Consider the following 60,948-nt stretch of genomic DNA (forward strand, 5'->3'; position numbering starts at 1 on the left):
GGTAGTGTCAAGCCATAAGTAAGATCGGTCATCTGAATGTGAAAACTTTGAGTACAGTAGAATTTGGGATTGTATACGATAGATACATCGAGTTCCTTTGCAATAACTAGTTTATGTTATGTTTTCAATTACTCTTTAATTTTGATAGAATTTTTAAAGCATTTGCAGATGTGCGTCAGACGTGCTTTGACAGTTGTAACAAATTTGGTTCCAACTGTCATCATCATGGTTCACTCCTGAATTACAGAACTCATCACACAGTAATCATAAAGCCGCGATGTGATGAATATCATGACGGCGAGCAACACGATGATGAACTCCGAGAAGGTGATGAGGGAGGCGCCCGTGAACAAGCCTATTTGTCCACCTAGGGAACCTGTTCACAATAACATTCACTGTGAATTCAATTGATAATAATACAACTAATCAATGCTAATTAAAAGAAGACATATGTTAACATCATTTCAAAGTTAAATTAAATCCAATTATTCCGTAATTTGGTGTTCATAAAACAGTAATTTGAGAACTTCAGAAACATTCCATCTATTATCAAACGCACGGAAATAACAAATTTTCTACTTCATACAAAAGTATGGTAGATCAATATAAGGAGTGCCCGTTATCCCTGCGATTTTGAAAAAAATAACTAATGACAGTCTTTTACCAAAACGAGTAACGGCCAACCTTCTTTTCTGTCGTCCCTTTTTGGATCAAATATTTTAATCCCGCTATCCCGAATCCCGTTAATGACTATATAGCTAATCTATGCTAACTTAGTGAAGTCGCATCAAACATGTATAACATAGAATATAAAACTTGTATTCTACTATATTGTCAATATGTGCAGCTTTGTTATAATTTACTATTCTCCCGCAAGGAATAAATTTAAAGCTAGTTAATATTCGATACGAATAATATTGTGGATGCGCACTCGAATGGCCCCTATATATTTGTAGTGCAGATAAAGACTAATTTGACATAAATATATTCATAAGATTTTTGACGCGTTTAGTGCTTGTTTATTTGTACTCTGTTGGTGGAGTTACACAGAGGGCTGCACGGGCGTGCATCAACGTTACTCATTTTAAATCTCACCTCTATAGAAAGCGGAGTGAGATTGTTAAAAAATGTGACTGCTGGGTCAGTTAAATAAAAATTTAGTTAATAAATTATAAATTCATTCTTCCGAAAAGAAATTTCGGTACAAAACTTTTAATATGAGTTTTGCACTAAATACGGGCTTGAGTGAGTCTCTCCAATTTACGTATTTTTTATTTGAAACTATTTACTATACTCGGGATGACTGGGTTTGGATGATCTGATTCTTAAATTGTAAAGATAATTATAATCTATACCCAGCAACACCAGGTTAACCAGCTATACCCAGCAGCACCAGGCTAACCAGATAACTTTATATAAAACTTCTATGCAATTAGCGCATTAGCAAGTACGTAATTCCTAGTAGCACAGAATACTAAACTGTTGTTTCATAACCGCTGGCCTAGTTTGAAGGTCCTCGTAAGCCTATTTCATAAGCCTGAACAGCTGAGAGGTGAAAAACAGTAACTCTTTAATTTCCCATTCAATATTATCATAGTACAATATGAAATATCTTCAAAAGCCAGTAGCGTTCCCTGTGTGAGTTTTTAAGTAAAATATTTCTGGATAATTGTATTGAAAATAATCACACAAAAAATGAATAACTTACTAAGCAAGATCATGAGGTCTGGCCGCGACTGAGAGAAGAGCGTGTAGCTGAGCTTCGTGTAGAACATCGTGAACGCGCCCTGCACGTACCAGCTGAAACCAGAAAAAAATTATATAAGGTTAAGGAGCTTTTGTTAGTCGTTTTAAGCCACTGAGTTGCCATTACTTTATTAATTGATCTATGGAAGATAACAAAGCAAAGTCACCTACTTCTCTTCATGGAGAACCATTATGCAACATTTATTTTTGACCAAATGTTTTTTGACGAAAAAGAATTAAATATTGCAAAATTTCAACTCCTGATAGCATCTAAAATAAATTGATGAATTAGAAAAGAAAATGCAAATCTTGGCAGTGAGACTCGCCTGTCGTTTCGCGGTTTCTCGAGTTGGTACGTCAGGACTGTGTTCTGTGTGGAGTATGTGTAGACTGTCTCTTCGCATGCGGCCCCGCATTCGTTGAAAACTGAAATTTACGCGTAAGAGGCAAGAAAAAACAGGAAAAAAGTTTATGTTTGCTCACCTACGCCTTTTTTTAATTTTTGTAACATTTCTTGAGCGGATCAGAAAAATGTTTGCCCGGTGATTTCTGTAATTCACGCAAAATAATATAAACAAAATTTTATAGATCGATTCTGTTTCTGCATTTATGTTCCATGATGAATACACCCAAATGTACTTTATTGTGATTATCCTGCCCCTTTGTACGTTTCATAAATGTTGTGGCGAAAATTTTACATCAGCAAAATTTTATCTTTTTTATTCTAAAATCCATTCGAATTTTCTAATCAAAACTATAACGTATTGGCATATTCCATGCGACCATAGAGCTGTATGTTCTCTTGAAATTTGTTCAGTTACTATAAACAAAAAAATTGGATATCAATAATAATGGATTATTATTACCTTGAATTAATTATTGATAAGAAAACTTGTCAATGACATAGACATCTATTCGTAACAGCGCGAACAAGCATCTGTAAAAAAAATCAAAATAATGGATTCGTTGGAGGTGTAGATATAAATCTTCACAATTTTTTCCGGAAATCTGATAATTTTTTCATCATTTGACTTCATTAGCATTTTTACGACGCCTGGCATAGGCTAAATAAGATGTAGAGAATTATTGGACTAAATTTATCCCTGTATAGTTTGAAATATATTCACTATGAAAACAATCATGCTCGCAATCAACGTAACATATTGCATGGTATTTTGTAATTCCTCCTTGTGTATTCAGTTTTTCTCTTCTGCAGTCTGAAAATTGAAGGAAAAGTTGCAATTATAGGTATATACTATGATTAAAATATTTTCGTATCTAAAGTCGCACCATTATTGTAATTTTAATTTTCTTAATATGATTATCATAAGAATGAGCAAAGTGACAATCATGTTATAGTTCAGAAAACTTTTTATTTGAAATTGTACGTTGCTACAGCAAACATTCGTAACTCCGCTCACAGTTCTGTTGGCACTCCTGCGAAGCGTTGACGCCAGTCTCCATCAAGTAGACGTGATCATCGATATCACAAAATCGATCTTTTCCTGCAACGAACAATTTTTTGTGCACTGTTTAATTCCAAGATCAAATGAAATTACTTGAAAAAAATGTATTTTTCGTAGTGCTTTTGCAGTGCAGATATAATCAGAATTTTTCAATTATTATATATCAATTATTACTTACTTATTATTTCTCAATAATTGCTGTTGTTCAATTATTTTACTCTGTTTATAATCAGACAGGAACTTATTTTCTATTATTCGCTTCTGCTTGGTAGTAGGTCTTGAACCATATACCAATGACCGAGCACAAATATATTTTACGTATGAAATTACCAGTCTCTCGCAGTTTCTGAATAGGTAAATGAACAGCACACAGTTCCTGAGCTTCTTGTGGTATTTTTAACTATCCATAGATAATTTCCATGTACCTTGTCTATATAGTCTCTCACCGTTCTAGAAGGGGTAGGTGACCAGCACGCAGTTCCTGAGCTTCTTGTGGTACTTTCTACTATCCATAGATAATTTCCAAGTAACTTGTCTAGTCTCTCACCGTTCCAGAAGGGGTAGGTGACCAGCACGCAGTTCCTGAGCTTCTTGTGGAAATTTTAACTATCCATAGATAATTTCCAAGTACCTTGTCTGGTCTCTCACCGTTCCAAAAGGGGTAGGTGACCAGCACGCAGTTCCTGAGCTTCTTGTGGTATTTTTAACTATCCATAGATAATTTCCAAGTACCTCTTCTAGTCTCTCACCGTTCCAGAAGGGGTAGGTGACCAGCACGCAGTTCCTGAGCTTCTTGTGGTATTTTTAACTATCCATAGATAATTTCCAAGTACCTTGTCTGGTCTCTCACCGTTCCAGAAGGGGTAGGTGACCAGCACGCATCTTGGTGCACTTGTGGACGCTGGCGGCGTGGCAGTTCTGACCAACGACGGCGCGCTCTTCGTACGGCGCGTGGCTGGGGGTGCACGACAGCGAGCTGTCCCACCACGGCACGATGCTCTGATGCAGGCCTGTGTTGTCGATCTGATAGGATTAGATTTCAACAACATTTCATATTACTCTGATGAGCTATTTTCTCATGAAACAAATCGAATTGTGAGACATTGGCCTGTATGCTAAATAGGGCACTAGCACTACGAAGTAGCACTATGCACTACGAAGTGTCCTGTTGGCATGCTAAATACGTCACAGATACTAAGCACTTCGAAGTAGCTCTACAATGTTTAGTGTCGCTTAGTGTCGCACTACTGATTCGTGTGCAGAAAGACTTTGAAGTGCTACTTCGCTGTTAGAGTACTTTATAGTGCCGCACTACGCTATGAGTCTATTGAAGAATAGTAGTTAAGTGCTCAAATAATTAATCATTCCCTAAGTAATTCTTATTCTTTGCAGAAGATTGATGTAAAATGTTTAATTGTGATGGTAATGGTACTAATGAAAATTGTGATGGTGAGCTGAAATTCGCAATGCGTCTGCGCACCTTTCCCATCACATATTCAAAGTCCACGCTTACCAAAGACATAGAACAAAAGAGAGAAGCATGGAAAGTTCTTGCAGAAGAATTCAAAATGACTCCAGAAAAAATAATAAAAATAAAATTCAAAACATGGTCTCAAAAACAAGAAAAGTATTTTTTACTTCTACGCTGTTCATCTATTTCGCCAAGGAAAATGTCAGCCATAAGAATAACATGTTGTTCACTGAAGCGGTACACTTTTTTATATTCATGGCATGCTGTTCCTGAGGTTTTTACGCGATGATGCCTTTGCTGTAAGCCAAACAGATCCATAGCTGACGAAGTAAACAAGGTTAAATACACCGTAGTGTCGTCGTGAAGTGCGGTGGGTAGGACACTTTAAATTTTTGTAGTGCGCGTTATGCTTTTGGCCCTATTTAGCATACCAACCGTAGTGTTCCATGCCGCACTATGGCTTGTAGTGCGTAGTGCTACTTCAAAGTGCTAGTGCCCTATTTAGCATGCCAACCGTAGTGTTCCATGTCGCACTACTACCGCACTACGGCTTGTAGTGCGTAGTGCTACTTCGTAGTGCTAGTGCCCCATTTAGCATGCGGGCCAATCTCATCATGCAGGAAGAAGGCAAGTCTGCACTCAGCACAACAGTTAGGGAGTGATTCATTTACTGACCAGGTGCCATATTCTCATCAGTTCCGAAATTTGTAGCAGGAGTTACGTTATTCAATTTCACTTTCCCATCGTTGATTGGCACTTGGCAGGCTCAGCTTGAATAATTGTCAGTTATATACTAACTTGATTTAGGCTTTTATTCATTTATGATAACCCGCCTCTTCATTTATTTCTTTGCATTGTTCAACGATTCGGTGCGTTAGAATTTAATCATATTTCAGCATTCGGCATGATTTATTTTCGATGCAAGTAACTTCAAAGTTTATCCAAACAATTATTCAATAAATTTTTATCTATTCTATTCTAATTTTTTACTAGTAACCGTGATGGATCCATCGAATACTTTAAAACCCAAAATGTACAATCTTCGTACAAGTAACGTCTTCTATGAAAATGTACAAATATTGATATTATTTTTGATTAAGGCATATATTTTCTCAGAAATTTATTCTTATTCAAGCTATCCTAAGTTTAAAAATAAGGATAAAATAATATGAGATAAAAAATAAAGATACATTTTATTTCTGACTCAATTTGATACAACTTACTTTGGTGTAGGAAACAGCCACCATGGCGCGTTCACCTGTCGTTACAGACACCAGCGAGGACACTTCAGAGTCATAGCCTTTGTCGTCAGATAAAATGTTGATCCGCAGTCCACTCTGTAGCACTGTTGCTCGGTAGTTCATGTTATCCCAGTCTAGAGCTGGAAACCGAGAAAATTTCATCGTCTGTATCATGTATAACTTTCAATAATGGCGTCAACGATGAGTACATTCATTATAAATAACTGAACAAAAAATAAATAACATTCATAGAACCCCGGCATCATGAAGAAATTTCTTTCTTCGGCATATAAATGATTATACTCTCCCCATACCATCGCTTATTTAGTCTCTAAAAGAGTCTTAAATCTTATGATTTTATGATGCTGATTTTTGTTGAGAACTTTAGATAATATTGCGGCCACATTAATTCAAGTTTTTTAGGTCCAAAAATGTTTTGTGCTAGATAGAAAATATTATTTACTGGTCGTAGGGAACTATTATTCTTAAAATCGAATTCTGTGAAAGCATAATTTGTCTCTAAAAATATATTATGTAAGATGAAAATTTTTTAAACGGACAGAGACAAACAAAATTATCTCGGGAACTTAATTCGGATTTTGATCAACAGGAACCCGGACTTAATAAATACAAGCAAATTATTGTGTATACCTTCGTTGTAATTTACTAATATATATTGCGACGTCTTGAACCACAATATAATTACGTAGAATAAGCTTATTTAGAATGCAGAGGAATATGCTTATTTAGAATACAATTTAATTTTGAAAAATATGCTTATTTAGATTGCAGAATGCTTGAACCACAGTTTAATTATGTAGAATATGCCTTTTTAGAATGCAGACGGCCGCATCTTGATACATAATAAAAAATTTCATGACAAGTACCCTTCGTTAGCCCGTTTCTCGGAGAACAAAGAAAAGTGCAAATTTACTCTGACACAATAGCAAGGCCATCACCTAAATTGCATCTTGTTCCATAAAGAACGGATCCACTTATATCTGGTTTTGTGCGCTCTGATGACGCAAATCTCTTCAAAGAAAGGAATTATCATTGAGGATTTAAAAGCAAAGCGGACGACGGCACTGGATTTCAATAGCATAATTGGATAATTCCAACGGTCCAGTATTCTTTGTCTTTTGGTACTCTATGAGAAACCAAACAATAAAATGTTATAACTTATTATTTTCACTTTTTTTTCTTTTTCAATGACCTACAGAGCACTTGAATATGGTTTTGCATTTGAAAATTTATATTTTATTTAAATTCTGTAGTAAGCAGTTTTAAAAGACATAATAAAAATGTTGCGGACTATTCGAGGTCCGCAAAGGCGCAATTATCAACTTTCATGATAAATTGAATAAGTGTGTCATACAGGGTTTTTTACTTTCGGTATCCCACAGACAATACGGTTTCTGAAAGGAAATCGGTAAATATACAGTATCTATTTACACAATGCAAATATTAAATTGCTCAGTAATAATCATATTTATGAAGGTCACAAATACTTACTTACAAAAGACACAGTCGCATCTTCGAACACGAAAGTTGAGTTTACTATGATTTGTTCCTGATCGTATAGGTTGGTTGTCGACTCTATGGCTGACTCGTACGAATGAAACAAAGATTTGGCAAAACCTCGCCAAACTAAGCTTCGAAAGTAAAGCAAATATTGCGTTCAAAATAACCAATAACATACGTTTGGCGACGCGGATTTTTATAGCGTATGGTACCTGTAGTGAATTAAATGCGTATACATAATTTCAACTCACATAATGGTTTCACAGGTACGCGAAGGTCCAGGCTGAGTCCAGCAGCTACGGCCTCCCTGTCCTGCAGAATTTTGTTCTTCGTCACAAACGTTAGCCTGCGAGTAAAAAGAGGAGAGCTTTGAAATGAGGAACAGCAATCCATTACCAATTTACAAATTTACATCAATCTACAAATTTACATCATTAATTTTAGAAAATTCCTCAAAAGTACAGTACAATCAATGAAGACCGAATTCCAGCTTCTAGTATTGCAAACTGACATTTTTAGAAGCATTGAACGTGCCAAACCTCAATAATACAACAAATATAACTCAGTACTCACTGCAGTGAGTGACAGAGAGCGCATTTTCTCGTCGACAAAAACATGAAGTCACGGACGAACAGACAGACAGACGGACGGACAGACGGACCGACAGTTGGATATGGCGAGCACAATAGCGCATTTTTTCATAAATGAAAAAATGCTCTAAAAAGGCATGCGAGTGAACTCAACCCCAGGCTGCTGAGCTCATGCAATTAAACTCACCCCAGGTAGCCGATCACATTTAGGTTTACTCACTCCAAGTTGTCGAGCACATGTGAGTAAACCGACCCTAAGTTTCCGAGTACATGTAAGTTTGCTCTCCCCAGGTTGCCGAACACATGTGAGTAAACTGACCCTAAGTTTCCGAGTACATGTAAGTTTGCTCACCCCAGGTTGCCGAACACATGTGAGTAAACTGACCCCAGGTTGCCGAGCACAGTGATGAAGTGTTTCTCGCAACACTCTTGGCCCGAGAATGACACGCGTTGGAACACGCAGGCGAGTATTAGGTCCTCACACCTGTTAGACGTATGAATGAAAAAGATCCATTTATTATCAGAATGAACAACCAAACCCAATGAATTTCAATAGGAAAGTTGGTAATACGCTAAATCTTTTTTTTTAATAAAAAAATTAAGTAACGACAGATGTTTGGTCGTAATTTTTAAAATCTAAAGTTAATTCAGAAGAAGTAACTTGGAACATGACCGGTAATTCACATTCCATTGAAATTCAAAATTGACCAATTTATTTAATGGGCCAACATTTTACCCTTATTTATTTTCATTTTAAAGTAAACACTTTACCTGTATGCGAGTTTCCGCCAGATGTCCCTCTCCGTAGTGTTAAGGCGCTTGAGGAGTTCGTGGTAGTCACGGTTGGCTGTGTTAGCGTTGTTGATGAGGTGTTCTGTGAAGGCAACCTTGCCAACCATGACTGAAGACAACAGCGAGGCTTCGTACGAGGAGACGTTGAACTCTACGGGAAGAGCATGACACTTTACGCACATTTCAATAAGTAATTTTAAACTCGTGACGAAATCTATCTATCTAAAAATAATCGTGATGAAATCTATCATTTATCTAATACTCATTGTTAGTGACGCTCAAGCTTTAATTATAAGATAAATGTACATGCATATGTCATTGGAATTTCGTCTCTTTAGGACATTTACTAAATGTTTCATATGAAGTTCACAGAATAATGTAGAAATAAAAGTGTTATGTTCAAAAAATTCATATGTGGTGTTAACATTTAAAAAATCCAATCTTCAACTTCGAATGATACAGTATTCTTCAAGGTTCTGCAGAAAAAATCTATTATATGAACATATAATTTTAAGTTTGGTAAATTGAGATAACTTGATGTCTCCCTTCTCCAACCATTGAATGTTGAAGATGAATTTTGGGGGTTAGGCTGACCACTTAGTTTGAATATCCATAGTGTAATACAATGGATGATAGTGATCATCAATCAATAGATTATGGTATCCAAAAAAATACTACGCTCAACAACTAACTGCAATTGAAACTATAACTTAATATGAATAAATTTTCATGATATTTATGTAACTTGATAATAGTCCAATATTTCAAATGTACTTTATCAAGAATATGTCAAAAATGTCACAAAAAGTATAAAAATGCTCAATTAACAACAAATAAATAAAAATGTTTAGTTTGACATTTGAATATCGAATATGAAAATTTTAAAATATTACCGTACGATATAAATCCTATGCTTATGTTTATTGACAAAAAAATGTCGCTGTATAAAGAAAATAAAATACGTTGAAACACTCAACGGGCATGAGCATCAATAATGCGTCCACTGTCCGGGTAAATAACGCATTCAATCAACGTGTAAATAACGCGTTCACTCACCGTGTAAATAACGCGGTCACTCGCCGTGTAAATAACGCGTTCATCACCGTGCAAATAACACATTCACTCACGGTGTAAATAATGCGTTCGCCCACCGTGTTATTAACGCATTTACTCAACGTGTAAATAACGCGTTCACTCACCGTGTAAATAACGCGTTCACTCAACGTGTAAATAACGGGTTCACTCAACATGGAAATAACTGGTTCTCGCAACGTGTAGATAACGCGTTCACTCAATGTGAAAATAACAGGTTTACTCGCCTTTCAAATGACGCGTTCCTTCACCGTGTATAACATAACATAACATGGTGGTGTCGGCGCTTAAGAGTTGGCCTGATGTGGCCTGTCGCCGATTCTTGTACTTTTCGTGACTTGTCCACAGGAGATCTAAAGTATGTCTTTTGACCGGATCTTTTCACGACTGACGATAGTTTGAAATAGCTATATAGGCTTCGATAGGCTGCAAGGCATTTCAAGTCTGAACATATATTTTTCCATAGCTTTATATAGCGATTCTAGTCTGTTCTTGAACGCGTTCATACTCGGAGCGCCAACGAAATAATCAGGGAGGCTGCTCCACATGTCGGTGACTCGAAGCGAGAAGAAATGTCACGTGGAGAAGTTGCAACGCAGTTTTTTAGTTTATAGCTGTGGCCCTTGGTGTTGGTTCTTGTTTCCAATTCCAGTAATCCTTCTGGGACCTTGTATAAACCATGAGTATACTTGGATACTTCAATGAGGATACTTCAACTTATACTTTCGCGTTCACTCACCTTGCAAATAACGCGTTCACTCAACGTGTAAAAAATACGTTCACTCACTTTGCAAATAACGCGTTCGCTCATCGTATAAAAAATGCATTCACTCACCTTGTAAATAACGCGTTCACTCGCCGTGTAAATAACGCGTTCACTCACCTTGCAAATACCGTGTTCACTCACCGTGTAAATAACGCGTTCTCTCACCGTGTAAATATGCGTTCAATCACCTTGTAAATAACGCGTTCACTCACCGTGTAAATAACGCGTTCACTCACCTTTCAAATACCGTGTTCACTCATCGTGTAAATAACGCGTTCTCTCACCGTGTAAATATGCGTTCACTCACCGTGTAAATAACACGTTTACTCACCATGTAAATAACGCGTTCACTCACCATGTAAATAACGCGTTCACTCACCATGTAAATAACGCGTTCACTCACCATGCAAAGCGCTGTAGTTGAAGAAGCCCGCGTTGCTCATCATGAAGCGTGGTAAGTAGAGACCGTTCCTTGAGTCCCGAATTACCTTCACCTGCGCACCAACTGGCTATGATGCCGGCATTTATAATGTTCCTATTACATAAAATATATTTGTTAACTTTTTTTTTGTGGAACACAATATTTTTTGCGGTGGACCCACAATACTTTCCGGTAGTTTACCTGGACCTGAAATTTTTAATCAATTAGCTAATAGAAGGACATTGCAAAACTGGGCGAAACATGTGGATGAAAATTTTAAATTTTATTTTTAAATTGGTGTGCATAAATGTAATTTGACAAATGAAAAATTCTTTTTTCTGAAATTTAAGACAAGAGTCAACTACAAGCTCTACGATTTCTGTAAAATCAAGGCTTGAAAAGACTTTAATACATTGGTTTAATTACAATTAACAGGATTCAAGATTATGAAAAATTATGATATTGGTATAATAGGATTCTAGAATTGAAGAGATTACCCAGCCCGAGTGATGCTGGGCTAATACCTGGCAGTATTTTATATATATATATTATTCATAATATATTATTTATGTAATGCATCTTCCTCCAGCTATAATTCACAGAAAAACACTTGTTTAATTTTTTAAGGTTCTTCCATATAAAAGTTATAAAGGCCCTCAATCTTACTTATTGAGCATATCAGAATACATACTTGCATGCACATTGCCACGTAAGATAAACGTCATTTCTCATTAAATAATATACGTTTAAAAATCACTTTTTAAAGACAACACTTCCAAAGAATCCAGTGTCTCCAATCTTAAAGATGTACCATGAATTTCTCATTCAATTTTCGAATATTAAAAAAATTAATTTTTCAATTTATTTAATATATAAATTTTTAATATATCATTTTTTTCAAAATTATTTATTCTATTATTTGATTCCTGCATTGCCTCTGACTCCACACAAGTGTGTAAAATTTCAGATCAATCAGACGGATAAAAATCTGCGTCAATATTGCCGTATATAGATGGCAGTAGTATCGTTGGAAAGCTCAGAATGTCAGCTTTAAGATGAGACTAAGCATGTAACTGCAGCACAACTCAAGTAGAAACTATATTCAAAGATTTCAGCAGCTAATTAATTTATATCTAATTTCTTAAAGAACTCTCCCACCCACTTCCCTTTAAAGAGACGTCATTAACGTAAATATTGGCGTACAGCGATGGCAGTGGTACCATTGGAAAGAGCAGAATTGCAGCTTTCAGATGAGCACAAAAACCGAAAAACGCCAAAATTGAAAATTTTAGCCCGGTCGGTCCCCTTAAATTTAGATTACAAGATTTGTAGCAGACAGACAGACAAACAAGAAGTGAAGTTAAAGAGAAGTGTTGTAAAAAATATTTAAAAGCTACCCCAAATTATAAATATTCCCATCACAATGAATATCCAGCAAATTTCTAATCGGGCAGTATCAAGGATACTTATTGCACTGTAACTTCCTTAGCAACTTCCTTTTCCCCGCTGCTTCATGTCTACCATCTACTCTTCTCGTATAGCATATCGGATGTATCAGTATTATTGTATATCAGTATATAATAATTGTATGTCAATATAATTGTATCACAAACACTCACTTCATCTACGTAGTATCCCGGATAAATAACGTTTATTTCTTCTACTTCCGTAAAATATATGATTAATAATTGTATGTATACTCACTTTACTATCGTAGTACCCAGGATGCATCATGTCCCGGATCATGACGAAGCTGACTATGACACCGATGACCGAAAATATCGTCACCATCACGACCAGAGCACCCGTCATCACACGATTCCATTGCCAGAGTTTGTCAGAGTTTCCGTATTCAGACACCGACGTGCGTTTTGTGAACTTAGTCATCAGACTCAATAAAAAAGCGAGCACAGGCTTTCTGATTGGCTGTTGAGTTTCTTGCTGCATCTGAAACAATTTTGATTAAGAATTTATGAACTTTTCTTGTTTATTTTACACGTAAAACTGACATATATTTTAATAAAAAAATTTAAACCGTGTTAAATTGAGCTTATAGTAAGAAAAAAGTAAAAAAAAATTCAAATAAATCACACCGATTATTCATTTGAAATCATTAATACGAACTTAACCGTTTCACTGGAATGAGATGCTGAACGATTTTTAATTTTAAACATAAATGTTGTAAATACGGTCGAGCAAAATTAAAGTATGTCGAGATTTCTTTGGTTAATTTTCAATTCGTTATCATTCCAAATCTATGGATAATGCCTGTTAAAATTAGTTATTAAAGCAATTAATTAATTGACATAATTATTTAGATTATTAATTATTAATAACCAATTACTATTAATTAATCATTTCATAATGCAAATAATTATTTCAATTCTACAAAAATCACGTTCACTTACCGAAAATTTGGAGCCACATTTCCCCGATTTGTCTTGGACTGAGTTCATTTTTGCAGGAAATTCTGGTAGCCACGGGCTAATTTTTATGATATTATTTTTGTTAGCCATTGCATCTTACAATAATTTTGGTAAATCTGTTGAGAATCCAGTAACAAGTAACTGATCAGGACGTAAATAAAAAAATTCACATCTATACTGAAAAAAAAATTCAATTCATCGTGAATGTGAGCTGAGACTGCATTACGGTGCTTCCACTCCTTGCGATAACGAAAACACAAACTCCAGTGACTCCTTCGAACGAAACGAACGGTAGTGTGATTATTGAAATTAAATATCAACTAATAAGCTCACCAATGCTAGTGCAATAACGAGTGTTAATTGTTAGTTGATTTTTTTAGTTATTTAACGAAATTAATGAACGATTTTATTTCTCCCCAGACAAGAATAACATCAATTCTTGTTCCATCAATATCGAATTTCCTACATAGAATCCAAGTCTTGTCAAATGTAGTCCATAAAATTTCAGTTCAACGTCTGGCTTTGCTCCATTGGTCGAGAAAAATTCTTCATGCTTCTCTTAAGACTTCAGTCATCCGAATGGCACCAAGAGCAACGCGTAGTCTTTGTGACTCCGTGTCTTTTAAATCATAATCAGGTTCTTTGTAAGAGTGATCCGCTTAAAACTAAGTATTGATCGCTATCACAAAGGAGAAAATAGCCATTAAAATGGTTCAAAGACAACAGTATTACCCAATGAGACTTCACAACCTCGATATATTTCGCACGTGTTAAACTAAAATCTTCATTGTCATCTACCGAGAACTCACTTCCGTGTTTTTTACTCGTTTTACACATTAACCGTACAACCGCTTGGCAAAAGGCGCAATATGCTTAGAGATCTTGTGTTCTCCGCTGTATAACTTGATGTTATACAACGTCCACTCGCTATTGTTCATTTCTGCACATGTCAATGGGGCTTGTCTATTGGAATATTGTATTGTGGAATATTTTACTTTAGGTTATTGCCTTGAGAAATATTGTTTTTGGAATACTGCATTGTGGTTTAGCATGTCTAATGTTATTCGACAACGAATCATCGGACTTTGTGGTTAATTCGACAGGTTGGCAACTTCAATGAGCCCTAATTTTTATTCTATCTTATCCAAACGATATTCTCATTTTGTTAACGTTATCTTAATAGTAGTTATAAAAATCTCATTTCCAGGTCGTAAACATAAATGAATCTAACGTGCAACCTCAAACTTCGATACGTGTTCAAAATTTGCCGTGGATATTCAATGGTCCCAAGCATTTATGCTGAACGTTAAAGTATTCAGTAAGACATTCGACAAAATTTTTTTTAGCTATTTAGCACAGCCACAATCAACATTTTATTTTCCATTAGTGCCACAATTTCCATTCCATTCATGTCATAATCCTTGTTATTTACGTTCTTCAGTAAAAAACGAGATGAGAATCCTCGGAGCCAACAATTGAGATATACGTACGTCCCCGGTCGCCATTTCCATTATCCTCGTATTGATCTTCGTCGATATTTCTCTTTATAGTTCCATGAATATGATAATTAATTTTATTGGGAATGTGATAATTAATGTGAATAATGTGAATATGAATTTCCGTCATATTTCATTCCACAAAATATGACGGAAAGAATTTTGAACTACATTTCTTCATTGACTTTTTAATAACACTAGTTCTTTACGGATATTGTTCATTTAACATCATCTGATGTTCAATGTTACATATAATCAATCATCCTCAAATAATGTTGTGGCTTCACGGTGACATCATTACTAATAAATAACATATAAAATAGTCCCATTACAATAAGGGAACCATTTTTAAAATATGAAAATCTAATGATCTTCATTACAAATAAGCAGATCTTGTATATTATTCAATAAAATATTTTCCTGAAAGTAACCATTGGATTAGGACCAAAATATGACACAATGAAAACAGAAAATAAACATGGAATTGATATGAGAAAATATTTTTATTTATCAATAAAAGATTGAGTTTCTGTTATAACTAGCAGGAAACAATAAAAATCAATTTTACGTGAACATTTTTATTACAATAATTTCATCAAATTGGCTCATTAAACAAATTTTATTGCCTGAGAAAGTAAATGCACCTTTTCACAAGAATTTTATCAGATACACACCAAACGACAAACACCAATAATTACGCCAGATATTAGTACCCTAATATAACTTTCTTGCCCTGTAAGACGATCTTAAAGCAACCATGAAAGGGATAGAGATAAATACAATTGCTTGAGACTCTAGAGACCTAAGATTAAGAGTGCAAGAAAATTTTGTTCTAAAAAGGAGGAATGAGCATTTCTTGTAATATCTATTAACATCGTGTTACAATAGGGAATATGAGTGAATCTCGTAAGATTAATTAATATTATCTTACCAAGGAGAAGGTGAGTACATCTTTGAATATCAATTAATATTTTGTTACAATAAAAAAAGAATAGTACTTTTGTAATGTCAATTAATGTTTTGTTACAATAAGATAAGATGAGTAGCTCGAGCAAGTTATTGCGACAATTAAAGGTTGAACAATAAATCCAGAACAAAAGCCATTAAAGTGTAGGAAGCTTTATGGCTAACTTGGACTTGTCCAGAAGGCGATCTTAATTAATTATAGAATGCACGAGCTAGAGTAGAGAATGAAATTTTGTCTAATTAGCGAAACATGTTAACACTTTTGGTCAAAATTTTTTTAACCAAGCGCCTCCTATGATTCGAAAAAATTTTTCTATAAAGGCAGTAATATAGGATGAACTACCGTGATGACATGAATGATATGTGAGTCTTTTGAAACCTTTCCTATGAACACTCTTTAAGAGAGTGTTCATAGAAAAGAGTGTCTTTTGACACTCTTTAAGAGAGTGGATTAAAAATTCTTCGATGCCTACATATTCACCAGGTTTCAATATCATTGAGCCGCTTTGGATTATTTTTTCGAAATATAAGTCATCAAAATTTCTATTACACCGGAATCGCACTATCCTCTAGGCCGTACTTATAAAGAACAAAAGTCCAAGAAAAGGTGATGTAGAATATTCTACGAAAAAAAAATTCATTCTATAACTATATATAATTGGTGAAGTTTCATTTTCCAGCATCCGTGTATCTGTATTATTTTCTAAAGGAATTTTCTCATGGTTAATTCTAAACCTAGCTCAAGTTTTCCCTCGTTTTTACTGCAATATCCCTAGAACCCTTATTTTAGCTGCAATGACACCGTTATCCTCGTTTTTGCTGCAATGTCACCATTACCCATGTTTTAGCTGCAATGTCACCGTAACCCACGTTTTAGCTGCAATGTTACCGTTACCTCGTTTTATCTGTAATGTCACCGTTACCCTCGTTTTAGCTGCAATGTCACCTTTATCCTCGTTTTAGCTGCAATATCACTATTACCTTCATTTAGGAGGAGTATTCGAGCGCTGTTCATTTTTTAGGTATTAGAAGAATCAATAGCCTATGTTTGAGAAAACTGTTTGCGCTGTGATTTACGAGTTACAAGATTTAAAAATTTTAAATTGGATTATGACTTGAGGGAGCAACAGTTCAAGTAGTGAAACTTCTGAGGCTCACAACACGAATCACTTCTGAACCGTCACACAGTAATCATAAAGCCGCGATGTGGTGAATATGACGACGGCAAGCATCACGATGATGAACTCGGAGAAGGTGATGAGGGAGGCGCCCGTGAACAAGCCTATTTGTCCTCCTAGGGAACCTGTTCACAATAAAATTTACATTCAAAATAACATTATATTCATTGGATTGTCGATTATTCCTTTGCTACTAATAATTACCAATTATAAACGTGCAAGAAACCATATCATGAGTTCGTCATCATTAAGTTATAAGAAAATTGGAGCATAATATATCTTCACTAAGGTCTATTATTTCCGGCTAGATGTAATATGTACCGTGTATCGAATATATGTTATTCACAGCAAGCAGATCAACGTCAACATTAAGCATTCGAAGCTCGAGTAACAGAAGGGCATATTAAACATGATTCAGAACAATAAAATTTATAAAGTAAAGACTTACTAAGCAAGATCATGAAGTCTGGCCGTGACTGAGAGAAGAGAGTGTAGCTCAATTTCGTGTAGAACATCGTGAATGCGCCTTCTACGTAATAGCTAAAACAAGAATTTATTAATAGAATTAATTGAAAACTCGCAATTAGTTTTATAATTTTTTTTAATGCTCAAAAATTTTTCTATTAGCAAAATATGACAGATGTTAACCGTTCCAGGATCTAATAATCTCCTAACAACGATAGGCATCAGACTTCTCAATTTGTTACCAAAAGTTTAAACATATTTAAATTAAATCTGGCAAGTTATTTAATTTTATTAATTAGACAAAAACTCCAATTATTGTTCAGTTCACCTATCATTGCGCACATCCTCCAGATGATGGATCAACGGCGTCTTCAGCGTGGCATACGTGTAGACAGTTTCCTCGCAAGCGGCGCCGCAGTCTTTGAAGGCTGTAATTTATGTCTTGTTAGTTCATGCGGGCAAACTGGACGTATTTCGGGATGGCTGATATACGCTTGTAAGATTACGCACCATCAGAAAGAATGTTCAAAAAATAATGAATTTGTTCTGTCATTCTCAGAATTCGGATGAGCAAATAGAAAATAGAAATAACAAATTAAAGAATTTGAATCTATTCAAGTTTTTGTATTAATTGCTTAAAACTATAACGTATTTCATAGAGCCAATGAATCTAATGCTCAGTCATTTTATCTGTTCCCATCCTTTCTTGTGTCTATTTATTTTTTGATTGCTATTAATCTTACGTGTGACGTGCCCTCGAAGTTAGTTTGAACCATACACCACGATAAATGCTTCGTAGAATAATAAAATAATAATAATAACAATAACAACGTATTATGAACAATTCAAGAAATTTCGGTACCAAGTTTCGACAAACACTCGCATACTTTGGACCAATCGCTATGAACCTCTTTGATAATGACTTTACCAAATGTTCTGTCAAAAAAAGTTAAGAACTTGTGTCGGGAAGACATACTCAGCTCAACAGATATTTTGGAATTTTTTCATGTTTTATCGACTGAATTTTACTCCTTTAAATTTTTACTTCATAATATTTATTATTTCATTAAAATAATTATGTTCATTTCACTCTTCACAATCGTCATTTTTATTATAGTCCCGGATTTAAATTTTTGTAAAATGATTAACAATATAACGTCATAAACTTCATATTCCTATTCTCACCATTATGAAAAATTCAATAGAATTTTATAACTGTTGTTTGTTTATATTATTTGTTTCAACCAGAAATCTTCTTACTACTAAACTCACAGTTTTGCTGGCACTCCTGCGACTCGTTGACGCCAGTCTCCATCAAGTAGACAAGATCTTCGATGTCACAAGTTCGATCTTTCCCTGTAACAAGAAATTTACATACTTTTTAACGTCGAAAAAGGCCTAGCTGCCAAATTGGCCTTGTCTAGCATAGAAAGATTTATCACCGTTAAAGAGAGGTGTAGGTAAAGAGCATATACCCTTATCAACTTTTTATGCATAGATATCAATGATGTCAACTTGGCTAGTCCCAGTTTTCTTGTATAGGTTTCCACCGTTCCTCAAGGCGTAGGTGACAAGCACGCAGTTCCTGAGCTTCTTGTGGTATTTTTAACTACCCATAGACAATTTCCAAGTGCCTTGTCTAGTCTCTCACCGTTCCAGAAGGGGTATATGACCAGCACGCAGTTCCTGAGCTTCTTGTGGTACTTTTAACTATCCATAGATAATTTCCAAGTGCCTTGTCTAGTCTTTCACCGTTCCAGAAAGAGTAGGCGACCAGCACGCAGTTCCAGAGATTCTTGTGGTATTTTTAACTATCCATAGATAATTTCCAAGTACCTTGTCTAGTCTCTCACCGTTCCAGAAGGGGTAGGTGACCAGCACGCAGTTCCTGAGCTTCTTGGTGCACTTGTGGACGCTGGCGGCGTGGCAGTTCTGACCAACGACGGCGCGCTCTTCGTACGGCGCGTGGCTGGGGGTGCACGACAGCGAGCTGTCCCACCACGGCACGATGCTCTGATACAGGCCCGTGTTGTCATGCTGCCAGGAATAAATTTAGACTAAATATGTATTTCTTCTTATTATATATTGTATATATTTCCCCATATATGCATTAGTATGATCCGCTGTCGGGGTCGTCTCATTGTGAACGCCGCGAAAAACGTCCGACTCGTAGTGATTGTCCATGTTCTACCAAGTTACATTCGTAATACATTTAGTGATACGAAGGTGTGCTCGAAAAGCAATCGATGGATTTTACTAGTGAAATTCCTTCGTAGGCAGAGAAGAGTATTTATTATTGAATAAAGGAATATTTCCAACAGGAAGCTTTTTATTCAATTGAATATTGAACTGCTTCCCTGACTTACGAGGACTCACTGTTGGCTTGTATTCAGTACGACATTGATGTTCTGAGTTAGATATATGCATTAAGTTCAAGCTAAAATGAATTTAATATCAAATAATTTTTATATCATCAACATATAATTAATATATTTAAAATAATCAAATGTTTTCGATAATTACGGCTTACTTTGGAGTAGGAAACTGCCACCATAGTGCGTTCGCCTGTCGTTACAGGCACCAGCGAGGACACTTCAGAGTCATAGCCTTTGTCGTCAGATAAAATGTTGATCCGCAGTCCACTCTGTAGGATCGTCGCTCGATAATTCATGTAATTCCAGTCAAGAGCTGAAAAATTACATAATATTAAATTATTCGTTAGTAGAGATGTCGAATACACATAGAATAGAATAGTGACACCTTCTTGGAATACCATTATAGAATACTATGGAACACTATTATAGAAGAACACCATTCACACGTTGAAGAACTCCATTCTTCAACGATGTCATCTTTGAAAAATAAGTCATCAGGCCTGTCGCCGATTCAAAACATCGTTGAATTTACACAGCTTGCTGCTGGTCTCGAACAGGCAACTCACTGCTCCAATCCTGCTTTGCATTACCGCGTGATAACGTGATTACCTCGTCGACTTTGGCCTGAACTGTGACAGGATGCTGGAATCGAACACGCAACTCCATGCTCCAATAACAGTATACCTTGAACTGTAACCACTGGGCCACCCTTTGAATGAGGTTTCCTTCGACGTTACACGTACTCTATCTCGGATCTTGTTCTAGTTCTTTCGTGTCTCACTTACTAGATTTTTTGAACTCGGTATTCGTGTAGTTGTATCATTGCCAATAGTTAAAGTAAAGCAACACTTGCTTATTGAATTCTGAATTGGTTCTCGTCAATAGAACCAATATGGAATAATAGTTAAACAATTCACTCTGTTGTCTCATACAGTGATCTCGCTTAGACGAAGCAACAAAAGAGTAATGCATAAATTACACAGAAATAAGCCCCTCAGAACTGAAAGATAAACAGAAACGCGAGAAAAAAGACAGAAGTAGTAAAGAAAAATTACGCAACTGAAGGAACACTTTTCACAAGTCAAATTTTGTCCCTCATTCGTGTTATGGTCGTCTCCTATTACCAGGTGATCTGTTTTTCAGTGGCGTTAATGCCGATAATCACTGGAGATTCATTACTTCAAAATATCGCTGAAAGATAATTCAGTCCAACAAACAATCAGAGCTTATTGAGCTTGCATATACCCTTATTTACTTGCCTCTATCATATATTATTTTAGATGATAAATAATTGTTGCCTAAGGATGTGATCAGCATCAGTAATCGACATTGCGACCGGAAATGAAATGATCAACCTTCCTTGAATAAATTTCCATGTCGCCAAATGTAATCTTCGTTCTTCAACATCCCAGATTTTTTAAGGCTATTCATTTAAAATTTTTTAATAAATCGGTTCTTAATAAGCTGCAAGTTTTCGTGAACATAATATTTTTAGTGTTGAATATGACTGATAACTCTATCGTAAATTCAATTGTAATTTTTATGGACGAGAATCAACAAAATTTGAACGAGATTATTATTGTTGTCTTCATTGAAATAATCTCATAAGGTCGACATCCACTGTAAAAAAAAAATACAGAAAGAATAGCCTATTCTCACAGATGAGTTCGTATAACTTAGAGTAATTAAAATAAACTCGTCCTCTATTTAGACCAGGTCCACTTCTTTCCGGTTGCATGTGCCTGTTTACACTCCCTTATCGACCGAAGTTAATCATACCAAAGAGAGGTCTTACAATCGCGGCTTGAACAACACTACCGTGAACTGTCCTGTAAAGCAACTTTTCTCCGGTTTGAGTCGGTTCGAGTTGACACTCTGATGCTTCTTATGAGCTTCTATGTCTAGTAAAATGACACAGGACATATACAGTATATGAAACATTGCACTTCAAAGTTTCGATAATATCTCAAAGTATATCGTTGGGATTTGTCTTCAAAGTATAGTTCTATAGTCTAAATGTCAAATTTTAAATCAATACTAAATAAACTACAAGAATACTCAACTTGACATTAGCATATTCAACGTTGAGCCTTTTCAATAAACTAAAATAATGGCTGATTACAAGCCGCCTAGGAACATAAATTATAAACATTAACCCTTCCTAAATAAACCGTACTTTGAATTGACACTAAAAATAAATAACACTTCAATTAACCCTCTTATTGTGCCTACGAGTATAATTATTTCGAGTAGACAGTGGCGGTGTAAAATAAGAGAAGATAATAAACGGTGGTCAATACAAAGAGACAGGGGAGAGACCGTTGGCCGCATCCAGCCACCGTCGTCGGCTGATCCCTAACAAAATTCGGGGTATGCTTCATCTTCCGCCCCAGAGTTGCTATGTTCGCGTTAGAGTTATTCTGGGGTTGGTTGGCCACCTGATCGCAATCAGCGACTAGTCAGAACTTCCTTGCCGACTTTATAGTCTCCTGAGAGTAGGGCAAGAGTTGGCAGCAAAAGGGCCAGGCGCTTGTAGCTCTATGATTCGGGGACCGGAGTGTAGACCAAAAAGCGGGCATAGAGAAGCTGATTTATACGTTCGATCAGTCCGAGTCCTAGGCGGTTCCTAATTCAGGGTCACCACCAACTCAAAATTTTAATAGGGATGCTGCCTAAACGATGGCTGTGTACAAATGTTTTTATAACAGATTTGGGATTAATGGTATGAGGAAAGAGCATAATAAAACACGGCCAAATATTCTCCACATTTTGAGCTATTGCTTAGCAAATCATAGGATTAATAGGTAATTTTATCGAAGAAATAAATAACTGAATCTACAGTTTCCCAATTCTTGAGCCTTCCTTAAAAATTAAATTCAATTCTTGCTATATAGACTTTAGCGTAGATATCGTTGTATCAAATCTCCACACCCAACATTTTTTTATACTGAACTATTTGATATGCAAATAGGTCAGCAGGCTATGAACGGACTCACACGTGCACATACAGAAACTATCACAACTCTGGTAAAATTATACGCGACGACAAAAATGCTGACCATATTTTTCCCTTCTCTTTTCCTTCATAGAAATAGTAAAGTCAACTGAACAACAAAAAAGGAGTCCATCATAGGCAACAGTCTTAAGTCCATTAATTTATTTTAATCTCAGTCGATTCTAACTATTGTGTATATATAGAAGAATATACAATCAGATAGTCAAAGCGAAGATAATGTGATAATGCAATAAATATTCATTTTCATAGTGAATATACATAGCAGCGATTGTCGTTATCGATCGATAGCGAATTTACAACATAAACAGTGAATGTAAGTGGCAGTCATCACTGATTATTTAGTAAACCGCTATAGGTGACTTATTCCAATAATTTTAAATTATTCGTCAATAAAGACGATGAATGCTCAGTTCAGATAATTTTTCTCCTAGTGGAATATCTATTATGATGCAACTGAAATTTTGTAGCGGTAAACTGCAACAAATCTTTACAATATGGTGTGGGTCGAGGATTAATTGAATATTAGCGCAAAATAATTTCATTCTTAGCTGGTAAAATGCCAACTACACTAAATTCAGTTTAAACTTACCAAGCTGTTGCACAGGCACGCGGAGATGCATGCTGAGTCCAGCAGCTACCGCTTCTCTCTCCTGAAGAACCTTGCGCGATGTCACGAACGTTAGCCTGGAATTAATAACCAACAAAAGCGTTCAAAAGACTCAACTGCTATTGTGAACAATATCCAAATTGCTCACCTCAAATGTCAAAATTACTAATAGAAACCTCAAATGAAATTCAATTAAAACGATCATCCATGTTTTTCTCAATTATTTCTCAACCGTATGTTCTATAATATGTAAAAAGTACGGCATTTGATATGAATGGAAATATCTAACGTTTTTCTTCAAAGTACCCAACCTAACCTCAGCAAAGTAGAAATAGTGAATGTACTGTGCCGACTTCACAGGGTGAACTTTTTTCCTAGCATAACATTACATAACATAACTTAAATTAGTGATGTCGGCGCTGAAGTGTAGGCCTGAAGTGGCCTCTCGCCGATTCTTCTACTTTTCGTGCCTTGTACACAAAAGGTCTAAAATCGTGTCATTTGACCCAATCTTTCCAGGACTGACGATAGTTTGAAACAGCTACTAGACTTCCACCGGGTTCGATATGGTGCTATTTCAAGTCTGAACATATATTTTTCTATAGCTTTATCTAGTCTGTTCTTGAACGCGTTCCTACTTGGCGCGCCAACGAGGCTGTTGGCGCTCCATCAGGGAGGCTGTTCCACGTGTCGGATATTCAAAGCGAGAAGAAATATTGTCGCGTGGATAAGTTGAACCGCAGTTTTTTTAGTTTATAGTTGTGGCCCCTGGTGTTGGTTCTTGTTTCAAATTCTAGAAATCTTTCGGGACCTTGTATAAACCATGAATATACTTGTATACTTCAATGAGGTCCCCACGCAGACGTCGATAACTGAGGCTTGGAAGCTTCATAATCTTTAATCTTTCTTCATAGGACTTGCCCTTCAAGCCTGGGATTATTCTTGTTGCACGTCTTTGAATATTCTCTATTAAATTTTTGTCCTTTTCAAATCTCGGTGACCACACAACGTTCCCAAACTCTACATTCGGGCGCACGACAGTAACACACAACTGCTTCATCGCTTTTGCATCTAGGAACTCGTATGAGCGTCTGATTAGTCCAAGAAGTTTGTTGGATATGTTAGCTTGCGTTTCAACATGCTTAGAAAATTTCAGCTCCTTGTCGACATAAACTCCGAGATCTTTTTCCACACTAGACTTCTCAATCCTTACTCTCTGATTGCAACCATGTCTTTTCATACTGTAAACTTGCTGTTCATTGTTCTTCCCGAGGTGAAGTACTTTTCACTTGTATGCATTAAATCGCAGCTGCCACGCGTATCAGCCCAGTAAACTAAACTGTCAAAATCATCTTGTAATTGCGCTTTATTTGACGCATCCTTCACTGTATTATAAACTTTTGTGTCGTCGGCATACATGGAGCGCACGCTGGACACTGCGTCTGGAATAACGATCTTCCAGTAGGTACACGAATCACAAACGCACATGAATATTCTTCAATTGGATTAGATTCTTGTAATCACTCGTTGACAACTGACAGTTCTAAAAGGCGTAATTATAACCTCGGGGTATGAGTCTCAACAAGACGCAAAGCAGTGAGTAACGTGGGTATGAGCCACGCCGAACTCGCATGCGTAAACTCACCCCAGGTTGCCGAGCACAGTGATGAAGTGTTTCTCGCAGCACTCTTGGCCCGAGAGGAATTCGTGCTTAAAAACACAGTCGATGATGAGGTCCTCACACCTGCATGAAAGGAAAACAAAGTTCAGTTGCAAACTATCCAAATATCTTCTGCAAAGAATCTTTATCGGAGAATAAATAACCAGCTTTTTGTTTGATAATAGACAATCAAAATTTAAATGCAATGAAATGCAGTTTGAATTGAGAACTAAGCATGTGAAATTGGAGATTGAGGTCAACATATATGGCAAAATTTTGGCGCCAACTTGTCGTTCCCTGTTCCAGAACTTGTAATTTCTCATTTGGATGCGGCGTAATTGTGAGTCAAACAATTTACTTGTATGCCAGTATCCGCCAGATGTCCCTCTCCGTAGTGTTAAGGCGCTTGAGGAGTTCGTGGTAGTCACGGTTGGCTGTGTTAGCGTTGTTGATGAGGTGTTCTGTGAAGGCGACCTTGCCAACCATGACTGAAGACAACAGTGAAGCTTCGTACAATGAGACGTTGAACTCTACGGGAAGAGCATGACACTTTACGCTCGCCAGCATTAGTAACTTGAGCCTGTTGAAAACCTTTAATTCCCCTAGGGGAACCATATTTTATTGAGAATTACTTGCTAGAAAAAAGGCTCCCAGTAGAAATACGTGCAATAAAATATGGTTCCTCTGGGAATAACTGTCAGAAATAAGGTTCCCAGTGAAAATATTCTAAGGTTTAAAGAAACCTACCTATCATTTGTAATATTGAAATTTTGGATTTAACGATTTGGAAGATGCTCTGGATTACAGTAGGCCACATGGCATATACGAGGTCATTCACTCTGATGTATACCAAATAATGAGAACAAAAATAAATTCGCTGTATAATACGATGGTATCCAAGATGCATATCATCAAATTTTTTCACAGTGCACTGAAATTTGAATTATCTGTATTTATTTGAAAAAATATTTATCTTGAAATTTTCATACCCAACTCTTATGCTGAAATTGTAATTTTTTGTCTCAAATTAGATTGCAAATGTTATCAACGGCATCATATATAACTCTTCTTATTATGAAAGTAAACTGTCTCATGCCATCCGCTTTACAGTTATAGCATCATAACTATATTTATTCTCAAATTGGCAAATGACATCCACAATTATTTATGCTAATAAGTATAAACTAATTAATGAAATTAATTTATGTTACTTAAAATTGATGATTGGGATGATGAAATTGCAACTTCACCGTGAATTGAAAATCAATGAAAACGGGAAGTCAATTTACAAAATCTTAATTGAAAACGTTTCGGGTACTAACATGTAAACTTGCATGTTTCATACATGAATAATTAGATCATGAATCATGTTTTATAGATTCAGGTATTAGGTTGTTATTCCTGCCCGAATAAAATCTACCCTGTTTTGTGAATGTAGTTGTGCCCGGCGCGCATCAGCTCCATCGGAATGATGTCGCGTAATTACTAATTCCGGTTCCTCGAACGCAGCGACAAAAGTTATCGCTCTAATATGTCACATGCCAAACCGTTACAGTCTACTGTGCGCCTTCACGCTCATAGTGATTCGAATGTGAGAATTTTGAAATCGCTGCTAACTTTTAGACGAAAACCTTTTCAATGACAACGATTACAGTTCTTGTCCACTTAATTAATTAAGTGGATAACAAGTTCGTAATTAATCGTTGGCTATTTTTGATCCGTTTTTGGCCTTTCATTACTGAAATTTTTATCTTTCTCGTGTAAATTTGTTTTTCTCTTATGATTGTGCTCGTATTCTCTAAATTTCAATTGATTTTGAAGCTGGTCTCCAAATCGTCTTCAATGATGATATGGTGAATTTCTTCTTCTTTTGATCTTTCTTGGAGTTTTAATTGCTTTTAAATACTTGCTTGGTTTTTAATGTTTTTATCATTTGAACGGTACATCATCGCCTTTAACCAAAGGACGTGAAGCAAAATAAATCATTCTGTAACAGTTAAATATATATATGAAAAAATGAGTTCACAGACCGTGTAAATAATATGTTCACTGACCGTGAAAATCACACTTTCACTAACCGTAAATGAAGCGTTGACTTACCGCGCAAATAACGCATTCACTGAACATAAACATAACGTGTTCGCTGACCGTGTGAATAAGTCGGGCGTTTACTGATCGTGCAAATAGTGCATTCACACGGTGCAAAAAATGCGTTTACTCACCGTGTAAATAAGTGGTTCACTCATTATACAAATAAAGCGGTCATTCAGCGTGTAAAAAATGCGTTCACTCACTTTGTGAACAACACGTTTACTCACCATGTAAATAACGCTTTCACTCACCATGTAAAGCGCTGTAGTTGAAGAAGCCCGCGTTGCTCATCATGAAGCGTGGCAAGTAGAGACCGTTCCTTGACATCTGGATTGTCCTCACCTGTATAGGTCAACTTAGAATGTATGTCATTTCCAATCAGCATTCTCTCTCAGAATTAATTATTTTAAATTTATCAGGTACAAATAAGGCACAATCTTTCAACGCGCTTACGTCAAGTCTTAAACCCATCTCCTAGAGCACATTAAAGTTTAGTCATCCAATTTGATAGTACATCACATGATTTCAAACCCCCCTAACCCTATGGTGTTTCAGTGTAGTAAACAGCTTCTTGCTTTGAGTATTTCATAATGAGGTTGTGTGTTGGTTCAAGAATTTACTTAAGAGTTAAATTTGTGGCCCACGACTGGACTTTTCTTACAATACGTGAAATCCATTGTCATATCTCACTATACTCTCATAGTATTTCGTATGCATCACGACTACTAAGTACTCACCTTAGTCTCGTAGTAGCCCGGATGAAACATCTCTCGCATCATGGCGAAGCTGATGCTTATGCCAATGACTGACCAAATTACCGCCATGACGACCTGGGCACACGTCATGTTTCCGTTGTACTTTCGCATTCTACTCGAGTGTTCGCGCCTCGACGTGTGCCTCGTAAATAACGTCATCAGAGTCCATAAGAAATTCAACGTCGACTTTTCCATTGGCTCTTGATCATCTTGCTGCATTTAAGACAATTTATGTGATTGTATTAATTTACGTAACTACGCAACTAAATACTTATTATGTATTAATATATTATGATCTTAATTAACCCTCTACCGCCGTATGTCACTCTATGGGAAAATAACTTCAAACTTAAATTATACGTAAACCATTGCGTGTAACAACCTGAGGACGTTCGTACGCAACAATTTAAAGTTGTCGTACGTGGCGGCAACCATCAGTGCAAGTCATTTTGCGCTCACCAGAACGTATCCTTTTTGGGAAGTAGGCTTGTGGCAATATTGCTCCGGTTACTCAGGTCAGGCGGTAGAGGGTTAACAGTCTTATTTCGGGTCAAACTAAGCGCGGAATCAAGTTAAGATATCAGCAGTCGATACGTCATAAATTAAATACACACAGCTAAAAATTGTTCATATGCACTCCTATCTTACACCGACATGTGGCTTATGTTTCCTCTGCAGTTTTTCAAATAATGTCATGCCAAATGATATAACGGAGTCTGAATAATTTAGTAAACGAACAGGTTAGCTTGGCGTTGCCCTCAATCGATAGTCCCAGCTACCCCATAATTTTAAGGATATGCAATGATTTCTTTATTCCACTTCTTACATGGAACATAGAACTTTCATTTGGTTGAAAGTTGTTAAATGCAAAAAATGTATATATGTTTGGGATTAAATTTATATTAACAATTTTTAAAAATCGTGGTTTCATTTCTTGACCCAGCTTTTTCCCGCTCAGTTTTAAGATGTCTTACTATTTTCACACTAGGCGTCCAATTTCATGTCCAAGAAATATTCCAACCAGATGAATATGGTGCATACGCACCCGAAAAAACCCTTCATATTTGCGGCCCAGGCAAATATGAAGGTGCTTGAATATATAATAATATGCGTTTAAAATTTAATTTTTAAAGACCACACCTCTAAAGAAGCCGGTGTCTCCAATGTTGCACATGTACAATGGATTTCTCATTTTATTTCTAAAAATTTAATTTTTTTACTTGCCTAAATTATTTCTTATTCTGTAATTGCTTCATGCATTGTCTCCGACTTTACGCAAGTGTGCAAAATTTCATTTCGATTGGACAGGTAATAATGTGTTAAATATCGATTATAAGATTTGTAGCAGACAGACAAACAACAAGAAGTGAAGTTGAATAGAAGTGTGGTAAAAACAGAAATAAACCTGTAAACCTGCACTCACCGCCTGTCCTGAGTCACTTGTTAAAAATATTTCCTGGCTGGAGTTGAGTTCTTTCGTAGATGTGGGCAGCCATGGGATAGATGTTACTGAATTATCTTCATCAAACATTGTTATTTCAATGAATTTTTGTAATTAGCCGTGCATTAGATAAATCTGAAGTTTCAAATACGTTAAAAAATAAATTGCTTCAAAATTTGGGACTGCAAGCATGTTTACTTTGTGATTATTCGTTAACCTTCAAATCAAATTTATTGAGGCTAAAGAATCCTTAAACTAAATCATTCTTCTTATATTCATAATAATTCTATTCATTCTATTTATATATTCTTATCTACAGTAGCTCTTTTTCAACCCTGCAATTCGAAGACTCATAAAAAGTCAACAATGCATTAAGAAACTCAAGGCAACCGACTTTTTAGAACTTAAATAGAATTTGTATTTATGTCTTAAATTCCATCTAGTAAAAAGAACAATTTACATTCAATATTTACAATTCAGAATTGATATAATTCAAAATTGATTTATTGATATTTTTTGCTTTCGAGCATATGCTTCTTTACAGGCTTCCTATGATGACTGCAATCGTCAATTATTATTCCGTATAAATTCTTATATGATTGTATCCTGAAGGTATGTAAAATATTCTTCGTTCTGTAACCAGATAACCTAGTTCATCTCTAAAATATTGAGCACAATCGCAAGCAGATCTTCCAATCTCAGCCCTATCCTATTTACAACATGAAATTTAGAGACCAATCGAAACATTTTCACCTTGCCTACAAGAGTTTGATGTGTTTTCTACAAGAAGGAATCTGCTCTAATGACGCGGTAAGCAACGGACTGGCTTTATGAATCTCTTCTCCCATAAATCCCTATTACAGTTCTTTGTACGAGCGTTCCACAATGAACTGGGCATTGATCGTTAGTACAAAGAAATTTGCTTTTTATGTCAAGTTGAAGAAACAGTGATGCGTAATATTGAGGTTATCTACATCGCCGTACGTCAGAGTTGAGTGAACCACACATTTGGGATCAACGTTAAATTCTTAAGCTCGCTTTTCTAGGTACTTGCCGTTTTCTTCATTCATAATGAAATAGCTTGGCGGTTAGGCAAACGACACTAAAAATCTTACGATTATTTGATTTGAGCAAAAATAATATAGTTTAGCCTATAACACAAATATGAACTGTTATTATCATTCGAAAAAATGCCCTACTAATCTAGGAATCGATTTTATTTCTTTTAGCGTTTTTCTTCGCTGGGCTACAGTAGGATAACTGAAGAAAATATCAAGCTTTCTTCATTAACGATTTAGTTTAAAAATTAGATCAGTTTCACTTAAAGAAAATACAAAAATATCATAGCCTGTGCTCCCTAAAGTCGAGAAGACAGAAAGTTGAAAAATTAATCACGCTATTTATCTTTTACTCTGTAGAGGATGAACAGCGTGAATTCCTTTACTAAAAGCAAGGAATATCTTCTTATTCAGATTTTCAGACTGTCCATGCTCTACGTCGGCGATAGAGAATATGCTTGGTTGTTCACATTGCTTGAGGTATCTGTGAAGTATATACACATCTGACAATTATTTGAGCATCTTATTGTGAATTTGGTATGTAATTTAAAATCTATATTAACGCAGGTAACAATTCTTGTGTCTCAATTACAGCTGTAGAGAGTCGTCGTTATTTATTCCAATAGAGAATAAAAGAGCAAGCGTATTTTTTAGAGTGCAAATCATACAAAGGAATATACAAAAAATACTGGGAAAAGAGCATGTAACGAGAGATACGATAGAATAGTAAAAATTAGTTTATAATTCAATGATACCTATAAATTATAATACGACAACTTGTTCGAAGACCAGGTAGTAAGTCTTTTTGACAATTTTTCTCGATTCTATGGATTATACTTATAGTGGGATCTATAAGTAGAACGTTAAGTGTTGCAAAGGACATTTTATTTCTATTCTCACTAAAGAACTTTCAGATCCGACCAAAAATGTTTTCGGCTGAATCGAGAAAAGCTATGACACACACTTTATGATCTTCAGCAAAAGTTACATAAAACTACCGTCGAACAATACCAAAAATAATAATAACCAAATGCAAGAAATTTAACCGAGTATGGAAACACAATGAATGGTTAGATAATAATGCACATTGATATGCGGCGAATATTAACATTGAACAGCGAATAAACTCTAGCGCTGCAATGACTTCAATTAGCCAAACGATGATAATAGTTTCGTGCATGCTTGAGGTACTAGTCAAGTAAATAAACTTTGAAAATAAAATATTTTCAGAATGCGGCCATAAATCAGTGCTATGTCAATGAGGAAATAAAATCAGCTATAGTTTGAAGCAGAAGCAGGGGGTTTATTCACTATTCAGTGCTACAGATCTCTCCATTTCGATGAATAGAATGTAAATTGTTAATTGTTACCATTATAAATTATTCTTCGCTTCAAAAATACAGACCTGTTGGAGCATTTGAATTCCTATCTTTTTACTTGAAAAAAATGTCTCGAAGATTGAACTTTGAGTCTCGCAAATTTCGAGCCACGAGCCAAACTAAGAAGCGACGAGTAAGACCTGGAACGATTCTATGGCCTTGTACCGGACTGGCGCATTTCACAGCAGTATGAGAATTTCTAATAATGAATGGCTAACTTTAAGAAATTTTTTAATGCATTCTACTTAAGACTTTTATTTGAGCTCAAATTTATTAGTCCTTGTCTTGGAAATTCCTTGCAAAACTGTTTCTTGCTTCCAAGATGCGTTTTTCTGACTTATCTTGAAAAATGCGAAGACGGTTTTTCTGGTCTTGTTTCTAAAGATGAGATTTGCATCATGTGTTCGTCTTGTAGTAGTCATGCGGATATGAAGAGAGAAGACTAATCAAGACAACTCACAATTTAAAATATCAAAGAGTTCGGGTTTTCACTTACTTTTTATTACATCGTAAAATTTGAGTGTGAGGCTCAATTTGAGTGTGAGGCTCAAACCCATAATAATTGTTATTAACTGCCAAATTATAATTATTAATTAATTGCATTCCTATCTGTGCATTTATTAGCTGCATTTACCTTTAACGATTAACAGCTGTCGCAATTTCTCATACTTTGATTATAAAATGTGATTCTCAATTAATATTTTGGTCAAACCAGATGGCCAAAAGCTTTAAAAAATTTAAAAGAAATTAAATTTCATTTCAAATAAAATTTAATACAAAATTTGCCGTTGTTTTGTGAAGTTTCAACGTGTTTACATAATATTATCAACGAGAAGGAAGTGTTCGTTTTGCAATAGAATACTGCCCAGTGCTTGAACATGAACAATGAATATGCAAAATAGAGCTATTTTAGATTGAGAGCATTTCACAAGTTCATAGTAACATCAAAATTCGATAAGCTTCATTATTAAATAAATGAAACAGCTACGAGATATATCTAAAATAAATATATTTTAGAGTGAGAGGCATTTCACAAGTTCATAATAATATTACAATTCGCTAAGATTCATTATTAAATAAATGAAACAGATATAAGACGTGAGACAACTTCGAGAATCCCTGATGTTGCACAAAGGACCTGACACAATTCCTCCTTGCATTGAACACATTAGGAATATGAGGAACTTTTTTACCGATAATGATGAAAAAATTGAACTCGGTACTCACTGCAGTGAGTGACAGAGAGCGCACGTTCTCGTCGACGAAAACGTGAAGTCACGGACGAACAGACAGACGGACAGACAAACGGGCGGACGGACATGGCGAGCCCAATAGCGCCTATTTTCCATAAATGAGAAAATGCGCTAAAAAGTCCATGGCGTCCAAGTTTCGTCGAACAACGGAGCTCTGAGAAGCAGGTGCGATATCGACCAGCAATCAAAATTAAGACATCATGAAGATTTTTTTCTCATTTTTTCCAAGAGTTTTTTAGACGTCCTCTGCGTCTAGGTTGAGTGGTATTGTTCCAAATACTAACAATCATCGGAAGCCATTGCAGTGAAATTAGCCGTGAATTATTCTGTACTTTCAGAGCATTGCTCTCATCGGAGCTTCTACTTGCACGGAGCTCATGACGAAAATGGCAAATTTGTTCTTTATGCTTTTTTGTAATGGAACAATAGATGAAAATAGACTTGACTTATTCCTAAATTTACATCCGAAAATATGTTCAGGTCTTCTTTCTCTAACGCTTGTAAAATTGTAAGCCGATAATCTTATAATATTCGTAATGAATTGATTTTTTTATTTATAACTGATTCTTCACAAATCTGTACGCTTTGATCATAGTGATGAGCCTTGAATGTATGATGCCGTAATAAAAATAAATAAGAAGGGTAACAATGTCCTGATATTTCAGTTGGACACTTAGCATAGGTACAACCATGGTTGAATTAATACATTATTATTAATTCAACCCATGCATGGGTACAATAATCTGCAAGAAATAAGCGGCCTACCAATTATAGTGGGTAATATATAATTCCGGTAATTATTTCTTGCTTCAATTCAACTTGATTCCTTTGATGAATACCCGAACGCATTTTATAAACAATTCATTTTGAAATTATCTGCGAATTCCGTTTAATTGTGCGATACCTCTTCCGTTTTAGCACGATTTCTCAAGTTGTTTTTGACACGTGCATTTAAGTGAAGCTTTCTTAAAGAACTAAGTATTTTTTTGTATGGGAAGCGCATTCTGTATATTCGCCCCTGAAACCTGTTTTTGAATGGAGTCTCCATTGACAGAGACAAACGTTCTACAAAACATACAATGTCAGAGATGTTTGGTTTCCGAATGCAGAAGGTCGCGTTCACTTCACATTGAGCGATGTAAATCTACCCATAAAATTCTCAAACATTAGCAAATAAATAAACAACGCTGCCGAAGACTGGACTGGAATCCACTTGTATAAAAAACTAAATATTATCTAGGTTAATCCTCTAATATTTTTTATCTCTTTATGCTCAACGTAGGTCAACTAGGAGAATTCATTTGATTGTTGATAACTATATGAATACAAATTTCAAAAGGTCTGAATACGATTACGATTTATGATTTAGAATATATTTATGGCATACTGGTGATACTAGAGTATAAATTTATTGAATATTTTTTATGCGACATCCAATTAAGTGACCAGAGTCTAGTTTGGTATTACCTATAATCGACAAGCAAGAATTAGATAAAAGTTCATTTTGCCGCAATACCTACCTCAGACGCTGAACGATTTCAATGTCAAAAAACAATTTCGAGCATGATTTTAATCTCAATTTCAATATGTCAAAGTTACCGGGATAGACGATTATAAGACACAGATTAAAATCTTGAGATCTCAAAAAGCACCCGAAATAAATACAGGGTGCGGCGCGGGAACTTACTTATTTGAATTGCGCGCCACGTGGCGGCCATTAGTCCTAGGAAGGTGGCGCCATGCGCAATATGGTGCGCGGGCTATGAAGTTTTTCGTCCACTCAGTTCAGTTGCGACCATGCAGTGGTCGAGAGAGGAGCGCGCGTTCACAAAATGTATTGAACAGCATGGAGGTCACCTACAAGATGTAATATTCAAGAATTAAACTTGTAAGTAAACCCAACGAAACTTTAAATGTAGCTCTTTGTAAAAAAGAAAGAATTAAAACGCTATCTTTAATACTTTTTACTTTGTGATTTTTTTAAAAGAGTAAGTTCCCACGCCGCACCCTGTACAATGTGCATGAGACATATAAATTCAAATGTCGCGTTAACAATAAAACAGAAATTCAAAAACTTGGAGAGCGGTTTTATTGGTACTCTTAAGTTCATGTCCTGTAGAGACCACCTCGATATATATTTCTATCCTGCGGGACTTTCTTCGATATCACAGAAACATAGGAAGTTGATGATGGGTTTTAGTGAAATTCTTAATTGCTTTTAATCAAGTAGCAAGAATAATCTAAGAAAACTTCTTTTCACATTGCACAATAAATGCGCGCTCCCTGATTGATCGATAGGTGGTCACTTGATTATTGCTTCAAGGAAACTACATTGATCGCCAAGTTACAACGATTTATCATTGTTGATTCAACCAACAACGCTTATTTCAACGTTGATTGAACAGAACCAAGTTTATTTCAACGTTGATTGAACAAAACAACGTTTTTATCAATATTTATTAAACAAAACAACTATTATTTCAACGTTGATTTAACAAATCAACGTTTATTTCAACGTTGATTCAACAATACAACGTTTATTCCAACGTTGATTATCAAAACAATAATTTCAACGTTGATTTAACAAATCAATGTTTATTTCAACGTTGATTTAACAAAACAACGTTTATTCCAACGTTGATTAACCAAATAACGTTTATTTCAACGTTGATTCTACAAAACAACGTTTATTCCAACGTTGATTATCAAGACAATTATTTCAACGTTGATTTAACAAATCAACGCTAATTTCAACGTTAATTCAACATAACAACGTTTATTCTAACGTTGATTAACCAAATAACGTTTATTTCAACGTTGATTCAGCAAAACAACGTTTATATCAACGTTAATTTAAGAAAACAACGTTTATTTCATTGTTGATTTAACAAAACAACGTTTATTTCAATGTTGATTCAACGTTATATGCCTGGTGAGCTAGCTTATGTCATGTCGGTCGCCTATTTCTCGTTGTTAAGATATCACCCGTGGCTTGCATTCCCACATCGACACGGCACAACTCGCGACAACTCCTGAATCACAGGAAGTGAACTAACCCTGATTTTTTAGATTTCTTTTTTTATTTTGATTATATATTGAAAAAAAGGGGGAAGGGGTCAAAATTTGAAAAAAATATATTTGCATTAATCTCGCAGTTATCCCTTTAACCGGCCGGTTTTTGCTGTCGAGGGATATACAGGGTTATTCATGCAGACAATTTAATAAATTGTATATATTCATATACAAATTCAAAATGAATAATTTATTCACCCATAGAAAAAGTAAGATTCCAAATTTTCTTTAACGTATTCCAACACTATTATTGATTATTTTAATTTATTCTATTTTTTTTGGCTTAGTCACTTGAACTCACTTCCTGTGCGTTGGATAGGACGCATAGGCAACGAAGATCTCCACGCTTCTGGCCACCGAGATCACCTGATCTCATCCCATGTGACTATTTCTTATGGGGTTACGTCAAGAAACCTGTTTACGTCCCGCCTCTACCAGCAACTCTGTTTACGTCCCACCTCTACCAGCAACTCTGTTTACGTCCCGCCTCTACCAGCAACTCTGTTTACGTCCCGCCTCAACCAGCAACTCTGTTTACGTCCCGCCTCTATCAGCAACTCTGTTTACGTCCCGCCTCTACCAGCAACTCTGTTTACGTCCCGCCTCAACCAGCAACTCTGTTTACGTCCCGCCTCTATCATCAACTCTGGTTGATCTGAAGAACCGCATCACTGCTACGGTGCACTCAGTAACAAAAGATATGCCGTGCAGCACAAGGGGGATATATTGAATATTTGTAAATATCTAAAAAAAATTTAATCTTTGTCTTCCCATTGGTATATAAATCATTTATTTTCAATTCATACTTAAATATATACGGATTCGTTGAATTGGGTCTATCTTTTAGAATAACCCTGTTTTATTCTTCATGTAGAGCGTGTAATGAAATGATTTTTGAAGGAACTTTATGTAATTGTCGTCTTCAGCAGCTATTTTCCTTTATGTAAGAAAAGGTTTGATTTCACTTATGAGCTTGCATTTTTAAACTTCGGAACTGGTAGGCTTTTATGGCATGACTGATTCAACTGCATCCCTGTAAGTGTATGACTGCACATCTGAACAGGTTGAATAGCATGTGTAAACAGGTTGAATACCATGTGCGAACAGATTGAATTTCATGTTCGAACAGGTCAAATTGCATTTTTGAATAGACGAAGATACAATTTTGATAGAATATCATTACATTCTGGGCGGGTTCAATTGATCGACGTGTTTCGTTATATTTGTTTATTACTCGATTAACATAAAAAAATTGTTTCGTTCCTGACGGGTTCAGAGATAGGAGTTAGCAACCTGAGGACGTTTGTACGCAACAGAGAACATTTTAAAGTTGTCGTACGTGGCGGCAACCATCAGTGCAAGTCATTTGCGCTCACTTAGAATGTATTCATTTTGGGGAGTATAGCTTGTGACAATATTGCTCCGGTTACACATGTCAGGCGGTAGGGAGTTAAAACTCGTTTTCGCTGCGTATAGCAGCTTCAGTAGCGGTAGATTTGTAGTCTGATTGGTGGTTTACACTTTAAAAGTCGACAGTGATTGGCTGATGTTGTTAGAAACTCTAAACTATACATGAAATACGGCGTCAGCACTGCCCAAAACCTTCAAAATTATTAAATTCCTTCTCATACGCAAGCACGCTAATGGGTTTGAGTACAAAGGGTAGTGGGCGCTGTGGTGCATGGAGTTCAGGGACAATGCTCCTGGAGCATGAGTTCTGTAGTTCCGATGAGCCAAAACACGCGTCCACTACTGATTAATGTCCTGACAACCTGACATTCTGAATAATAGAAGGAAATAAATTCACGGCATTTGTAAAATAATAACATAACATAATATAGTGATGTCGGTGCCTATAAGAGTAGGCCTGATCTGGCCTGTCGCCGATTCTTGCACTTTTCGGGATAAAAAGCGTGATCTCAAAGCATGTCCTATGCAATGACCGGATCATTTCAAGACTGACGATAGTTTGAAATAGCTACTAGACTTCCATCAGGTTCGATATGGTGCTAGGCAAGTCTGAAAATATATTTTTCCATTGCTTTATCTAGTCTGTTCTTGAACGCGTTTATACTCAGAGCGTCAACGATGCCATCAGGGAGGCTGTTCCACATGTCGGTGATTCGATGCGAGAAGAAATGTTGCGTGGATGAGTTGCAGCGCAGTTTTTTAGTCGAAATAAATAGAGATCGAAAATGACTGATATTTGAAGCACGTTTAATTTGACACTAGGTAAGTAGCTCAACGCAATGGAAGTCTGGCGACTACCTTCTCTTTATGCTGATTAATGCTCATTTTCGTGATAAACGTGATTTATTGAAAATATCAGCATCGTTTTGAATTCAAACTGATAAGCTGCACCTCGACTCCTTACTTTGTTAGCCTTCTGGGAGGCATCTTTTTATACAATGAACAGACGAACTTCTAATACATTCTAACTCCTAGCGCTTTAAACAAATGGACTTTGTTCCAGAATAATTATTGACGCCTTAGTGACATTCGTTCTACGCTCAGGAAAGCTATTAAATTAACAGAAATCTTAGACGACTCTTTTGACGAAACCTGTTTAAATGAGTTTTTTTAGGTTTAACTCTTTTACTTCACCGATTATGCAATAGAAAAATTGTTATACAACCTACACGTTAGCAGCTCATTTAGAACTTCCCCTCAGGGGGGACTTCTGACGCGTGTCTGTGCGCGTCAGAAGTCCTATGGGATTTCGCTTTCCTAGGGGGATTGTTCCTGAGCGCCCCACCGCTGACCTCGCGGTGTCTGACTGTAGGTCTCAGTTCTGGGGTTAAGTTATTATGTAGGCATGATTCCTTATATTTCCATTCTCTGTCTCTCTCGTGCGGGCGGCCGACGTCCCGTGTAAGCGACCTCTTGTTCGAGTGTCTTCGCTTCTGTTGCTTTTCACCTGTCCCTCCTTGTCACTTCGTCTCTTTGAGATGCTAACGCTGCTTCTTTCGAGCCAGCTTCAGCGGGCTGGACAACTGAGACCTTCCGCCCCTTGTGGGTGATGAATAATTGAGACCTTCCACCTCTATGGTGATGTTCATCATGACTTTCGATGCGAGATAGCTAAATAGCTGAAGCGCTAGTAAACATTTAGCCACTAAACTAACTAACTCATTTAGAACTTTCATGATATCTTCAGTTCCTACTCACATGCTATCACGATTTAACGTAGGCGGTCCTTTGTTTCATAGACGGGTAAGGGAAATAATATAGATATAGAACCACTTTTCCAATTTTATATAGATTTTTCCAGGTCCATTTCACCGAGTTATCAACGAAGGCACGAGAGAAAAAAAAACAGGAAAAAATCTTACTCTGCACCTCTTCGCTCACGATTTGGGCAATTTTCCCGTAACCTCAGGTCAAGTTAAAAAAATATTCTAGCAATGAGCCGTCTTAACAAAAGAATCTTCAAATCATATCAGCAAATAAACTGCTCGTTACTTCGCCACATTGGCCGTTGTAAACTATTATCAGACTCGAATCGTTCCTGAAATTTAACAGCCGTACAAAGTTATACATACTAAACTTTAGCTTTGAAATTAAACTTTTTTGTCAGTGGAGAGTCAGGTTTGGAAAGTCGTGGAAAGATTTATGGCAATTTCAAATAGTTTGAATCGCTCCTATCTTCTGGACGTCGTTGCTCATTACTCACAAAATTCATCTAAAAGGGGAATGTGCTTGCCAAGGGAGTAAACGAGTAAAAGAATTAAATCTTTCTCAACTTGTGGAGATCACGACAAAACTTGCAAAAATTCTTAAGCAATTATGGTGGAATTTGAGCAGCACAAAAAATTATAAGTTCATAATTCTAATTATGGGAATTACAGGAAAGGGTTGATCGCGTTTATTATTCAGTAGGAAGGAACAAGCAAAATTCAAACAAAACAAGCAACAGTAGGATAGAACAAAATTATGACTGCCTCGCTTTCACAGCGAACAAGGCTACTAAAGTTTAGCATAGATTAAAAACTGACTAGTTAGAACAAGGGAGTAAAACACAGTGAAGTCTAAAATTAAGATATACAAAAATGCGTTGATAGAGACTGATTTCTGCTATGCAATTCCATTTCTTAATCAAATTGTGAAAATCCTAGAGTATGAGACGTGGAAGATTGCATACCATCTGGAGCGAATGATTGTTAGAAACCAAATTCTTTTTAATCAAAAGCGAGCACCATAACGTAATATAAATTTCACAAGCCCCAACATCAATTTAGTGAAAATCTTTGTCAACAGCTGTACAAAAAGTCTAAGAATTATATTGTAAAAAATAGCAGGCAATCTAGGATGCAGAACCTCATTACGACCACCAGACAGAGTCTAAGGAATACGAGGTGTGTGATTGCATCCAATGTTGAATGTCGAATGAGTCAAACAAATATATTGTACATGATTGTATGCAATGTAGGACGCGAAACTTCATTACGACCACCAGAAAGAGTCAAACAAATATATTGTACACGATTGTAAGCAATGTAGGACGCGAAACTTCATACAAACATCTAATCAGACTGGTTACCTCTCTCTCACCTGGGCGAGAATATTGTGGTCCGGGTCGTGATGCAACGGGCTGACTGTTCCTTTGGGCCCAAACCAAGCATGCAATCTGGGCTCAGTGTTGCCCAGATGACAATAGTCAGGAACAATAATGTCGTCCAGCAGTTCTGGGATCTGGTCCAGCAATTGGTGCTGGGCTAGGTAACCAGGAGGCCCAGTAGTTTGTGCCACGTACCGTGAGATGTACTGATCCAGGGTGATAAGTTCCTGCCAACACACAACTCAGATATTAATAGGATAATTACTTTCATAATTAAAATGATCAATGAACTGAAATATCAAGTAAGTAAATAGAGATCAGTTACTATGGCAAGTTTGAGATTTAGTATAGTACAGATTAAATTAAAGAAATAAATAGATATTAAATAATCAATTTAGAATAATTATTGTTGCTTTTCAAACATTTCATTTAATACAAAAAATTCAGATGTTGTAAGTTTATGGATTCAGAAATCAGATTCATCTAATGCATATTTATGTTTTCATTTCAAAGATTCATTTATTGTAAATTTATGGATTCAGAAATTAGATTCATTTAATTAAAATTTATGATTTCATTTCAAAGACTCATTTAATGCAAATTTAAGGATTCCAAAATCAGTCAATTTGAACACATGAAAAAAAGTTGCCCTTAAAGCTGACCTGCGCCCAATCATTGTCAGTGTAGCGAGCACCAACTTCTATAGGTACAGTACGGCCCCCTGCCAGGTTTCTGAGGTATCCAAGATTCCATTTGTGCAGAGCAGGCCAGTGGTCTAACACACCCAAGAGCTTCACTGGCTCAAGCTTCATAATGTGATCCATAAAAAAGTCAGTCACAGCTGGGAGATGTTTACTGCCAAGCTCATCTCTTAGTAAGTTCTCAAATTTGTTTCCTGAGTTCAAGTTTTTTACTGATATTTTTTCATATGTATTTTCTGACAGTTTTCTCTTTCCTTGATTCTTTGTGGCTTTTTGTAGATGCAGTTCATTTTTTGATGTATTCTGACAAGATAGTAGATTATTCAAGCTGGAGCAGGAAGAGAAGTCATCAACAGAATTAGAAGCATTTTTCCCCACATCCAATAGCGTTTTTCTGCACATTATCATGTCACCGTTGATTCCAGACTGACTATTTTCTAAAACACTTGTAACATTGTCAGAGTTTTTGCATTCTAAAGATAGTTGTCTTCTTTCTGAGGAACATGGGCAATTTTTTGAGTTCAATTTATCACCATGTATCACATTTTCATTTTGATTCTGCAGTTCTTGAACATTGAAAGTATCCTGAAATTCCTGCTGATCCTCTACAGGATCATTCAAGCCACGCTCCTCCAAAGGAATATCAAGCCGAGCTAATGAGTTGAGGAGACTTGCACAAGGAGATAGAGGACTGCTTGGCAAGGGAGCTCCCATGAGGAGACCCATATCAATCAAGCGCACAATGCGGGCAGTGGCGGCAGCAATGGCTCTCATTGAGAGACTAGCAGTTTCCAAATCTTGCTGTAGTTTCTTCAGTAACAAGCTCACAAGGCAGACACTACTCCATGTGTATAAATAACGCCACTGGATGCCAACATCTTTCCAGTTTTCTGCAATAATTTAGAAAAAACATTACCAATAACTTTATCATTGAGAAATTCAAGTATATGAGAAGTCATCAAATGAAAATACAAAATTCATCACTCACTGGAATTTAGCTGCTGCCATGTGTAGTCAAGCAGGGCATTGCTGCGGATGATAGCCAACTCCAAAGCATTGCAAGAACTCCCATGCTGCAGGAAGATGGGAGAGTGTTGTTGGGCATTCACCAGTACTGAACTTTAATCTAAAACCAATTTTATAAAAGATTCCAATTATCATTGACTATTATTACAAAAACTCCATGAGCAAATATTTAGTCAAAATATTACCTTGCTTCCCATAATTACTGAACACATTTTTGAGATAATTGTGGCACAAATTACAATTTAACAAGTCTAATATACGGTACTGAACGAGAGCATAGTAAAACCTACCAGCTTGGTACTCAAGGAAGACAGACAGTAGAAAAAAATTATAAGTGGAATGGTTAAATAGAATAAGTAAAATCAAATGACTTACTGAAGAATTGGAAGTCCCTGGTTCAGAAGCCCCATGGCATGGAATATCTTGAGGGAATATATTTTGTCCACAACTTGAGGTCACTTCAGCTGCACAAGTTGAATTTTCCTCATTGCTTGACTTGTGAGAGGATGATGCCACAAAAATGCACTCTAGGAGGCATGATGAGGCCCACTCTCCAATATCCTCCTTATTCAAATTACTAGGCAGTTTAAAAGCTAATGCCGAGGTTTCTTTTATGTTACAGCTCTCTGCAGTTCCTCTTAAATTCTTTGCAGTTGTATTTACCTTGGAATTTAAATCATCTTCCAGGGAAGTTGTGTAGAAAGAACATTGATTGCCGACAAAGCATTCTTTTTCCAAATAACATAGAAGAATGTTTAAGGAATGATGAACAATCTTTTTGATTCCTTTTAATTGACTTCCTTCCACAAAATCAATTTTTTCTAACTCAGTACATAGAAGCTTATCCAGAATTGCATTCCATGCCATTCTAAGCAAGGCAAATTTTCTGCATATACAGCTATATCAAAGAACTTTTATTATATTGAGGGCATAATGATGGCTGCTGAATCTTTTTTATTAAAATTTAAAAATAATCTTGCAGTTTCACAAATTGGCTAACCTAGAAGTTAAAAGCATTTGATTCGTTCACTGCAATGTTAAAGTATGCAGCTGAATACTGACATGATGTCAGATGGCTCACCATTGACAAAAGCTTCTCCATAATAGTTCAATACACACAAGTCTGGCATCAGTGTGGTAAGATCAATGATGCTTTGATCTGATATGACATTGCAACTTGTAAGGTTTAAAAATTTTAAGTTTGGAAGCCAAGCAGGGATGTCACTCAATGAAGAATCGGCAACTCTGCAAAGACCCATTACACCAAGATGTTTCAGATGTGAACAGTGAGTCTTGATGTGAGCAAAGCCAATTGTAGAGATGAAACTGCACCAATCAAGGTTCAATTTAGTCAATAAAGGCACTTTGGGAAGCAATATTTCTAAAGTCCTGTCATCCATTTTATGACATTCACTAAGGTAGAGAGAAACCAGCAACACACAGTTCAGTTGAGAGAAAGCTTGTTGCAGACCATTTGGGGCTAGACTCGTACCCTTCCTGATGTACAATTTCCTGAGCTTTGAATTTCGTACAATTCTTTCTAGGGATAAATAAGTCATGTTCTCTGAGAAAGAAATTGACAACTCAGAGAGCCTTTCACATTTTGCCAACTTCCCAAATGAGATATCAGTGAGACCTTCACCATCCAGCTTCAGAATTCTAATTTGAGAGCCTTTTTCTTCAAGAAATTTTGCTATTGAGCTGTCAGTTGGATAAGGTATTCCATCTATGTCAAGATTCTCAAAAGAAGATTTACTTTGTGATAATTTATTTATGAAATCATCTGTGACCCATTTACAGTAACACAAGTTTAGAGTTTTCAAGTGTTCTAAGGCAGCAAAAGGAAAGAAAACAGATTCCTCAGGATCTTGGGCAGAAGTACCTTCTAGATTCAGGCTTTCAATTTGAGGACACTTCTCAACAAGAAGCTCTATCACTTCCTTATTTTCAATAGAATTAAATCCAATATCCAAGTGTTGCAGTTTGGGACATGACTGAGAAAGCTGTTGCAAGACAGGGATTATGTTTTCAGATTCCCGAATCTTCAAAAACAATAATTCAGGGGCAAATGAGAGCATTTCTGTCATTTCTGTTACTCCCAAGGAATTATCAGACTCAAAATGAAGGGTATGCCACAAAGATGGATGAGATGCCACATTTTTCCAATGCCTACAAACTTTAAATATTGTTGAATAAATGTAAGTTTTGCTAAGGAATGAGAAAATGTAAGTCAATAACTCATTGGGCAAATCACCAATTTCACAGACTTCTTGATGGTTTCTTTGGTTCTCAACACGGAATGAAAACGGCTCCATCTCATTCAGTATTACAAAAAATTTCACACCCTTGATATTTTTCTATTTCCATTACAGTTTAAATTACAAGCATAAGCATAATATCACAGTCTTATAAATGAGTCACAACAAATCACCATGAGGTTGCACCAGGGTATAGTATCATTATAAATTTTAAGATATCAATCCCTTTTTTGCATGGAAATATTTGGTAGGTATAACGATAATCTGTGTGAGATATTCCATTAGTATCAATCATTCAAGAAGAAGTCCAGTCAATGCAAGAAGTTATATTCAATACAAGCATAAAGAAAAAAACTACAAAAAAATTCTGGTAAATTAAATCAACAGACACACAGAGTACATGGTTATTGAGGAATCAATTTACACTCTATGATGCCAATTAGTTTTAAGAGTAATGAAAAATATGGAATTAAAAGCATAATTAATATTAACAGATCATTAAATACTCTTTCTTCAATGAGCAATCAGACTCCATATATTTTAAAAAGGTGCAAACATATGCTCTTTCATGGTTATTTCTATATATAGGTACTAAATTATCTTTCAGCAATTGATTGTACCAGTAGTCCCAAATCATACCTCAACACCAATAACCTTGCCAGCAGCACCAAAATCATTGGCCTTCAATAGAGATTACCGGTATCTGTTTTATAAACCAAACTGAACCACACCTTCCTAGAGCAATTGAAACAGTTCTTCATTTCTTTTGTGGCTTTGGAACTCAAAAAATTCTAGTTCAGACTTCTGTCCAGTATGTTACATGGTTTTTAGACAAGCAGCAAGGTACCGTATGGAGTTAGACTTACAGCATGTGCATCATCTGAGGTGGCAGCTGTGAGGTGTGGGATGATCTGGGGTTGTCAACATCTTGTCTTCTCATGGAAGAAGAGTCTCTGCAAGAACTGAGGAGAGGACCGGATGCTGCAGGTTGGTTTTCCGTTACTAAAGCTCAGAGGGTTATGGCTATGAGTAGCTCCAGCCAGTTTCCATTATGAATAAATGTCTTCCCTTCACTACTCTTAACCCAAATAATAAAACCCTCCCTGTCTTTCAACTGAATATATGCCATCAAACGGGGTAATAAGGTATGGTTTTGAGCGTTTTTTGTTAATATCTTCTTACCATGAAACATTTCAGAAATGAGTTTGGGGTCATTTTTAAGCACTTTGTGAGGGCTAACAAATGGCATCTCCAAAAAATTCCATATGCTATATGTGAGGCGCCAGACGCAAAATAAAAGCATCCCAAATTACCCTTGGGAATGGGGTAATCTGGGACACTTGCGATAAAACTCAATTTTAAAACGTTTGAAGCTTACAGAGTGTACTCATCCATTACTAACAGTACCTACTCTGAAATCTTCTTCTTACATTGTAGATGATGTAGATGTAGAATAAATAACATTTTCTGTGATTTTTACTTGTTTTTTCTTTATTGATATATTACCATATTCATTAATTACTGTATTATTGATGTGATTATTACCATATCCATGAACATGCCATTGAGCATTTACATCAACCTTGTCCATTGTATATATGACATTCTATGCACAATTTTGTGATGACCAATGATGCACTAATTATTCAATAAGTGAAATTTTTTTCACTGAGAGAGGTAAATGTAATCAAAATTCTTTGTTGTTAATCAATTTTTTTTTGTTAACTGGAGTATATAGAATTTTCACTGTTCCCTTTATGAGGTTTAACTAATCTTCAATGTTTTATAGGGTTTTAGGGTACCTACTTGAAATTCCTTTATTTATTGTGTTTCATCCATTTTCATGCCTGTGTATTCATCATCCATTCAACTAACCCCTCATCATCATATATATTATTCATTCAACTACTATATATAATGTGTACCAACTTGTTTTAGAGTTCACCTGGTTGATTGGTCTCATGTTTCATTTATCCTGCTGGTAGGTTGTGTTACCGGTTCCTTGAGTGACAAAATCCAATACTATATTGGTTGTACCGGGCCTTTAGAGCTACAAGGTTAGGAGTGCCCCTAACAATAGAATATGACCCTAGTTTGTAACTTGTTTGGTAAAATCTTTTAGAAATAAAGTCTTTAAACGTTTGAAATAGGGCATAAATGCGCCAGTACGGTATGTCGGAACAGCTGTCCCACAGCCATCCCAAAAAAGGGCACAAATAGGAACAGCCATTCCACATTTTGTAGAAAATGTTGTAGCAGCTAAACTAATCAAAATGCAGCAAAACTAGAAATAGTGGCATAAAGTTTAACATTTTTACTATCTATGTAGCATAAAGCAAGTCAGGAAATCATGCATTTAATACCGTCAACCAGGGCTACTCGGAACGATTTTGAACATTTTTCATTCATAACTTCTTACCATGAAACATTTCATAAACAAGTTTAGGCTCATTTCAAAGCTCTTTGCAAGGGCTATCACATGGCTTCTCCAAAATATCCATATGCTATTCGTAAGGTGCCAGAAGCAAAAAAAGTGTCCCGAGAAGCCCGGTCAAACGGGGCTACTCGGGACACTTGGAATAAAACTTCATTTTAAAACATTTGAAACATGCAGAGCGTACTCATCCATTACTAACAGTACTCTCAAGTCCTCCTCTTTCATTGTAGATGATGTAGAGGTAGAATAAATGACATTTTCTGTGTGATTTTTACTCATTTTTCCTTTATTGATGCAATATTACTGTATTTATGAACATGCCATTGAGCATTTACAATAACCTTGTCCACTGCAAGCTTCATATCAGCAGCCTTACAGCATTTTTTCTGTATCTGTAAGCTTACAGGACGGCTTGTAATTTCACACCATTTTAATTGGGTTAAGTGAATTTACTATAAATAAAGATTGTGAAAAACATACCTGAAACAGAAAGGACTGTTTTAGTAACAACCATCATATGTTTTGGAGAAATAAATCACAGTTTAGGTCAAATGCTTTTCATTCTATGATGCCTGGTGCACAATTCTATATATGACATGCTATGCACAAATTTGTGATGGCCGATGATGCACTAATTTTTCGACAAGCGAAATTTTTTTCGCTGAGCGAGGTAAATGTAATCAATATTCTTTGTTTTTAATCAATTTTTTTTCTTAACTGGAGCCTTTGCTAACTGAGGTTCTACTGTAAATGTGTTTTTTGGGGGTGTCCCAAATAGCCCCAGGGTAGTGTCCCGAGTAGCCCTGCCATGCAGAAATGACCACCATTTTTTTTTGGATTGAGGTACCATAAAATGGGGTAACTTAGACCACTTTTTTTCTTATAAATGATGCCATTTTCTTACTTGCTAAATGTGTTATGTAGCCTCAGTATTAGGCCTTTAATGCCCATTGACAAAATTTTTCTATGTCAAATAGTTTTTGAGTTGTGGGGGTTTTTGTAAAAAAAACGAAAAGTGGTCTAAGTTACCCCGCCGGTCTAAGTTACCCCATTTTACGGTATGTAAATTCCACAAATAAAGTTTTCATGCTGACACTTGTCTGCCACTCTTTTCTAAGCAAAATTTTTTAATAAGGCATATATTTTTTTTACTACAGACCTCAGCAGAAGTAACTTTTCAAAATATTGTTTTTCACCATTTTTTTCAGGAATTTTTCATAGCTAGTAAATGTAGTACTTTTGAACTTCCTTTATACTAGTACTACATAGATAGGAAAAATGTTGATGTTTACGCCACTTTGCAATATTCCAATTAGTTTTGCTACTTAAACAGTTTTACGCCGTGTCCGAGGACCGTCCCGAGTTACCCTGCCCGTCCTAAGTAGCCCCGGTTGACGGTATAGCAAATTTTGCGTCATTTTACTTAATGAAATTTCATGTCTGATCTTGGGAACTCCATACAAAGTGAATAAAATTAGACCCTGTTTAGTGAAAAATAAGTATTGCTTAACTTATCACTAAATAGGTATCGCTAAAAATCAATTGCGGAATAAATTATTTTTTGTACACAGAATACGTTCTAAGTAATAAGCTCTCAGCAAAGATGTCGAATTTTAGGTAAACGTTTGCAAACACTTATGCTGTAGGGTAGAAATTGCCTGAACTCAGATATTATTCGCAAACAATACTCGGCTTTTAATGCATCAACTTCAAGACGAATTCCACTCTTTTCAATGCCACTGATCTCACAGTATTAGCTTTGTACAAACAAACATGTCGATGTCAGAAATTGCTGTTTTGACTCGAACAAGCCTGATGGCAGCAGCAAACGTTGTTGGTCAGAATAATGAAATGCCAGTTAGAAAATGCATTATAATATGATACTTCCCATGTTGATATACGTAACTCTACATAAGATTTAAATTTGTCTTATATTTCTTTATATTTAAAATTTCTCAATTGTCTTCTTCTTGTTTACTGTTGTCATGGCAAATATGAACGATAAATAATTAGCAATGTAAAACGTTCTATTATTATTGAACGTAATCTCACTATTATCGAACATTCTCAGGAATGTTACCACCTCATGCTGTGTTCCCTGCACTCGACCACAAGATTGATTTACAACACAAGCTTGAGAGCCACAAACTGGCATGTGCTTCTTCATGTGGTCGCCAAAACAACCTATCTATAATAGCAATTTTTGCTACCTGGGGCAAACACTTTGAGTGCAACTTGCTGACACGCCATTAACAAAACTTCATTTCATAAATTCAATTTTACTGCAAATATTATATTGTTGCAGTATGTCAGAGTGAGGCAAAGATCGCAACATTTTTCAATGTACTTAATGCAAATAATGCAAATTGGCCTGAGTTTTAATGAAATGTCTTGAGTGTTGATATATGAAGCTTACTTTTGTATTCGAGTATTGAGCAAATTAATGAACTGATGGCAACTTATTATATTCTTGATAACCGAAATTAGCATGAAGGAGGCTCAGTATAATTATTATGGCAGTTTAACAAAGTTTTGATTTAATTAATATCGTCTCATGACTAATTTCAGTGTTCATGTGAATTTTTGTTGACCAAAGCTATAACAGTTACGAAGTCTCAAACGCTCAAAATCGTCTTGCCGCTAGATATGTTTGTGCTATTGAGTTAAAAGACAAAATGATGAAAACATCTCTTATTTGTGTCTATCGTTTGATTAAATAATTCTTCACCTGGCTATAATTAAACTGATCAATAACGCACATATATATTCATCTATATTGTATATTGTTACATAGTACATGGCCGCACCCCTGAATGGTTAAAATTATTTTTGTAATGGATTTCAAAAAGGTCAAATGTGCCCCAATGAATAATTATTTGTGCCCTAATGAACAACTTTCTTTGTTCACGTTATATCTGATTTTTAAATATTATGTTTTACTTTTAGCTCATAATACCGTCAGTGTAAATGATTGAACTGGTTAGAAATGTCCAAATTTCCTACTCACTACCTATAGTACTTTCTCATTCTTTTGCTTAAGGGGAGCGTCTGGGTCCAAAATCGAAATTTTGGCTTTTCCGGTTTTTAGCCTCATCTTAAAGCTCACATTCTAAGCTATCCAACGGTACCAAAACCATCTCTGTACGTTGATTTATGCATTCAGGGCAGATCATGACAGGGAGGGAGGTGGGGGAGTTCTTTAACAAATTAAATAGGGGAAATTAGCCGCAGAGCACTATAAATAGACTGCCTGCTAGAGCTGAGCTTCAGTAGCCCAACTGGTGTCCTATGGGGTGATGTGCTAGCAGTTGCTCCCACCATCCTTGACTGGAATCAAGCTCCTGTAATGCTTAGTTTCGTAGACTTGCTACATTGAGTGGCTATTCCTATGCGCGCGGGACTTAGTCGCGCTGTCCTGAAAAGTTAACTTTTTGTCACAGCAAACCTATCTCCTTCTAGAGTTTTGAAGCTATAGCAATGGGAGATATACCTCTCGATTCGTAATTAAAATATCTATCGATTTGTTGTAGCTTTTTTTTAATTTTGTTATAGTTTTGAAAATATTTTGAAAGAAGGGGGTGGAAATTGGAAAAAAACAAAAATTTTTGGAAAAATGCTCCCACATGTAGAAAAATTCTAAATTCAAAAAAAGCTACAAGGAATCGATAGATATGGTCCTTACACATCGAATGATATGCGTCTTGATGTTGTAGCTTCAAAATCCTAGGAGGAGATAGTTTTCTACGGTACTCCCTTTTTGGCCATTTTTTAAGAATTTCACGTTTTCTTTCAATTTTTTCGAAAAATTTACGCGAACAAAAAAGTCTTAGAATTCTGTTTTACATATGTGTATCAAGTTTCAAAACGATCCATCAGTAAACAAAAAAGTTTTTTCACCACCCAGACGCTCCCCTTAAACTCTTATAAAGTCCTTAGAATTTGTAGATACATATATAGTTAAAACAGTCACTTCTTGTTTTATTTTCACATATTTAATTGTTTAAATGAATGAAACTCCAGTTATACACTGTATAAATGGAGTTTCATTTCAGAAAATAATCATGATGATTTTCTCCTTATACCTAGACCCAGTATAGCTACCCTAATATTATTGACCTCGGAATTGGTCTACGTATCTCGAACTGAATGAAGCTAAATAAATATTAATCACCAATATTAATTTGTTTGCAGTATCTGAGCAGGGTTGGCAATGATTAAATCAAAATGATTAAATCATGTGATTAAATCACTTGATTTTTTTTATAAAAAATCATGATTTTTTTTATTTTTTCGATTTTTTTTGATTTTTTATATATTTAAATAAATTGAGTGGCAGTCTTTAATTTATTTTGAGGTATTGTTACTCATGGTTTAGTATAAATGTACTATGAATCACAAATTGGTATATAAACTTGTTGCCTTTAGTGTGTATTAGGTTCCAATAAATTGAATGTTTTTGGTACAGAGGCATCAAGTGTTTCAATACATTGTACATAGCTAGCAGCTTAGCTAATTCTTATAAGGCTATAAGTAGTCTTTAACTATTTGACTATTTGTTATATATTGATTTCAATATACAATTCAAATGTGTCAGCTAGCTTATACAGGGTGAGGCAGAACTGATTGAACAGTTTTGAGGCAAAATAAGAGTAATGGAGGTACATAAAGAAGAAAGTTTATTTTGCTAAAGATTAGCATAACATACCATTTAAAATACTTATGTTTTGAAAACAATATCAGGAAGATGGTGTTTGTTAGCTGCATCACACTGTTGGAGTCGTTCTCGGAAGTTTCCTACAGCACGTTCACACATATGGCGAGGTATGGCCATAACCTCTGCTACAATAATCTGTTCCCTTAGCTGTGGTAGGGTGTGAGGGCAACTCCTGAACACCCTTTCTTTTAGATGTCCCCAAAAAGAAATCGCTAATGCTCAAATCAGGTGACCTTGCAGGCCACAGTAAATCACCCCTCAGTGTCTGGGAACATGCGTTTCAAAACATTGAGTGACATTCGAGCTGTGTGAGCTGTAGCCCCATCCTGCTGGAACCACACCTCTCCCAATGCTTCATTTTCAACATTGTTTTCCGTCCTGGACTGCAAGAAATTTTGCAACATTGCAGCATAGCGATCAGAATTTACTGTTACGGTTACTCCCTCCTCTGAGAACGACTCCAAAAGTGTGCTGCAGCTAACGGCCCCCATCTTCCAGATATTGTTTTCAAAACATAAGTATTCTAAATGGTATGATATGCTTACCTCTTGGGAAATAAACTTCTTCTTTATGTACCTCCATTACTGTTTTATTTTACTTCAAAACTGCTCAATCAGTTCTGCCCCAAACTGTATACGGTATTGAGAGGTTGAGATTGTATTCACCATTCAGGCAATTAGAATGATCTACCACCCTATTATGAGTATTCTAATTAAAATATTCAATTTCAATCTTTAAATATGTGAATTTAAAACTAGAAACAAAACAATTACAATTATATGACTATATATAAAATAATTAAATGCAGTGAATGGATATAAAATATTTGAACTGTGCACATGTATATTTAAAACAGCGTTAGCTTTTCTCATAACTTAAGTCTCATTTCAAGTCGTTTGAGGTTTGTTTGCTTATCGTTCAGTTTATGTTTAGTACCGTAAAATGGGGTTACTTTGACCGGTGGGGTAACTTTGACCACTTTTCGTTTTTTTAACAAAAACCCCCAAAACTCAAAAACGATTTGACATAGAAAAATTTTGTCAATGGCCATCAAAAGCCTAATACTGAGACTACGTAACACAATAGAAAGATTTAAAAAGTTTGCATATCTAATAGGTTAAAAAATTAATAATGTGACCCACGAAAAAGAGCTATTATTTAAAGCCTGTCGGAATACCCTTCCAATTTTTTTGGTAAAATAACTCCAGGTTGTGGTGCATTGTAGTAGAACTCTTCTAGTTACATAGGCAAAAGACAAATTTTAGGAAAGTGTCATAGTTTGCAAATGGGAGGCACTGCCCCCCAATGGGGGAACTTTGACCACCTAATGGCAGCTGTGACGGGGTAACATTGACCGGCTTGGAAATCAAGTTAAAATTACTATAGGTACCGGTACCTATATAACATATTTTATGTTTGATACATCAATTAATGTTTTTTTCTTTATGTTTCAGACTCTACAGAGTTTTATATATGGTAATTTTAACTTAATTTCCAAACCGGTCAATGTTATGACACTTTCCTAAAATTTGTCTTTTGCATATGTAACTAGAAGTTCTACTACAATGCACCACAACCTGGAATTATTTGGAGTTATTTTACCAAAAAAAAAATTGATTTTACCACCCGGTCAAAGAAACCCCAAGAGCTGGGGTAACAAAGACCATCACTTTTTTTGAAATTGCATCAAAACTATGAGAGGCAGGAGCCAGCAATTTATGGTGAGTAAAGCTAGAGTATAGACCTGTATTTTGCATGTTTCAATTTAAGTTTAACTTATATAGTAAAAAAATGGCATCATTTTGAAAAAAAAGTGGTCAAAGTTACCCCATTTTATGGTATTGGTTTATTGGTCTGAATTAAATTGGAACAGTGCAGTCAGTCACTCAGTCACTACTAGTCGGTGTGTATAGAGGGTAGAGTCTGGTAGATTATAGACTTATCAATAATTGTTTACCCAAAAATCCCTAAGTGGTAAACACCACCTTGGCCTGTTGGCCATTATTGAAGGCAATAAGTGCCCTTTTTAGCCATCCATTATGATCCATATACTGTTATTGTTAGTAGGCTAATTGCAAGATAAAAAATAACCATTCAAAAAGACAAAAAAGCTGAAAAAAAATCACAAAAAATCAAATAAATCAAAAAAATCATGAAAAAATAAAAAAAAATCATTGATTTTTATTTTTTTGATTTAAAAAAAATTAAAAAAATCACCAACCCTGGATCTGAGGTAGGGGCAAGTTGGTTACAAGAAGACAAATAAAAATGTAATGAGAAATTAAAAGATTGACTTCCTTTTAGAATACGAAATGCTAGATAAAAGCATAAAACTAAGCATCATGTACTGAAAGCTGAGCATTGCTGACGAACAATATTTGAAGGTAGTGCAATTTCTATCATGAAGTGAACACGTTTGCAAAATTTCACCTAAAGTTGGATACGTTTTGTAAAAGCGTGTAAAGTTCTAGTAATGAGAGGAAAAAATTAGGCCCATAATCAGTCAAAAGCAGCCGAACTTACCTTAATTGACTTTGTCAAAAGATTTAAACGAAAAAATAATTATTCTGATTAATTACCTATTCTTCAATAGTCGGGGTTGAGTTTTAGCAGCTTGGTCACATGGGTCCGGGTTTTAGTCACTTGGTCCGGGGCTCCCTGGACATGAAGTGAAATTTTTCTAAGTAAATTTCCTAAAATTCGATACAAAAGTTTTATGTTTTCTGGACATTTTAGAACATTCTCTATCCATTAGTTTGATCAAAAAATGAACTTTTCTGTGACCCGAATATGTTGGTGCGACGAAATTTTTCTAAGTAAATATCAAAATTTTATATGTAACATTAAAAGTTTTCTCAACATTCCAGGTGATTTGCTGCCTTTTATTTTTCTGAACGTGGTCCGCCGGACCGGTCCGGGTCCGGGTTTTAGTCACTCGGTCCTGATCCGGCGGACCGGTCCAGGTTTTATTCTGTACCGTCGAGATGAAGCGCCTCTCAAGTCATGCGTCGTCTCAGAGTCCGATGTACGGTTGGAAGTGTTAACGAGAGTTGAGAGGCAACGACGGGCGTTCGCAAGACAGAGCAATGTTGGCTCATATGAAACACAGCCCGTGTAAGTGTATAACTCGATAAGGGCTCCTTGAAGGGTCATAGAAATATATTAGAAATCACTTCCCATCGTTGATCACTCACCATTACCATGTGTGCAAAGTTTAAGGCTATTGCTGAATAATAATATGGTTTGTTCAAAGAGTTATGACTGTCATGTTTATAAAATAAATATTAATGCGAAGGAACAGTAAACAAAAAATTATCGCCAACCGCGAGGATTTTTCCGCGAGTTGGAAACAGAACCGACGCCAACATTCAAACTGAACGTGCTCTGCCGCTGGACTGCTGGAGAACGCTGCAGCTCTTTTGTGCTCTTATTTCGTGATGAAATTTTGTTATTAGACAATCATACAAATTGTACTTAAACTCTTGTATTTGACATCCAGTAGGGTAGGAGCATGAACATTTATTTGTGAGATTAGCTAAACTGTGTTGTGTTAAATTGACAGGTTGTGGGAGTCTGGGAGACCGTGGCAGCCATTTGCAAAAACGAGAATCCCAAGCTCATGTGAGCCTGCAAAATCTAAGTGTAAAAACAGTGCCCGATTGTTTTGTACTATGAGTTCATCAATAACAGTTTACAAGTTTAATAATAGGGTAAACACGGTATATTCCGACACATTAAGGATGCATCGAGAAATGAAAAACTATAAAAAAACTGTATGCGTTACTCGAGTTCTGTTTGCTTTATGTGACTCTCAAAACACCGCACAATGCTCCAGCAACGATGAAACGTCACAAAATGTTGCCATATTTATTTAAAAGCCTTTAGAATGCAAACCTACCAAATCCCTATATTCCGACACAGAATTTTCTTGGCGTTTTCTTTGCTTTTAAATTCCTTGTGAACTTGCGATATAAGCAGACTAATGATATAAGTACGTATTGGAATATGACATGGCTTTGAATTAGAACACTATTGAATATTGAGCACTACTTAATTAGGCTTTTAATTAACAGTTATTAAGCTTTTAATCAAGAAAATTGTAATTTTTGCACACAGCTTGGAACAAGCTGTGTGTGTCCAATTCAAGTTGTGTTGGAATTAGTTTCTATGTGTCTAAATCCATTTCTCAACTTAATCATCTATTAATTTATTTACCACTTGAAATCAGCAAACACAAGTATACTTAAAGGATTCCTAATATATTCACAAACGAATTTACAAGTCTCAAACCATAATATTCTTTCTACACAAATAGTTTATCACTATTTGGTAGAGCAAGGTCAACTGTCAACTTTGACACATTTTTCGATGATCTCATTGGGTGGCATGCACTCGCACTGTCTCTCTTAGTCTCTTTGGATCTCAACATTTTCCTGCTAGATGGCCCAGACCTAGTGTTTTGGCAGTAGTTTGATGTGCAAATGTATGCACTATTTCAACCATCAACAAATGCATGGAACTAAAACAAAGCTTAATATAATAGAAAAACTAGAGAGGTGTCGGAATAACCCATGATGTCGGAATATACCGCGTTTACCCTAACAGTTTTTTTCTGTCTTGTTCATCATACTCGCCTGACATGTTTTTCCCTTAGTTGAGTTGGAGCCTGCTTGCTTGATCAGATCATCAATTAGTTATGAGTGCCTGAGGCAGATTTGTGCAGCTGTTATTAATAATTTCAAAATGGCTTATTTAACGGATTTGGGTTTAATTAACTCATCATTTAATTTAGCCACGTTTAATAACCTTGCCATTTCACTTAGGGTAAACACAGTCCGTCATCATGGGTAATTCTGTCACCTCTCTAGTTTTTCCTTTATATTAAGCTTTGTTTTAGTTCCATACGTTCGTTGATGGTTGAAATGGTGATGTCATACATTTGCGTGTTGAACTAATGCCAAAACACTAGGTCTTGGCCATCTAGCGGGAAAATATTGAGATCCAAAGAGAGACAATGCACGCTACCCAGTGAGATCATCAAAAAATGTGTCAAATTTGACAGTTGACCTTGCTCTACCAAATAGTGAATAACTGTTTGTATAGGAAGAATATTATGGTTTGAGAATTTTAAATACGTCTGTGAATATATTAGGAATCCATTAAGTATACTTGTATTTGCTGATTTCAAGTGGTAAATAAATTAATAGATGATCAAGTTGAGAAATGGATTTAGACACAAAAACTAATTCCGTTACAACTTGAAAACTAATTCCGTTACAACTTGAATTGGACACACAGATCGTTCCAAGCTATGTACAAAAATTAAAATTTGCTCAATTAAAAGCTTAATAGTTGTTAATTAAAAGCGTAATTAAGTAGTGTTCAATATTCATTAGTGTTCTAATTCAAAGCCGTGTTGTATTCCAATACAGCTCACACAGCGACCGGAATTCGAACACGTGGATGACGGCATTACGTATCAGTAGAATTTGAAGCGTGGACGGAATACGCCTCACCATGTGCCGAATATTGCCACACACAGTGACGGAATATAGGGATTTGGTAGGTTTGCATTCTAAAGGCTTTTACATAAATATGACAACATTTTGTGACGTTTCATCGTTGCCGACGCATACTATGGTGTTTTGAGAGTCACCTAAAGCAAACAGAACTTGAGTAACGCATATGGTTATTTTTTTATAGTTTTTCATTTCTCGATGCGTCCTTAATGTGACGGAATATACCGCGTTTACCCTAGCTCCAACATACTGTTGAAATAAGAGAAGTTGAATCTCTTTGATTCAGGCTGGAATTCTAAGGATGGAAGTTCACTTATTAAAAAGCTTTCCACCCAAGCTAAAAAGCTTTCCCATTCCCACAGTGCTCTTCCAGGTGAATGACTAAAGTGACTATAATTGAAAAGGTGGATCAAAAGTGGACTGTGGACAAAATGTTTCAATTTTATACTAGTACATTAAATATGTAAAAGAATTATTTAGATGTCACTTGTTTGATAGATATTTTTTATTTGTCTTTTATTTAATGGATTTTTTAAAATTTCCAGGCCATTTGTTTGTAATGATCAAGTTTCAGTCAAGTATTTAGTTAACTAGTACTGTATTACATATACCATACTTGGGGGTGGGGCTTATGGGCACAACCAATCACAGCTTGAAAGCATCCCCATCAGTTGATGGGGATGCTTTCTAGAGGGATATTAAATTAACCAGTACACATAGCATATTGGAAAGCAGGACCTGAAAGCTTGGAAAGGCCAGGAACTTTACACTTCCAGTCAATTATGTACATATCCTATCCCTTTCCAGAATTCCAGCTGTGATTGATTGATAAGATTGTGATTTAGCCCCTTTCAGCTTTCCAGCTGTGATCAGTTAATGTAATTGTAATGTTATTTTGCTTTCTAGCTGTGATTAGTTTATGGGGATGCTTTCAAGCTGTGATTGGTTGATGGGGATGCTTTCAAGCTGTGATTGGTTGTGTCCATAAGCCCCGCTGCCAAATATGGTATATGTGCTACAGTACTGGTTAACTAAATACCGTACTTAACTTAAACTTGATCATTATGAACAAAAATTTTCTAAAAATCCAATAAATAAAATAAAAATAAAAAATATCTATCAAACAAGAGACATCTAAATTATTCTATAACAAACCTGATGTACTATACAATTGAAACAGTTTGTCCACTTATGATCCATCTTTACATTTACCTATAGTCAGTAACATGGCAGAGCACTGTATCGAAGGAAAGCTTTTCACCTTGGGTGGAAAGCTTTTTTATAAGTGAACTTCCATTCTTAGCATTCCAGCCTGCCATCAACCAATCACAGCTTGAAAGCATCCCTATCAACCAATCACAGCTAGAAAGCAGATAAAATTACAATTCCATTATCCAACTACAGCTGGAAAGCTGAAAGGGGCTAAAATCACAATCCTATCAACCAATCACAGCTGGAATTCTGGAAAAGGATAGCATATGTAAATAATGGACTGAAAGTGTAAAATTCCGGGCCTTTCCAAGCTTTCAGATCCTGCTTTCCAATATGCTATGTGTACTAGTTAATTTATTATCCCTCTAGAATTCCACACTGCAAGTTGATTGAATGATAAACCATTCAAGTTTGAATCAAGTAGTACGAGTGCCAATGAAGCTCATAATGTAGTAGATCACATTTATCATCACAATTCAATAGGTATCAGTTGGGGCACTTGGGGGGATCCAGTATGAACGTCTAGCAAGTAGCGTGTCTGAATTTTTTAGTTAAGAGATCATTCAGTTATTTCAGTACAATCAAAGGATATGAGAATTTTCCATACTGATCTGTTACTTTGTCTATAATATGTCAATCTTTTGCGCAGGACGCAGGTATTGAGAAAATAAAGGAAAAGAGCATTTCAGACTCAGTAGTTAAGCTCAATTTTTGGCAACCCCACCACTGTGCAGAGAGTGGATGAATATTGCAAGATCTTTGGCGACGCTTCAGTAGCCAAATTTTTGCCTTCAGAAGATCTTGCCGACACATTTAGATTGAAATTCTTGCATTTAATATATTTCTCAGTCTTCGGCCAACTATTTAGAAAAAAAGTAAGGTTTCCGGTGCGTTGGATGGAATACGATGCAAGTCCGCTCTCGACCACGGCTGAAACTTGACTTCTCATCACTCACGTTGCATCGAATCATCACTTCATACCCTGACTTTAGCTCGAACTGTAACTTGCGGACAACGGACTGCGACCAACCAGCCCAGGTTGCCAGTGGAACTGCATGCATCCTGCCGTGCACCACCAGACCGTCACTTTTAGCTCAACATCCGGGGTTAGGTGTCAGAAAGCATAGTTCTGTTCCAAAATCTATCGTCCGCCGGCGAGTGACTTCCGCAGCTTCGCTAAATTACGTAACTTTTAGCTCACAGCATCTGGGGTTAGGTTCCAGATAGCATAGTTCTGTTCCAAAATTTATCGTCGTACGACGCGTGGCCGTTCGACCGTGGGCTGATTCGACACACGGGACAGATACGGACGGCTCCGTCGCGCTCCGTCCGGGTGGTGTAAAATTATTTTCGCGCGTTGGCAGACGACGCTAGGCCATTCGACGCCAGGCTTTTTTTTCTGTGGGCTGATTGATCTAATTCAATTGATGTGATCTGTCTGGTGGCGTGCGGCTGATAATGTTACAGTCAAGATGTGTTGTAGGCTACGTTCTTCAGGGAAGGGATCATGATAGTCCATTCGAAGCACGGCAGTGGTGGTCTCCGACAGGCGTCCCACTGGAACGTGTTTACTTTAGCAAGGGTACGCAGCCGTGCACCACTAAATTTGTGCACCAATCAGCCTTGAAAGGAACGCCTAGCTTATTTCCGGATGACCACCAATCAGCCGCGAATTAAGCCATCCGTCGGTAACCAGCCCGTGACATCATCTTGCTTTAAATATTAGGAGCTTTACGCCACCACATTCTGAAAGGAATAGCCCAGAGAGTAATGGTTATGCACCACTGAACGTTGCATCGAATCATCACTTCATACCCTGACTTTAGCTCGAACTGTAACTTGCGGACAACGGACTGCGACCAACCAGCCCAGGTCGCCAGTGGAACTGCATGCATCTTGCCGTGCACCACCAGACCGTCACTTTTAGCTCAACATCCGGGGTTAGGTTTCAGAAAGCATAGTTCTGTTCCAAACGCTATCGTTCGCCGGCGAGTGACTTCCGCAGCTTCGCTAAATTAAGTAACTTTTAGCTCACAACATCTGGGGTTAGGTTCCAGATAGCATAGTTCTGTTCCAAAATTTATCGTCGTACGCGTGGCCGTTCGACCGTGGGCTGATTCGACACACGGGACAGATACGGACGGCTCCGGCGCGCTCCGTCCGGGTGGTGTAAAATTTT

General features: G+C 36.2%; 3 protein-coding genes across 3 annotated transcripts in view; all 3 read right to left on the bottom strand.

Moving 5' to 3' along the window:
• The window catches only part of LOC108679203 (acid-sensing ion channel 4-B), a 9,049-nt gene extending 40 nt beyond the window's left edge, over positions 1 to 9,009 (bottom strand). Inside the window, exons 1-10 of the mRNA XM_018167802.2 lie at positions 8,807 to 9,009; positions 8,421 to 8,519; positions 7,697 to 7,791; positions 5,907 to 6,064; positions 4,063 to 4,235; positions 3,760 to 3,794; positions 3,168 to 3,251; positions 2,073 to 2,172; positions 1,709 to 1,800; positions 1 to 376 (exon numbers count right to left, since the gene is read on the bottom strand). The exon at positions 1 to 376 is cut by the window's left edge and continues 40 nt beyond it. Of these exons, the coding sequence (XP_018023291.2) occupies positions 231 to 376; positions 1,709 to 1,800; positions 2,073 to 2,172; positions 3,168 to 3,251; positions 3,760 to 3,794; positions 4,063 to 4,235; positions 5,907 to 6,064; positions 7,697 to 7,791; positions 8,421 to 8,519; positions 8,807 to 9,009 (1,185 nt within the window). The 3' untranslated portion in view covers positions 1 to 230. The remainder of the gene's footprint in view (positions 377 to 1,708; positions 1,801 to 2,072; positions 2,173 to 3,167; positions 3,252 to 3,759; positions 3,795 to 4,062; positions 4,236 to 5,906; positions 6,065 to 7,696; positions 7,792 to 8,420; positions 8,520 to 8,806) is intronic.
• Positions 9,010 to 19,377: 10,368 nt separating this feature from the next.
• LOC108679204 lies at positions 19,378 to 43,498 on the bottom strand. Its single transcript, XM_018167803.2, has 11 exons — positions 43,005 to 43,498; positions 42,592 to 42,676; positions 41,565 to 42,493; positions 40,896 to 41,129; positions 28,124 to 28,216; positions 27,638 to 27,728; positions 25,654 to 25,897; positions 25,281 to 25,379; positions 23,618 to 23,712; positions 20,168 to 20,325; positions 19,378 to 19,674 (listed from the first exon to the last, which is right to left on the bottom strand). Exons 1-11 carry the CDS (start codon positions 43,494 to 43,496, stop codon positions 19,378 to 19,380), a joined length of 2,817 nt encoding a protein of 938 aa, XP_018023292.2. The 5' UTR covers positions 43,497 to 43,498.
• Positions 43,499 to 43,506: 8 nt separating this feature from the next.
• Positions 43,507 to 45,412, bottom strand: LOC125179179 (F-box/LRR-repeat protein 7-like). Its single transcript, XM_047884563.1, has one exon. The coding sequence runs from the start codon at positions 44,942 to 44,944 to the stop codon at positions 43,667 to 43,669; it is 1,278 nt and encodes a 425-aa protein (XP_047740519.1). The 5' UTR covers positions 44,945 to 45,412; the 3' UTR covers positions 43,507 to 43,666.
• Between the last annotated feature and the right edge of the window lie 15,536 nt (positions 45,413 to 60,948).

Source organism: Hyalella azteca, unplaced genomic scaffold (genome assembly GCF_000764305.2).
Source record: "Hyalella azteca isolate HAZT.00-mixed unplaced genomic scaffold, Hazt_2.0.2 contig15610, whole genome shotgun sequence".
Lineage (NCBI taxonomy): Eukaryota > Metazoa > Arthropoda > Malacostraca > Amphipoda > Hyalellidae > Hyalella > Hyalella azteca.

Bases quoted from the DNA above. Each gene is read 5' to 3' on its own strand.
- LOC108679204 (XM_018167803.2), bottom strand. From the start codon at position 43,496: ATGGCATGGAATGCAATTCTGGATAAGCTTCTATGTACTGAGTTAGAA. The intron at 41,130-41,564 runs GTCAGCTTTAAG...GTGTGTTGGCAG, and splicing joins CTGACAATGATTGGGCGCAG to GAACTTATCACCCTGGATCA. The intron at 19,675-20,167 runs GTAAGCCGTAAT...TATTCCTGGCAG, and splicing joins TGGCAGTTTCCTACTCCAAA to CATGACAACACGGGCCTGTA.
- LOC125179179 (XM_047884563.1), bottom strand. From the start codon at position 44,944: ATGGAGCCGTTTTCATTCCGTGTTGAGAACCAAAGAAACCATCAAGAA.